The sequence below is a fragment of the Schistocerca serialis genome, chromosome 8 (genome assembly GCF_023864345.2).
Source record: "Schistocerca serialis cubense isolate TAMUIC-IGC-003099 chromosome 8, iqSchSeri2.2, whole genome shotgun sequence".
Lineage (NCBI taxonomy): Eukaryota > Metazoa > Arthropoda > Insecta > Orthoptera > Acrididae > Schistocerca > Schistocerca serialis.
Genome location: NC_064645.1, coordinates 601,975,085 through 602,047,173, shown reverse-complemented (window position 1 = coordinate 602,047,173; position 72,089 = coordinate 601,975,085).

Here is a 72,089-nt window from a genome sequence, read left to right as displayed (position 1 = left end):
TCAAAGATAATGAAATTCGACGGTTGTTCATACCTAGGGATGAGGGTGTGGTAGAAAGTTCTCGGCCTGGATCAGAGGTGACGTCGATATTTATGAAATATCAGTTGATATTGCACCACGTTGCACAATAATGTGACTCAAGTGTGAGCATGATCTATGGAATGATTTAGTTTATATGGCTGTTTAATCTAGTCGCGCTGTATGTATTACACAAAAAAGCACAAGTTATAATTCCCTGCCATCAGAAAAGTAAGTAACGTGGACGACTTATCTACAAAGCAAATTCGTCCAAACTTGTTTAAGGTTTGAACCAGCATGGTAATTCCTTCTCCACAGTTAAGCCTCGAAGATAGGCCACTTGCGGAGTGTTCTAAATCTGCAAACTGAGATAAAAATGAAATTAAATGACACTCCTTTCGTCTAACGACTGTAGGCGGTATGCCGTTTAATGAATTCTAGGATACAATGCGGCGTGAATGTTATGCCGAAGTGATTAAAGCGCCCTTCCATAAGCCACAATCGAAAATCGACCAATAACGTGCAACAATATTTTATACCGTCAATATTCGTCATTGTACCCAGTATCATCAAACAGAACACGTAATTTATTCTCATATACAACAATGTGCTACTACGTAAGTGAGAAAAACGACCAATATATGCCAGTTCACTGGCGCCAACAAGACAGGAAATATTTAAATTCATACGAAAAGCAGTCTTGAAATTGCGTTATATTGTATTCTAAGCTTAGCAGTTAAAGCCATATGAAATGTCAGAGGTCAAAGACACAACACAGAAAATAAGAGAGTATGTTTTACTGTAAGAAAGTTTTGAACACAATGGGTGCCACGTTTACTGAACGTTGACCAAGAGTAAATGCGTAATTGAGTGTCTCCATAGAGTCTGGACTGTCTTAAAAGCAATTCAGCTGAAGTGTGCACACGTTTGTCCCTGCGCGTGACAGTCATGTTTGTACACAACTTGATGTCAGAAGAAACTGTTATCAAATCTGCTGTATTTGCTCCAAAAAAGCAGAGTCGTTTCGTTTTCCGAAAACGTTATAGCAAGATGTGAAATGAAACCTCTGCTGATTAACTTAGAAAATATTAAACTTATTTTATGCATCTGCTTTCGATTTACTAGAAGAAAAAAAACTGTGTGAAGATGATTTCATTACTAGAGGAAAAAGAAGTTAACTTTTACCAGAATAATAAAACGACCCACAAACGCTCGTGTTAAGTTAAGCCGGCCGTAGTGGCCGTATGGTTCTAGGCGCTACAGTCTGGAGCCGAGCGACCGCTACGGTCGCAGGTTCGAATCCTGCCTCGGAAATGGATGTGTGTGATGTCCTTGGGTTAGTTAGGTTTAATTAGTTCTAAGTTGTAAGTGACTAATGACCTCAGAAGTTAAGTCGCATAGTGCTTAGAGCCATTTGAACCATGTTTTTGTTAAGTTAATTATTTACGTTATATAGGGTCCAAGGGGACCCGTGCGAAACTTCCGGACTTGTATAGTTTTAAGTAATGACAGTATTTGTAGTAAGTGTAGTCGTTGGGATATGTGTAGTTGTGGGAATCAAGAGAAAACATCTTTAAAAGGGACCCGAACGACGTGAAGTAATAATCATGAATTTATGATAACATCGTTGTATGTACATTCCCATGGGTCCAAAAATGTGTTTTGCATTCGAAATGCTTATCCCTGCTTGCACGACGGGCAGCGATCACGGACTGTCATCAGGGCCACATAATCTATAACTTTAACTTGAAGCCCGTTATCAATTATAGCAAGCACGTTGGGCCGTTGTAGCAATAGGTAAACCACATTAAAAGGGACAATGACAAACATGTTTGTCGTTTCGAAAGTATATTTGTTTAGAAAAGTAATGGTGTACGACGGACAGAGATAATGGACTGCCCAAGTGGTCACTATTATTAACTATGACAATTGTCTATATGAATTATCCAGTTAATAAATAATTTTGAACAAACAAAGTGGTATTTATAATAAGGGAGCCTCTTATTCGTGATTAATAGGTTAGTTTCATAAAATACAGATATGAAGTTGGACACCATTTTGCGTATGATAATTATGTTTCTTTTATGTTAGTTTTCCACAAATAGCCCAAAATCAATATTCAGTGTCAGAAATCGATTGAAAAACCTCATTCGACCCTTTACAATTAGTATGTGCTGAGAAAAGAGATGTTGACTTGAGTAATAATATATATGAACAAATTTACGACAGCTCGTTCGGATGTATCAGTAGGTTTGAAGAAGTATAAATTTTTTCTGAGTAACACTTGCATCTGTATTTTAATCTGTAATCGAATTTAATGAATGTACCCAAAGTAAGATAGAAGTTAAGGAATGTAGTCGAATTAAATCTGGCGATGCCGAGGCAATTAGATTACGAAATGAGACACTAAAAGCAGTGGAAAAATTTTGCTATTCAGGCTTAAAAATAACTGGTGATAGCCGAAGCTGAGAAGATACAAAATGCAGACCGACATTGGCAAAACTAAGTTACCAAGAAAGAGAAATTTGTTAACTTCAGATAAAAATTTAAGAGATAGGAAATTTTTCCTGAACCCATTTGTGTGACGTGTAGCTTCGGTTCCCTTCCCTACCAACCAAATGACGATCCCCTACTGCCTCGTGGTGTGTCCTATCCACTGATCCCTTCTTCTAGTCAAGCTGACCCATAATGTTCATTTCCGATCTACTCATCTAAGCCCAAATTTTCGAACCGTGGACGATGAGCAATTCATACAAGAAAAGAACAGAAAATTTGGAAAACTGATGCTACAGAAGAATTTTTAAACTTAGGTGGGTGGATCGGAAAAGAACACAGTGGGTCAACTTGACTAGAAGAAGGGATCAGTGGAGAGGACACACCATGAGGCAGTATGGGATCGTCAATTGATTGGTAGGTAAGGGAACTGCGTGAGGTGCAGGGGGAGGGGTAGAACTGCAGAGACCAAGCATTTTATGTTTAAACTCTTGCATTGGTCCGTTTTTGTGTTAAACAACAATATGCGATTGTGGGTCCACCTTGGTGCAAAACACTTTTCTCTTTACTTATTTATTCCCAAAATAGTTTCAGCGACCTGAACGCCATCATCAGTGGGTTTTTTAATTCTAAAACACGAAAAAATAGTATAGTTATAAACTTTATAAGACTTTTTACATGTGTAGATTTAGGTTCCCAATTTGTATTCCGCGAGTAGTTTCATAGCGCCTTATTTACTTTAGGTCACAGCATGGCTTTTACGTTCGTTGATGTTATTTCTGGCATATTTTCTATGTTTCTGTTGTCGCTTCTTCGGCATACTGCATGTTATCTGAAACTGTATGAGAGGCTGTTAGTAAACAAATACGAAAAAGTGAACTTACGCACGTCAGCATTATACTCTTGGGATTGCAGCGGTGTTGTGGGCACAGTTTTGGTGTGCACTAGGTTGTTACATTCATTGGTCAGCTCGCAGTTGCTTTTAAACACAGAAAAAACATAGATTTTTCACCTTGGTCGTAATCCAAACCACTACGACATCTAGTTGTTCGCGTGTGTCACCAGAAGGAGTTGATACGCCTGGGCATTGAGTCAAACAGAGCTTGGATGGCATGTACAGGTACAGCTGTCCATGCAGCTTCAACACGATACCACAGTTCATCAAGAGTAGTGACTGGCGCATTGGGACAAGCCAGTTGCTCGGCCACCATTGACCAGATGTTTTCAGTGGGTGAGAGATCTGGAGAATTTGCTGGCCAGGGCAGTAGTCGAGCATTTTCTGTATCCAGAAAGGCCCGTATAGAACCTGCAACATGCGGTCGAGCTTTATCCTGCTGAAATGTAGGGTTTCGCAGGGATCGAATGTAGGGTAGAGCCACGGGTCGTAACACATCTGAAATATAACGTCCACTGTTCTAGGTACCATCAATGCGAACAAGAGGTGACCGAGACGTGTAACCAATGGCACCCCATACCATCACGCCGGGTGATACGCCAATATGGCGATGACGAATACACGCTTCCAATGTGCGTTCACTGCGATGTCGCCAAACACGGATGCGACCATCATGATGTTGTAAACAGAACCTGGATTCATTCAAAACATGACGTTTTGCCATTCGTGCACCCAGGTTCGTCGTTGAGTACACCATCACCGGCGCTCCTGTCTGTGATGCAGCGTCAAGGGCAACCGCAGCCACGGTCTCCATGCTGCTGCTGCAAACGTCGTCGAACTGTTCGTGCAGATGGTTGTTGTCTTGCAAACGTGCCCATCTGTTGACTCAGGGATCGAGACGTGGCTGCACGATCCGTTGCAGCCATGCGGATAAGATGCCTGTCATCTTGACTGCTAGTGATACGAGGCCATTGGGATCCAGCACGACGTTCAGTATTACCCTCCTGAACCCACCGATTCCATATTCTGCTAGCGGTCATTGGATCTCGACCAACGCGAGCAGCAATGTCGCGATTCGATAAACCTCAATTGCGATAGGCTACAATCCGACCTTTATCAATGTCGGAAACGTGATGGTACGCATTTCTCCTCCTTACACGAGGCATCACAACAACGTTTCACCAGGCAACGCCGGTCAACTGCTGTTTGTGTATGAGAAATCGGTTGGAAACTTTCCTCATGTCAGCACGTTGTAGGTGTCGCCATTGGCGCCAACCTTGTGTGAATGCTCTGAAAAGCTAATCGTTTGCATATCACAGCATCTTCTTCCTGTCGGTTAAATTTCGCGTCTGTAGCACGTCATCTTCATGGTGTAGCAATTTTAATGGTCAGTAGTGTACTTAGTCGCTGTACTTTGGAAGCACATTCGAATGCCTTAAAAAGTCTACACAATAAACTGATAGTTGGAAATTCGTCTTTCCGATATTTTAATACAAGCACAGAGAAATGGCAGGTGGCACATTCAATGAAGATGCTTTGGCAATGAGAAAACCTAGAGACTTTTAGTACGAATTACTGAAACACTGAACAAAATCACGAGATGTGGCTCTCTTAGACTTCCAGCCGTTCCCATACGATAGAAATTTGGGCATAATTTCCGCAAAAGTCTGTAGGCAATTACAAGACATGCACTTGCGTGAAATTCGTAATTACAGAGAATACAAATGACAAGTGTTAAGTACGTACCACAGTGGTGTAGGGGAAGTCGACAAGAAAAATTTGATATACGACACTTCCGATCGATCAGGCATGGAAATAACCTCAAATAGGCCTACAAGAGCGCCTAAGCTACAGCGCATGCACATCTCGATCTCTTACACCTCCGAATTAACCGGCTATTTTGTTAACATTATTGATTTCAAAATTTCCGTAACAGTAATGAAAGAAAAAAGACTTCTGTAAGCGTTACGAAAAAACTAATTAGGTTTTGCTATTCGATCTGAACTTAACCTCTACAAGCACAGGAGGTTCGTCGTAACAAGGCCAGACAAACAGAACGATTTAATTGTTAATTTTATCCAGTTAAGATTCACAATATTTTGAGGTAATATTTACACAAACGTCTATTTTACATTTTGTAAGAGCAAGAATAAGGCGTTTTTTTTTAAATATTCAGGGACCATTATGAAAAAACCTCGCTCGGCGTGCATGCGCCGTATCTTAAATGGTTTTTGTGGGCCAATTTGGCGCTGTTCCCCGGAATGATAGACAGCAACGGTCCTGTACCAGTTTGTTCGCCTCGACTTCACCTGGTCACCGTAGTATGTTGCAGACAATTATAGGTTGCACTCTGTATATGATACTAAACTGTAGCTAAGAACTCATCCTATTGCTATACCACACGTAAAAAAGTGGTTTGGTAAAAGAAAACTATCCGAGTTAGGGGACAGAAGTTGGAGGAGAAGGATACTAAGTGATTTCGCGAAGAGACCGGACCAGTGACAGAATGACATTCGGTAACCGTTGTCATAAGGTCACCAGCACAAATATACTCCGGGAAATAATGAACTGTAACTGTATAACCACCACCTAATAAATCGGGCGTATTTCACAAGAACCACCAAAAGCGCATGGCAATAACGATTTAAATGTTATTGCTGCACTTTTAACTCGCAGCAGTGTACGCTATGACATTAGGTCCCATCAAGAAATTTCCTACAGTTCCCAAAAAATAAGAAAAGCTATACGTTATACACCGTACGCCGCTTAATAAGGTCTCACTGCAAGCAAAAGCTTTTTTTTCCAGAACAGTATCCCAACAAATTGCATCTAGTTCATATATTTTCTTCAAGAGAAGGAAGATCTTTGACGATTAAAAGCCACTTAGTACAATATCTGGAAGATGCACTACTACGTTTATCGTTGCCGACTTTCCGACCAGTAGTCAAGTTTAGCCGAAATTCGTGGCTCGAAAACAGTTTTGAATCTAATGAAATGATTATAGCCATAGACCTTACGAAATTGCAGTTATGTGATGGACTCTGCTCACTGCTAAAAATTGGGACAACCTCGTTGCCCCGAGAGACGACTACGTTAAAAAAATAAGAATATCCCATTACTTCCAAAGCGTATTCAAAAAATAGCAGGAACTTTTATTTTTGCACCTACGCCAATGGTTTTTCCAACCCCCAAAACACTTCTAGAACTCTATCTATCGTATAACTTTTAACTCTCTCTGCACTGCTTTTTTAAGGTTTTATTTATTTTTAGAAACGGATAAAGTAGCTCGGTACGGGCTTTTGTTAAGTTTCGAGAACATACCTTCACCGAAGAGTCAAGCAGTATATTGCTCCTTCCTACGTATATCTCGCGAAGAGACCATGAGGATAAAATCAGAGAGATTAGAGCCCACACAGAAGTATACCGACAATCCTTCTTTCCACGAAGCATACGAGACTGGAATAGAAGGGAAAACCGATAGAGGTACTCAAGGTACCCTCCGCCATACACCGTCAGGTGGCTTGCGGAGTATGGATGTAGATGCATATGCAGAACCACGTCTACTGATATGGAGAATTGCCCATCATGGAGTACTGTTTTGGGACAAGAAATACATGAACAAACACCAGAATGTGAACAGGTGCATCATCGTGATCCAAAGCCATGAACTGTTTCTCCACGAGTCCGGTCTTATTTTTCAGACTGCCACACGGAAACTGCGTAGAAACTTGTAAATAGTACTTTTCATTGACGGTCTGATCTTGCGGCCAGAACCAATGGTGCACTATGCCGCTAAAGTCGAAGAATACACTTTATTTATCGTATCCAAGACATCACCATTTTACAAAAAAAATTATATTACATGCAAGAGAAGCAGTTATAATACATGGTTATAAGGTAAATTAACTACAATAATATAGAAAAGTATGTAACTTATAATGATGAGCGCTAAGGATGCGAAACAGAGCGATTTTCATATCCCACGTGAAGCCCAATACACTGCAGCTTGAATAGCCTTGTCATTTGCTTCAAATAGGTCTTGAGTCGAACACGGGTTGTTTAGTTTCCTGCAGACCAGTAGGTGTTGTGGGTCTTGCTGTTCTCCACACTCGCAGGACTCGTCTGCACTGATGTAGCCCCATTTTTCCAAGTTTGCTCTGCATCTTGATACGCCTTTTCGTAGTCTATTCAGGGCTTTCCAGGTCGTATATGGGAGTTCAGGGCCAGCTGTGGGTTCTTCCCTGGGGCTATTCCCTGGTCTTCCTGGGTCCACATTGTGCCACAGCTCTTCTCGTCGTGCTCTAGGCGATAAAAGAGTTGCTTCAGTTGTCCGTAGGAAACTCTTCCTTGATTTAAGTCGGCGAGGTTGAAGATTGTATCCGAACATTGGATGCCTGGGATCTGTCTCCTGTTTATGTTTCTCGATTTCTGCGGCAGTCCTTCTTCTGATGCCTGGCGGGGCTATGCCCATGAGGTGGTACGGCTGCTTTGTGGGAGTTGGGCGGAGGCATCCTGTCACGATGCGTCCAGTCTCATTCAATGCTATATTTACTTGTTCAGCGTGGGTGGAATTTTGCCAAACGGGTGCCGAGTACTCCGCAGTGGAGAAACATAAAGCTAAAGCTGACGTGCGGAGAACTGTAGGTTGCGCTCCCCATCTGCTATTTGTTAGCTTGCGGATGGTGTTGTTCCTGGCACTCACTTTCATCTTTGTGGCCAAACAGTGTTCCTTGTAGGTGGGAGCACGGTCAAGTTTAATCCCAAGATATTTTGGTGAGTCGCAGTGAGATAGATGTTGTCCCTTCCAGCTTATGTTGAGTTTCCTCCTTGCTTCCGTATTACGTAGGTGAAAAGCACAGACCTGGGTTTTTGCTGGGTTTGGCTTGAGGTGGTTATTATTATAATAGTCACCCAGCTTTTCAATCGCTAAAGTTAGTTTACTTTCTACCTCTTCAAAGGTTTTTCCCTGGGTCGCAACGACTGTATCGTCTGCATTGATGAAGGAGCGAGCGTCCATGCTGATCGGTTGGTCATTGGTATAAATATTACACAGCAATGGGGCGAGGACGCTACCTTGAGGTAGGCCGTTTTTCTGGGTCCGCCATCGGCTCTTCTTCGACTGCAGCGTGACAAAATACCGTCTATTCTGCAACAGGCACTGGATGAATTGCGCCAGTCGGTAGTCTTTTGTGGTGTTATATATTTTTGATATTAACTTACTGTGGTTTATGGTGTCGCAAGCTGCTGTAAGGTCGATAAAGGCTGTACCTGTAACTTGTTTCCGCTCGTATCCATCTTCTATGAACTGTGTAAGGTTGAGGATTTGTACCTTCCTGGGCGGAATCCTGCTTGCTCTATAATTATATTCTTGTCTACATGTTTTGAGATGCGGTTAAGGATCATTCTTTCTAAGACTTTATAGAGCTGACAAAGCAGGGAGATTTTAGGGTCTGTGGGGTGTTTTCCAGGTTTTGGTATAGCTACTATATTTGCCTTCCGCCAAGTCTTGGGGATTTTCATTTCAAGAACACATTTGTTCATCATATCTAGTAACCACCGTCTGGTAAAAGGTCCGAACATTTTTATTTGTTCTGGGCGTAGATCATCTAGGCCAGCGGCTTTATCAATTTTCATTATGGAGATGGATCAAGAAGAATATAATAATTCCAATCCCAAAGAAAGCAGGTGTTGACAGATGTGAAAATTACGGAACTATCAGTTTAATAAGTCACAGCTGCAAAATACTGACGCGAATTCTTTACAGACGAATGGAAAAACTGGTAGAAGGGGACCTCGGGGAAGATCAGTTTGGATTCCGTAGAAATGTTGGAACACGTGAGGCAATACTAACCTTACGACTTATCTTAGATGAAAGATTAAGAAAAGGCAAACCTATGTTTCTAGCATTTGTAGACTTAGAGAAAGCTTTTGACAACGTTAACTGGAATACTCTCTTTCAAATTCTGAAGGTGGCAGGGGTAAAATACAGGGAGCGAAAGGCTATTTACAATTTGTACAGAAACCAGATGGCACTTATAAGAGTCGAGGGGCATGAAAGGGAAGCAGTGGTTGGGAAAGGAGTGAGACAGGGTTGTAGCCTGTCCCCGGTGTTATTCAATCTGTATATTGAGCAAGCAGTAAAGGAAACAAAAGAAAAATTCGGAGTAGGTATTAAAATCCATGGAGAAGAAATAAAAACTTTGAGGTTCGCCGATGACATTGTAATTCTGTCAGAGACAGCAAAGGACGTGGAAGAGCAGTTGAACGGAATGGACAGTGTCTTGAAAGGAGGATATAAGATGAACATCAACAAAAGCAAAACGAGGATAATGGAATGTAGTCGAATTAAGTTGGGTGATGCTGAGGGAATTAGATTAGGAAATGAGGCACTTAAAGTAGTAGAGGAGTTTTGCTATTTGGGGAGCAAAATAACTGATGATGGTCGAAGTAGAGAGGATATAAAATGTAGACTGGCAATGGCAAGGAAATCGTTTCTGAAGAAGAGAAATTTGTTAACATCGAGTATAGATTTAAGTGTCAGGAAGTCGTTTCTGAAAGTATTTGTATGGAGTGTAGTCATGTATGGAAGTGAAACATGGACGATAACCAGTTTGGACAAGAAGAGAATAGAAGCTTTCGAAATGTGGTGCTACAGAAGAATGCTGAAGATAAGGTGGGTAGATCACGTAACTATTGAGGAGGTATTGAATAGGATTGGGGAGAAGAGAAGTTTGTGGCCCAACTTGACTAGAAGAAGGGATCGTTTGGTAGGACATGTTTTGAGGCATCAAGGGATCACAAATTTAGCATTGGAGGGCAGCGTGGAGGGTAAAAATCGTAGAGGGAGACCAAGAGATCAATACACTAAGCAGATTCAGAAGGATGTAGGTTGCAATAGGTACTGGGAGATGAAGAAGGTTGCACAGGATAGAGTAGCATGGAGAGCTGCATCAAACCAGTCTCAGGACTGAAGACCATAACAACAACAATGGAGATGAAATCTTCTAATTCTTTCAGAGTAAAAGGGGTGCCTAGGTGGAAGAATACACTGAGCATAACCTTCACATCTGACCATATTTGTCGAGCTTTTTCGCTCCTGCCGACCCAGAATGCTTTCACTGATGTGACTGAGTCTTACACTCATGTTCAGAAAAAAACAGAATGCCAGGAATGACTAGAGGTAAGATATTCGTATCCGGAGAACATGTAATGATTAGCATTTGAGTCACATAGGTTCAGCACCTATGCTGTTGCCTAGTAGACATAGGGTCCGCCATGGGCCCTGAGAACTTGTTCCAGCGACGCGTATAAGGCGTGAATGGCGTCCTGTGGTAAAGCCATCCATGCTGGTTCCAAAGTTCATCTGTGGTGGTTGCCACTGGACCACAGCGCTGCAGGCGTCGTTTCACCATATCACACACTTTTCCGATTGGTGACAAATCTGGTGATGTCGCGGGGCAGGGCAAAAAGCTCACGTCCTCTGATAACAAGAAGGCACGTGTTCGCGCAGCAACTTGTGGCCGTGCATTGGCTTGCTCAAAAAAGGTGACTGGGATGTTGTGCAGAAAGGGTAGGGCTACGAATCGCAGGATGTCAATCACGTAAGTCACATTGGTAATTGTGCCCTGGACACGCACCAACTGTGGTTTGTGGTTGTACCCAATAGAACCACACACCATAATACCTTGAGTTGGCGCTGTATGTCTTCTGCAAATGCTCCTCCTGTCTCCAGCGAGTCAAAATGCGGCCGTCATTTTCAATTTTCGGCCAATGCATTCGCCATCTTCAGCTTCTTAACGGTCTATAGCTACATGTACGTGAATACTCTGCAATTCATACTTAAGAGTCTGGCAGGGATTCCTTAAACAACCTTCAGGCTCTCTACCGTTCCAGTCTCTAACAGTGCAAGGGGAAAATGAACACTTAAATCTTCACGTACGAGATCTGATTTCTCTTGTTTTATTACGATGATCATTTCTCTCTACGTATGTTGGCGACAACAAAATTCAAATGGCTCTAAGCACTATGGGACTTAACATCTGAGGTCATCAGTCCACTAGACTTACTACTCAAACCTAACTAACCTAAGGACACCACACACATCCATGCCCGAGGCAGGATTCGAACCTGCCGCCGTAGTAGCAGCGCGGTTCCAGAGTGAAGCGCCTAGAACCGCTCGGCGACAGCGAACTGCCTTGACGACAACAGAACATTTTCTCATTCAGAAGAGAATGTTGCTGACTGAAATATCGTGAAAACATTTTGCCGCAACGTAAAACGCCTTTGTTTTAATGACTGACACCCCAGCTTGCTTACGACATCCGTGACACACTCTCTCCTGTTTCGCGGTTTCGCGACAATACAAAATGAGCTGCTTTCTTTGGACTTTTTCGATGTTCTCCGTCAGTTGCAACCGGTAAGGATCCCACACAGTGCAGCAATACTCTACAGAGGTCGGACAAGCGTTGAGTAGGCAGTCTCTTAGTTAGAGCTGTTTCATCATCATTGAAACTCTTACACCGTTCGTAAATTTTCGTATTACTCATAGGAAACTCAACGGAAGCGTATAGTATTTGAAATTTTTAAAGCTTTGCTCCACTTTATTCCATTATTATACCAAAATATAATACGAAATCTAACCGAGTGTGCAAATTGGACAGGTTACACGCTTCTCTCTGCGCCAGTCAAAATCTTTGGCTTCGTTTTTCTAACAAGGATACAGCAAGCAACAGATTGTCGACTGCAATAAGAACAGGCTGGCTTCCGAAGCGGGAACTCCTGCTCGGAACAAATATCTGTACTGCGAAACGTAACAGAACAATCCATACAATTATACTCACCACTGCATCTAAGCTAAAAAATGGTTCAAATGGCTCTGAGCACTATGGGACTTAACATCTGTGGTCATCAGTCCCCTAGAACTTAGAACTACTTAAACCTAACTAACCTAAGGACGTCACACAGATCCATGTCCGAGGCAGGATTCGAACCTGCGACCGTAGCGGTCACGCGGTTCCAGACTGAAGCGCCTAGAACCGCTCGGCCACACCGGCCGGCTGCATCAAAGCTTCGTTTATTTAAGAAAGCTTTCGGCAGTTTATGCCGACGAACACTGTAAGCCTGTATGGAATTCCTGACCATCTCAACGCTGTTTATAAGGACCTTATCTAGACTCTAGTTCTTGGAAAAAAAAAACAGAAGATGCGACAAACCCGTTTCTTTAGCATTCTGACAGGCGATACTCGAGGATATATTCTGGTACCAATCCTTTCAAAATGCTCACAAATTTCACAAAAAAGAAAAACTGTTGACAACTAGAAACGGGCCTAAGTTGGAATGTATACTTTAGTGTTAGAAATCTGGATTTTGCTGATGACATAGTTCTTCTTACAGAAACACCACAAAGTGTAAAATTAGTGGCTACCAAATCGGATGGAAAGCCAGTTCTGCAGGGCTAAAAATAAATAGTGGTAAGACAGACACAATGTGCATAACAAGTGGAAATGTATCTACTCAAATTATGGTGCAACACAAAGTACTACAAGATTTTGGCCGTTTTCTATACCACGGCAGCATTATCTGTTACAACTGGGACATAGATAAAGACACCAACAGCAGAACTGGAAAGGCTTCTGCTGTCTCCCAACGAATGCGATCCTTATTGCAATTACACTCTGTAAGAACGTCCTAAAACCTTCGGTTGTAGTTCTCTGTCAATCCACAGATGGCGACATACGCATGTGACACATGTAAAATGCCAGTTAAGTCAGCGCATATGCTCAATGTATTTCACCAACTACACTTTAGACGAATTTTTGAGGTCAGTTACCGCAACCACGATTGAAATAACGAAGTGCTGAGAAGTAGTGGTCTACACAGCCTCCAATGAATCGTTGCTCAAAGAAGACTGAGGCTTGCTGGGCATTTTCCACGCATGATAGACGAAAGAATTCCCACAGCAGCACTGTTGTGGAAACCAACGGATAATACATAAATAGAGGAAGCTCTCGTAACACCTAGAAACGAGCTTTTGCCAAGGATTTTCAGTGCATCAACATGAACTACGAGGAAGTTGAAAACGTTGTAGCTGATCGAGTTCGCTGAAGGAAACTTGTTGCTCGGTATGTTGCTTAGCAATGGAGGACGTAGAGTCTAAGTACGAGGGATGGAACTTTAATAGTGGCAACTACTTATTTACAGCTCGTACAAAATAGATAAGAGTTTCGATGTTTTACTGACCTTCAAAGTAGTCACCAGCTTTGTATATAACCCGTTGCTAGCGATGTGGAAGTCGTAGGATTTCTTATCAGTGCCAGTTGTGTTGACAGCTCGAGCGGCGCGGTCTATTGCCCGACGAATTTGTAGCAGCTCTGAAGCGAATGCCGTGAAGTGTTTCCTTCAGTTTAGAAATCGAGTTGAACTTACAAGGGCTTAAGTCAGGGGAGTGCAGGAGGTGGCATAGCACTTAGCAGCCCCATCAGTCAAACAAATCGGTAACAGCTTGCACTGTATGTACTTGAGCATTGTCCTGCAAAATGATGGTCAGGTCCTGCAGAAAGTGTCACCACTTCTGTCTCTAAGCTGGTCGTAGGTTGTGTTCCACTCGATTTCTAAACTGAAGGAAACACTTCACGGCATTCGCTTCAGAACTGCTACAAATTCGTCGGGCAATAATAGAGCGCGCCACTCGAACTGTCAACACAACTGGCACTGTTAAGAGTATCCTACGACTTCCACATCGCTGGCAACGGGTTATACACAATGATAGTAACTACTTTGAAGGTCAGTACAACTTTGAAACACCTATCTATTTTGTACGAGCTTTAAATAAATAGTTGCCCCTTTCAATGTTCCAACCCTGGTACTATACTCCTAAGCACACGTAACTTTTTTTGGTAACCAACAACAGACTATACGTGCGATATGGCTAACTCTGTAGAGATACATTGGTTTGATAAAAGTACAGAAACATAGCGAGAAACGCATGCGTGAAGGTAAATTCAGACAATAGCCAAAACTGCAGGTTGCGCTGTTGTATCAGATTAGATTAGATTAGACTGGATTAGTACTTGTTCCATAGATCATGAATACGACACTTCGTAATGATTTGGAACGTGTCAGGTTAATAAAAGGTGTCTATACAAGATATTACATTAGACAAAATATTACATGACACTCAATTTTTTTTTTTTTTTTTTTTTTTTTTTTTTTTGTGGAGGTTGGGAAATTACCCACTTACTATATCCAAAAATTCATCTAATGAGTAGAAGGAGTTACCATTAATAAATTCTTTTAATTTCCTTTTAAATGCTATATGGTCATCTGTCAGACTTTTGATGCTATTAGGTGACCAAATACTTTTGTGGCAGCATAATTTTACCCCCTTCTGAGCCAAAGTTAGATTTAACCTTTAGTAGTGAAGATCATCCTTTCTCCTAGTGTTGTAGCCATGTACACTGCTATTACTTTTGAATTCGTTCGGATTGTTAATAACAAATTTCATAAATAAATATATATATTGTGAGGCTACAGTGAAGATTTCTAGCTCTTTAAATAAGTGTCTGCAGGATGATCTTGGATCAGCTCCAGCAATTATTCTGATTACACGCATTTGTGCAATGAACACTCTTTTACTCAATGATGAGTTACCCTAGAATATGATGCCATACGAAAGCAGAGAATGACAATAGGCGTGGTAAGCTAATTTACTCAGATGTATATCGCCAAAATTTGCAATGCCCCTAATAGCATAAGTAGCTGAACTCAAACGTTTCAGCACATCCTCAGTGTGTTTCTTCCAGTTCAACCCCTCATCAATGCATACACCTAGAAATTTTGAATATTCTACCTTAGCTACCGATTTCTGATCGAAGTCTATATTTATTAATGGGGTCATTCCATTTACTGTGTGGAACTGTATATACTGTGTTTTGTCAAAGTTTAATGAGAGCCCATTTGCAGAGAACCACTTAATGATTTTCTGAAGAACATCGTTTACAATTTCACCAGTTAATTCTTGTCTGCCGGGTGTGATAGCTATACTTGTATCATCGGAAAAAAGTACCAGCTTTGCATCTACGTGAATATAGAATGGCAAGTCATTAATATATATTAAGAACAGCAAAGGACCCAAGACCGATCCTTGCGGCACCCCATTCTTGATTGTTCCCCAGTTTGAGAAATCACCAGTTTTTTGCATATAATGTGAACTGTTTATTTCAACTATTTGACCACGAACAGCACCTGTGCTGTGTCCACAACAAGTTGCAGTTGTCAGTCGTGTTCAGAACAGTGTTCTGTGTAGCTGTGAGTGTATTATGTCGGAACTAAGTGACCTCGAACGTAGGCAGATTGTTGGTGCTCATATGATGGGTGCGTCTGCTTTTCGTGTTTCAAAAGGCACTACATCAAAGATTTATATTGTGTAAAGGGAAAGTGAAGAAAATGATCCGCTAAGTCACAACACGGACGAAAGTGTGTCATAGTCACTGAAGAGGAATATGACGAAGCATAAGAGGACAAGTGCTGCAAAAGTCACTGCAGAACTGAATGTCGCACTTGTGACCCCTGTCAGCACCAAAGCAACACAAAGGGAGTTCCATAAGCTGGAAAGTGCAGAGCGAGACGGAATTCCAAAACCTGTCATCAGTGACGCAAATGCCCGTAGTAGAAAAACGTTGTGCCGAAGCCACAAAACCTGGACTGTGGAGCAATGCAAGAAAACCATTTGGTCGCAAAAGTCTTGTTGCTCATCGTTTCCAGCTTTTGACCAAGTGTACGTCCCAAGAGAGAAACGTAGCGGTCAGACAAATCGCGGCATTCGATGAGCCTCATAGTTACTCTGCGAGGTCGCGTTACTGCCAGAGATTATGTACCCATTTTGAGTGATCATTTCCATCCCATGGTATAATTTTTGTCCCCCACGATGGTGCTGTGTTCTAAGACGACAGGGCGCCTCTTCACACAGCTCCCATTGTCCATGTCTGGTTTTGCTAGTACGAGCATAAATTAGCACATCTCTCATGGCCACCATAGTCAATAGATCAGAACATAATCGAGCGTTGGTGGTCTACTCTGGAGAGAAGGGTGCATGATCGCTATCACCTCCATGATCGTTACCTGAAGAATGGTTCAACTGGCTCTGAGCACTATGAGACTTAACAGCTGTGGTCATCAGTCCCCTAGAACTTAGAACTATTTAAGGGGCTCCGGAACGCCCTATACTTGCAATGTTAAAATAACGCTTATAAATTACATCTTTCCTCACAAACTATTTGAGGTAGGAAGTTGAACTTTTTACAGATTATTTATTGGAATATGGGCTACAACTTAGCACAGGGATTTTACAAAATTTTAGTTCAGTTATTAAAGATGATTTTTTTTCAATTGTAATGAAAATTCATAACATTTTTTGCAATTTTTTATTTATATATTCAAAAATATACAGTTTTTTTGGAAAAAGGCTGTGTTAAATTATGCAGAAGGTACTGTGTAACATTTACTGAAAGTTTGAAACAAATATGTTTGGAAGATCTTTAGAAAACATGTAATTAGTATGAGAAAATAAAAGTTTTGGGAATCGAGCGACAAAGATTGGATTAACTTTTTAGTGCATTCCAGGTCCATAGGATGGATTATCTTCGTCCTCTGCAAACTCCTCCTCCAGCTTCCTCTTGTTCCTCCTCCTGTTTACTCTTGCTTGTATTTCTAGACTCTTTACAGCCCTGTCTGCAGCCCGAAGGCGTTCCTTGTCTAAAGCAAGCATCGCTCGTTGTTGTGTTCGTAGATTTTGCTACCATTTTCTTCAGTTGCAGTTACTGCAACACTGTTCCAAAAGGTGGTCATGTATGAACACTTATCACATTTCAGTTGTATTTCACTAGCAAGTCCTTCGTGCTTTATTATGGAGAGTTCCAGACCAACTTCACTACAATGAATACATCTTACACAGTTTGAAAAAATTCCTTTGAGAACCGACATATCAAATATTTCATTCACATCCGATCGCCCATAAAACATTCATAGTTTTCACTCATTGAACCAAGCTTCTTCTGTGAAGTATTTTCTTTCCCACTTTGACTGCTATGGGCAGGTGTACTTGAGAGGTTAGGTTCACTCACTTGGTTATCGTCTTTATTGTTTACAGTAAAAACACATACCTTTGGCTTTCCAACATTTCTCCTTTTCTTAAAAGCCTTCAGAGGATTTCTAATAACTTTACTTTTACTCATTCTTATACTTCAACAAAACAGAGACTCAAGAATTAATTACGAATATTTTCGAGATAACGACAGAGTAAATAAACATGAAACAATCGACAATCACACCAGCGATATATATTGAACCATCACAGGTTAGCCACAACACATACTTTATCTCACATCGCTAAAATGTACCTGATGAACACGGACGTTAATAATAACACCATTTGACAGCAGTTTAACAGCGCCACAGCGGGTCACGCCCATGTAGAACACATTTCAAAAAAAATTTAAAAATAGTTGTAGTCTTCGGAATTGAATAAATTATATATCTATTAAAAGGTAATAGTCTGCAGATTCAGAAAACGCAAAAAAGTAAAAATTGAACTTTTCATGATTTTGAGCCTTTCCGGAGCCCCTTAAACCTAACTAACCTAAGGCCATCACACACATCAGTGCCCGAGGCAGGATTCGAACCTGCGACCATAGCGGTCACGTGGTTCCAGACTGAAGCGCCTAGAACCGCACGGCCACACCCTTCGGCTAACGTTACCTGAGTTTGCCACTATTTTGAAGGAAGGATGGCATAAAATTCCCTTGAAACAATACAGGACCTGTATTTATCCATTCCATTGTTTTCAATGTCAGTGGTTTTCGTACACTATATTAGTCATGATAATGTTTTTTTTTTGAGTTTACATATTTCTGTCTACCCGCTGTACATGTCATACATACAGCAGCGAAAAACTGCGCCGGTTCGGATTAAAGAGAACGCGAAATTGCAAAATTGCTTTTACTTCTTTAACACACCTCGTAGAGGGATACTGAAGCTCGATGACCCGAGAACGTCTCTGTCTTCCAAGAGGATCTGCTTTAATTACGTGAGCTGAAAAGGGGGAGGGGAGGTGTCTCGCAAAAACTCGCCAGATCTCATTTAAAAGGGGGAGGGGGACTGAATGAAAATCTCACATTAACTTTTCAATTCAGAGAACATACATTATTGTAACAGATAACCGAGCACAGCCAAAATTAAAGTGTCCGCCTGTCTTTATGGCCTCTTTGAACTGAACTGATGGTTTACATGTCTGCCGGCCCCGGATTCCCGCATTTGAGGCCGGCCGGAGTGGCCGAGCGGTTAAAGGCGCTACAGTCTGGAACCGCACGACCGCTACGGTCGCAGGTTCGAATCCTGCCTCGGGCATGGATGTGTGTGATGTCCTTAGGTTAGTTAGGTTTAAGTAGTTCTAAGTTCTAGGGGACTTATGACAACAGCAGTTGAGTCCCATAGTGCTCAGAGCCATTTGAACCATTTTTTTGAACCCACATTTGAAACAGGTATAAAGCTTATGTTATTTTGGTCAACATGAGTTCGTATCAAAGCTTTTACAGTGCATATGTTAGGCGGCATACATACAAGTGGAAACATACGTGTAGGCAAGAAGTTGGTCGTTTCTGGTAGGAAGCTAAACTGAAGATCACCGACAAGAATTCTCTTAGCGATCATATAAATCAAAAGATTGAAAAGCTGCGTAATCATACGGTTCAAAGAAAGCTACCTACAATGTTGTCTTTCAACTACAGTGTAAATGAAGGTTCAACGAAATTTAATGGATACAGGGTGTATCAAAAAGAATCTTCCGATTTGGCACGTCTATATTTCTGAAATTAGTAAACATATACTATGAATTTGGTTTTTTGATGAACAGGAAACTCAAAACGTTTTTTTCATACTTTTTCATAGGCGTTCAATATGCCTCCCTTGAGATGCACGGCATATGACAATGCGGTACTGAAATTGTTCCGACACTGCAGCGAGCATATTTTGAGTTACAGCTATCACAGCTGCTGTTATGCGATGTCTCAGATCATTCATTGTCACTGGTAACGGAGGCACATATGTAAGTAGGCTGTTTATCTTTTCTTATTGGCAACGTTACGTAGCGCTCTGTATGAAAATCACTGGCTGTGCTGTGTGCAGTCTGTGGCTAGTTTGCATTGTTGTCTGCCATTGTAGTGTTGGGCAGTTGGCTGTTAACAGCGCGTAGCGTTGCGCAGTTGGAGGTGAGCCGCCAGCAGTGGTGGATGTGGGGAGAGAGATGGCGGTGTTTTGAAATTTGTAATACTGGATATCATGAACTGCTATGTATATTATGATTTTTCAACACTATTAAGGTAAATACATTGTTTGTTCTCTATCAAAGTCTTTCATTGCTAACTATGCCTATCAGTAGTTAGTGCCTTCCGTAGTTTGAATCTTTTATTTAAGTGGCAGTAGTGGCGCTCGCTGTATTGCAGTAGTTCGAGTAACCAAGATTTTTGTGAGGTAAGCGATTTGTGAAACGTATAGGTTAATGTTAGTCAGGGCCATTCTTTTGTAGGGATTTTTGAAAGTCAGATTGCGTTGCGCTAAAAACATTGTGTGTCAGTTTAAGTACAGTCTTGTATCATTGTTCAAAGGGGACGTTTCACATAGACAGTCTTTTATAAAGAGAAATAATCACATACAGTCGCGTCCACTGACCTTGGAGGCCAGTAATGTAAGGCTGAATCATTTAGTCCAGTGTGACCGATACATCGTTCAGTAATCCTTTGATTTAAGAATTCTTACACTTACAGACGCCAGTGTTTCAGTGTCCCATGCTGTTGGTAAATAAAGTCGTTCGAATCAGTCTCCAAATTAGAGAAAAGAAAGCTCTCAAGCACATCGAGATATCTGCTTCCTATAATAGCGTTTTCGGCAAAGAAAAATGGACCATACACCTTTTTCGTGAAACTGTGCAAAACACATTAAATTTTACATTTCCTCTCATGTTGTACAACTTCATGTGGCTGTTCTGCACCCCATACTCTCACATTATGACGGTTCATCTTTCCATTTAAATGGAACATTGCCTCGTCACTAAATAATAAGCGTGTAAGAAAATTCTCATCCTCCATCTTGCCAAGAACGAAATTACAGAACTCCACAACTTGTTTGTCATCATCACGAAGAGCTTGCAGTACCTGAATTTTGTATGGTGTCATACGTAAAGCTCGACGCAAAGCACGCCAGACGGACATCGGGCTCATGTTGAGCTGTCGAGCTGCAAGGCTAGCAGATTTTAACGAACTCCTTGTGAAACTCTGGCGGATGCGTTCGTCGTCTGTGTCACACACACGGGGACGGCCTGGCGGTTTGCCATTACCCAAACAACCGGTTGTCGGACTTGTTCATGCCGCCGTCTAATGCTCTGTGCTGTAGCAGGACGTACACCATACCTAGTACGAAAGGCACGTTGAACAGTTATTAGCACAGCGCAAAACGTGGAACACAGAACGCATTTTGTTATCCCGACACCATTTTTACTACATCTGAAGTGGACGGACACTACTGCTACCTAGCGGGAACCATGTACTTCTCGAGAGTTTGCTCTTTCCAACAGTGTGTTGTTCACGCACATATTTGAAATAACATAACAGTTATCGGATGATTCTTTCTGATACACCCTGTATAATGTACCAATAAAAGATCGGTTTTAGGGATCCGTCAATGCGGTTAATATTATTTTCGTGGAGCCTTTTTTATCCGTTTGTCTGTGCCTTCTGCATACCACTCACGGGTTGTTGTTGTTGTGGTCTTCAGTTCTGAGACTGGTTTGATGCAGCTCTCCATGCTACTCTATCCTGTGCAAGCTTCTTCATCTCCCAGTACCTACTGCAACCTACATCCTTCTGAATCTGCTTAGTGTATTCATCTCTTTGTCTGCCTCTACGATTTTTACCCTTGGTAATCCCTTGATGGCTCAGAACATGTCCTACCAACCGATCCCTTCTTCTAGTCGAGTTGTGCCACAAACTCCCCTTCTCCCCAATTCTATTCTGTACTTCCTCATTAGTTATGTGATCTACCCATCTAATCTTTAGAATCCTTCTGTAGCACCACATTTCGAAAGCTTCTGTTCTCTTCTTGTCCAAACTATTTATCGTCCATGTTTGACTTCCATACATGGCTACACTCCATACAAATACTTTCAGAAACGACTTCCTGACACTTAAATCTATACTCGATGTTAACAAATTTCTGTTCTTCAGAAACGCTTTCCTTGCCGTTGCCAGTCTACATTTTATATCCTCTCTACTTCGACAATCATCAGTTATTTTGCTCCCCAAATAGCAAAACTCCTTTACTACTTTAAGCGTCTCATTTCCTAATCTAATTCCCTCAGCATCACCCGACTTAATTCGACTACACGCCATTATCCCCGTTTTGCTTATCTTGATGTCCTTATATCCTCCTTTCAAGATACTGTCCATTCCGTTCAACTGCTCTTCCAAGTCCTTTGCTGTCTCTGACAGAATTACAATGTCATCTGCGAACCTTAAACTTATTTTTTTTTTTCTCCATGGATTTTAATTCCTACTCCGAATTTTTCTTTTGTTCCCTTTACTGCTTGCTCAATATACAGATTGAATAACATCGGGGATGGACTACAACCCTGTCTCACTCCCTTCCCAACCACTGCTTCCCTTTCATGCCCCTCGACTCTTATAACTGCCATGTGGTTTCTGTACAAATTGTAAATATCCTTTCGCTCTCCGTATTTGGCCTCTTCCACCTTCAGAATTTGAGAGTATTCCTGTCAACATTACACTCACGGGTTGTTGTTGTGGTCTTCAGTCCTGAGACTGGTTTGATGCAGCTGTCCATACTACTCTATCCTGCCCAAGCTTCTTCATCTCCCAGTACCTACTGCAACCTACATCCTTCTGAATCTGCTTAGTGTATTCATCTCTTGGTCTCCCTCTACGATTTTTACCCTCCACGCTGCCCTCCAATGCTAAATTTGTGATCCCTTGATGCCTCAAAACGTGTCCTACCAACCGATCCCTTCTTCTAGTCAAGTTGTGCCACAAACTTCTCTTCTCCCCAATCCTATTCAATACCTCCTCATTAGTTACGTGATCTACCCACCTTATCTTCAGCATTCTTCTGTAGCACCACATTTCGAAAGCTTCTATTCTCTTCTTGTCCAAACTAGTTATCGTCCATGTTTCACTTCCATACATGGCTACACTCCATACAAATATTTTCAGAAACGACTTCCTGACACTTAAATCTATACTCGATGTTAACAAATTTCTCTTCTTCAGAAACGATTTCCTTGCCATTGCCAGTCTACATTTTATATCCTCTCCACTTCGACCATCATCAGTTATTTTACTCCCTAAATAGCAAAATTCCTTTACTACTTTAAGTGTCTCATTTCCTAATCTAATTCCCTCAGCATCACCCGATTCTATTTGACTACATTCCATTATCCTTGTTTTGCTTTTGTTGATGTTCATCTTATATCCTCCTTTCAAGACACTGTCCATTCCATTCAATTGTTCTTCCAAGTCCTTTGCTGGCTCTGACAGAATTACAATGTCATCGGCGAACCTCAAAGTTTTTACTTCTTCTCCATGAATTTTAATACCTACTCCGAATTTTTCTTTTGTTTCCTTTACTGCTTGCTCAATATACAGATTGAATAACATCGGGGACAGGCTACAACCCTGTCTCACTCCTTTCCCAACCACTGCTTCCCTTTCATGCCCCTCGACTCTTATAACTGCCATCTGGTTTCTGTACAAATTGTAAATAGCCTTTCGCTCCCTGTATTTTACCCCTGCCACCTTCAGAATTTGAAAGAGAGTATTCCAGTTAACATTGTCAAAAGCTTTCTCTAAGTCTACAAATGCTAGAAACGTAGGTTGGCCTTTTCTTAATCTTTCTTCTAAGATGAGATGTTTAAAATAAAGTGTTTTTAATCAAATGTTAAAACACTGTTTAACACCCTTTATAAATAAAATATGGTTTTATTAGTTTTAATCAATGTCTAAGACAAATTAAAATCTGTCGTTTTTAGTTATTTTTACCCGACTACAGGGTAAACCTCACGTGACGGGGAAAAGGGTGGGGGAGGATCATCATGTGTCACCAAATATCGCCGAGAGGGCTTTAAGGGAAACCATCCATGTGATTAATGGACGTCCCCCGAGGAAATTATGCGGCTAGGCTACATTATCTTATCTTGATAACTAAATGGACAGTGCCTTTAATTTGCGATGAGGTGGCGCATCTGGAGACGCCTAGCAACGGCTTCTTCGGCGCTCTCCACTGTTGGATGACGCCGCTGCCAGGCCGACCGCGTCCGTGGTACGAGAGCAGGCCTTGGAGTGATGGATGAGCGCGCCTTCAGCGGCGTGAAAGCGACTGCTCTGACATTTACCCCGGCGGCGGGCGCCGCGCTGGTAAAAAAGGCCCATCTGCCCAGTGGCCACGTCTGCAAAATAGCCGAGCTTCTGCATGATATCATTTGTGCTGTCCACGCGCTGATTTCAGCTACTGGTGGCAGCTTAATGCCCGGCATTTATCTCCAGCTGTAACGGAAAATAGCACTAAATAAAAATGAGACTGAAGGCACTTAAGTATTCGAGCTGAGAAATAACAACGCACAAAATGATATGTCTTGCCTTTTGGAGTCGTGATTATCATGAACTAGCGACTTAATCTTAATGCAAGCTAATACTTCGCAGTCTACCGTGAGGTAAATTGCAGGAGCCACACTCTACGAAGGTACCGTCAGTTTTCCTTTCTGTTTAATTAGTGATCACCTGAAGCAAACGTGTTGATGCTTTCGAACTGACTTATAGACATACTACCTGTTGGTTCTCGTCTGGGGATACTCGGCCGTCTTTTATTAACGTTCCTGGCGTTTCGCCAGCGCGAGTGGCTGGGTTTCATCCACCATTGCTGGCTGGTGCTCCAGTCATTTATAGGAAGGGAATATCATATACGAGGGAAGTTCAATAAGTAATGCAACACATTTTTTTTCTCGGCCAATTTAGGTTGAAAAAACCGGAAATTGCTAGTGGAATATTTTAAAACATTCCCGCTTCGTCTCGTATAGTTTCATTGACTTCCGACAGGTGGCAGCGCTGTACGGAGCTGTTAAAATGGCGTCTGTAACGGATGTGCGTTGCAAACGACGGGCAGTGATCGAGTTTCGTTTGGCGGAAAACCAGGGCATCTCAGATATTCATAGGCGCTTGCAGAATGTCTACGGTGATCTGGCAGTGGACAAAAGCACGGTGAGTCGTTGGGCAAAGCGTGTGTCATCATCGCCGCAAGGTCAAGCAAGACTGTCTGATCTCCCGCTTGCGAGCCGGCCGTGCACAGCTGTGACTCCTGCAATGGCGGAGCGTGCGAACACACTCGTTCGAGATGATCGACGGATCACCATGAAACAACTCAGTGCTCAACTTGACATCTCTGTTGGTAGTGCTGTCACAATTGTTCACCAGTTGGGATATTCAAAGGTTTGTTCCCACTGGGTTCGTCGTTGTCTAACCGAACACCATAAAGAGCAAAGGAGAACCATCTGTGCGGAATTGCTTGCTTGTCATGTGGCTGAGGGTGACAATTTCTTGTCAAAGATTGTTACAGGCGATGAAACATGGGTTCATCACTTCGAACCTGAAACAAAACGGCAATCAATGAAGTGGCGCCACACCCACTCCCCTACCAAGAAAAAGTTTAAAGCCATACCCTCAGCCGGTAAAGTCATGGTTACAGTCTTCTGGGACGCTGAAGGGGTTATTCTGTTCGATGTCCTTCCCCATGGACAAACGATCAACTCTGAAGTGTACTGTGCTACTCTTCAGAAATTGAAGAAACGACTTCAGCGTGTTCGTAGGCACAAAAATCTGAACGAACTTCTCCTTCTTCATGACAACGCAAGACCTCACACAAGTCTTCGCACCCGAGAGGAGCTCACAAAACTTCAGTGGACTGTTCTTCCTCATGCACCCTACAGCCCCGATCTCGCACCGTCGGATTTCCATATGTTTGGCCCAATGAAGGACGCAATCCGTGGGAGGCACTACGCGGATGATGGAGAAGTTATTGATGCAGTACGACGTTGGCTCGACATCGACCAGTGGAATGGTACCGTGCAGGCACACAGGGCCTCATTTCAGGGGAATAACCTGGTGTATTTCAATGCTGAATAAAACAACCCCTGTTTCAGAAAAAAAATGTGTTGCATTACTTATTGAACTGCCCTCGTAGTTAAGGCTCACCGGCCATTTGACCATCTTCTTCTGTCAAATTCAAATTCAAATGTGTGTGAAATGTTATGGGACTTAACTGCTAAGGTCATCAGTCCCTAAGCTGGCACACTACTTAACCTAAATTATCCTAAGGACAAACACACTCACCCATGCCCGAGGAAGGACTCGAACCTCCGCCGGGACCAGCCGCACAGTCCATGAATGCAGCGCCTTAGACCGCATCTTCTTCTGTGCGGATGCACAAACAGTGCCCGAACTCCTATGGGAATCGGCAAAAAGACACGAGTAATGAGTATAACGGGCAGTGGCATTACGAGTATAGTGCGGGACAATACGTTGGGAATGTGGATCTCACGGGAGGCGTGCCAGAGATAAGTCCCTGCAGTCGCACTATCCTCTGTGTCCTCCGTGGCTCAGATTGCCGGCACGGTAACTCAGCGTCTTCGGTCAGAGGGTTTGCTGCCCATTGTAATAAAAAAAAAAAACTGAGTTAATGGATTAACGACGAACTGAAACGGGTGTCTAGCGACGTCCGCACCGAGCAGACACAACGAACAAAATGAGATTAATAAAATAAGAAAAAAGATGGATGAAGTCTGCCATCTAAGTAGCAGATTCCGGGTTCGAGTCCCGGTCGGGACACACATTTTCAACTGTCCCCATTGACTTATATCAACGCATGTATGCAGCTAGGGGTGTTAGTTGCATTGTAAAACTATATCTATCATCTGCTCAGCGTCATACCAAAGATTTGCGCCTCAGTGCCGAAGCAACGCAGCTTAGAAGTTTATGCAGAGGGTGTTTGACAAAGAGTGGTAAATTATGGGACTTCATGCTTGTCGCTAAGGGAGACACTCCGGTGGTTTGTCACATGTTAGGGATCTTGACAGTTTGAAGAGTAATCTGTGCAGTTTACGAGCTTCGTCTGCGACTGTTGTAAAGGAAAACTTATTGACCACCGACTTAAGATGATCGCGAACAGAACAGATGTAAATCAGATAATAATTTATATGTTGATGAAATGAAGCCATATGTTACATCCTTCAATAAAAACTGACGGTTCACCAGTCTATCAGAACGAAGAATTTCTCGTTTCCATACACGCAGTTCGTTGACGTTCAATCATCCGTCGAGATAGAGAGCAGTCTCATTACATACAGTCGTCGGATTATAAAAAAATCACTACTCCTCTATGTCATAACTCCTTTAGCGGTGCATCATCTCAAATGTATTACGCCGACATTTAAAGAACACAAATCTGACTTGGTTCCACAAGTTGACGTTTTCTCAACATCGTGAGTACATAGGACCTTGGAATAAAGGCTTGGTTTGTCACAAGACAGCGTTGTGGGGTGTCGGAGAGTATTTCCTGGACGCATTGTACTCGCTCTTCCAATGTTGACAGCTTCCTGGAGGGTTTATCAGCGTTTAAATTAACTTACCCAGTATATAGCAAGAGTCACAGGAGAGCTTCTGTGAAGTTTGGAAGGTAGGACTCGAGGTATTGGCGGAAGTAAAGCTGTGAGGACGGGGCGTGAGTCGTGCTTGTGTAGCTCACATGGTAGAGCACTTGCCTGAGAAAGGCAAAGGACCCGAATTCGGGTCTCGGTCCGGCACACAGATTTAATCTGCCAGGAAGTTTCATACAGCGTAATAATTATTGAACTATATGAAATAAGATCGTCGTAACTTCTCAACGGTTCAAAGCGTTCAAACAGCACGGTTGGCGGCGGGGCATGATGGGAAATAGTATGTGCATGCGCATGATATGGTTTAGCGAAGAAGTCCACTCTCATTTGGATGGTTTAGTCAATAAGAAAAATCGGCGCACTCGGGGAACTGTGAACCCGTATTTCGCGATCGAGAAGTCTCTTTACCTTCAACGGATGACTGTGGGTGTACAGCGTCCAGTCACGAAACAATCGGTGCCGTATTACTTGATGTCACGGTGACTACCGAATGGTACACGATGGTTTTTGAAGATGATTTGATCCCCATTATCCAAAGTGAACCTGACTTCGACAAGATGAGATCCATGCAAGACGGAGCTCGACCGCATTGGCTCCGGGCTACCCAGAGCCCACTGGCACGGGCCTCGATGGCCGCCATATTCTCCGGCTCTCAGCACAGGCGACTCCTTCTTGTAGGGCTACATTAAAGACAAGGTGTACACCAATAACCCCAAAACCATCGCTAAGCTGAAAACAGCCATTCAGGAGGTCATCGAAGGCATCATGTTCCGACACTTCAGCGAGTCAGGCAGAATTTCGCTATTCGTCTGCGCCACATCATCGCCAATGATGGCAGGCATATCGTACATGTCACATCCTAAATAAAAATATCTATAGCGACGTTTACCTGTTGAATTAGCCGGCCGAAGTGGCCGTGCGGTTAAAGGCGCTGCAGTCTGGAACCGCAAGACCGCTACGGTCGCAGGTTCTAATCCTGCCTCGGGCATGGATGTTTGTGATGTCCTTAGGTTAGTTGGGTTTGACTAGTTCTAAGTTCTAGGGGACTAATGACCTCAGCAGTTGAGCCCATAGTGCTCAGAGCCAACCTGTTGAATTAAATGTGCACACGCCGTAGTTTATAACTAATTTACGTTTCTTTTGATATAGTTCAGTAATTGTCACCTTGTAGAATGGGAGGTCTAAAAGCCCAGTTCGAAGGCCATACAGTCCAGAATCTGTATCCCGATCACGTAAAATCGCCGTGAGCACTGAAGCAATCATTCCACCTGCGTACCAGGTAGAACATGACCGTTTGGTAAAACACTGTGTCCTGTTGTGTGAAGAAGTCCATAACTGCCTACTGCATATCCTCGTCCGATTGATTTGTCGACGCTTCAAGGCCCTTTTTAAGGGACCGAAGGCGTGATAATCCGATGGGTAGACATCAGGACTGCAGGGCGGTTGCTCGATCGTGTCCCACTTGATGTAATGGATGAGGTTCGCCTCCCAGATCTATCGCTGTTGTACTGTATTTCCTTTGGTGGTCATGAATTTGAAGTTTGTAAGTGCCATTTGGTGATAGTTATTGTGTGAATTGCTGGCGCAGTGCACCAAAGAATAATCAAATCCATTTTGTTGTAATGTATTTTCATGGAAATTAGAGATTCTGTGCCTGAACACTCTATTCCTTTGTCATCTACTTCTGCTATTGGACTTGAAGAGAAAAGAAATATTGTCTGAAGTTCATCTTGCTGTAATTTTCTATGTAAGTTTAAAACGAAGAAAAAATGTAGTTGTTCATAACTTAAAATTTGTGTACGGCATTCAATAATGTGTATTCTTCAACCTTGCTTGTCCTGAGCAGACGTGGCCTTAACGGAATACTGACCATTGTTAGGCGCCATACTAGAAAATAATTAGAAATTTTCTTTCAGCTCACCTTCGAGACGTGCCGCCGATATGGACACTAAACTTTCTTTTACATTCAAATGGCTCTGAGCACCATGGGACTTAACTTCTAAGATCATCAGTCCCCTAGAACTTAGAACTACTTAAACCTAACTAACCTAAGGACATCACACACATCCATGCCCGAGGCAGGATTCGAACCTGCGACCGTAGCGGTCGCGCGGTTCCAGACTGTAGCGCCTAGAGCCGCTCGCTCACCTCGGCCGGCTCTTTCACATTCCACGAGCTATGCAGTCGCTATGAATATTTTAATATATTTCACTTTCAGATTTTCTCAAGGTTGCGAGATAATATCCCAGACAGAAAGGCCTGGTCACATGATTCTAGTTCTAGTATAAGATTTCATCTGCAAAAGTTTAGGCTTGTTATGATATACTGGTATTCGAGACGAAACCACGATCTTGAGTTACGGGTTGTATTACTTCACATTGAACTGACATAAGAAATATTATCGGGTGCTATAAGCACATGAGTTTTAACTATACCTTGGATATACTTACATTTGGGAATATTTGTGATGGTTCAAGAGAGAGACAATTAATTATTTATAGTCCCGTAGCCACCCTGAACACTGAGCTAGTTTGCTGATTGCTCATCCGAGTCGGGCTAAATTAAAAATACATTACATCTACGTCTACATCTACGTGGATACTCTGCAAATCACATTTAATTGCCTGCCAGAGGGTTCATCGAACCACTTTCACAATTCTCTATTATTCCAAACTCGTATAGCGCGCGGAGAGAATGAACACTTATATCTTTCCGTACGAGCTCTGATTTCCCTTATTTTATTGTGGTGATCGTTCCTCCCTATGTAGATCGGTGTCAACAAAATATTTTCGCATTCGGAGAAGAAAGTTGGTGATTGGAATTTCGTGAGAAGATTCCGTCACAACGAAAAACGCCTTTCTTTTAATGATTTCCACCCCAAATCCTGTATCATTTCTGTGACACTCTCTCCCATATTTCGCCATAATAAAAAACGTGCTCCCTTTCTTTGAACTTTTTCGATGTACTCCGTCAGTCCTATCTGGTAAGGATCCCACACCGCGCAGCAGTATTCCAAAAGAGGACGGACAAGCGTAGTGTAGGCAGTCTCCTTAGTAGGTCTGTTACATTTTCTAAGTGTCCTGCCAATAAAACGCAGTCTTCGGTTAGCCTTCCCCATTACATTTTTTATGTGTTCCTACCAATTTAAGTTGTTCGTAATTGTAATACCTAGGTATTTAGTTGAATTTACGGCTATTAGATTAAACTGGTTTACCGTGTAACCGAAGTTTGACGAGTTCCTTTTAGCACTCATGTGGATGACCTCACACTTTTCGTTATTTAGGGTCAAGTGCCACTTTTCGCACCATTCCGATATTTCTTCTAAATAGTTTAGCAGTTTGTTTTGATTTTCTGATGAATTTATTAGTTGATAAACAAGAGCGTCATCTGCAAACAACCAAAGATGGTTGCTCAGGTTGTCTCCCAAATCGTTTATATAGATACGGAACAGCAAAGGGCCTATAACACTACCTCGGGGAACGCCAGAAATCACTTCTGTTTTACTCGATGGCTTTTCGTCAGTTACTACGAACTGTGACCTCTCTGACAGGAAATCACAAATCCAGTCACATAACTGAGACGATATTCCATAAGCACGCAATTTCAGTAAGAGCCACTGGGGTGGTACAGTGTCAAAAGCCTTCCGGAAATCCAGAAATACGGAATCGATCTGAAATCCCTGTTCATAGTATCACTGTTCATAGTATTATTAGTTATTTCTCTTTTGTTTTGACGTCACTTTATTAAAAGATATCAAAGTAGATATCATAAATTTAAAGTTTTATTAAATTACATTACAGTGTATTGTGTCGAATCGCCACTAGCAAAAAACTTGGCGTCCATTCCACAATGGTTGTTTTCGACAGACGTGAAATCCCATAACATTCTTCGTTCTCCGGTGGATGTCTGCCGGTGTTTGTCCTTTGGCAGCTGGGGAAAGAATAACAGTAAGTTGATCCTGTGTGGACGCATTTGATAATGACGTCACCATATTTCACGTTTCCGTATTTACTGCACGCACGTCGGGAAGACACGAATGCCACACTAACGCCATGCCTGCATGTCAGTGCTTATACAGGGTGAGTCACTAACTGCTCCCACCTAGAATAACTCCGCAAGTATGGCAGGAGCTGAAAAGTTTGTGGGGCAAATGCTGCACAGGACAACGGCGGCCATAATATGACGTTTGGTTTTTGTTGCTAGGTGGGGTCGCTTCAGAGATATGAAGGTCAACTTTGCTTTTTTAAATGGGATGCTATTGGTTGGTACTTATTTTCTGATAGCGGCCGTCGAGACGAATCCAATGATGTGTAACCGTAAGGTCTTTGAAGGTCAACGAAGGTCACAAAGGTGGCATGAACGTCCATTTGCAGAAAGCGTTCGAAGTGATGATCATTGGTATCAATGCAATGCTGCAGCCTTCTTATCATCGATTGAGTGGTATTCCTAATCACATAAGCACTTATCGAAGCACATGCTCTGACAATTCTCTCTCACATTCAGGCGTACTTGGATCGTCTTTATAAACAATGTCATTTACGAATCCTCACAAGAAAAAAAATCAAGAGGCGTCAAGTCTGGCGAACGAGTCGGCTACGACACATCTCCTCCGCGTCCAATACAATGATTTGGGAATTGTGTCTGTAACTTATTTCTAGCCATCAGCGAAAAGTGTGCCGGACACCCATCGTGTTGATACCACATTCTGTTCCTTGTTGCTAAAAGTATTTCTTCCAATAACAGACCTAATGTTTCTTGCAGGAATGTGGTGTACTTCCTACCATTAAGATTTCCTTAGATGAGATAGGGGCCTATAATTCTGTCCTCCAGAATCCCACACCACACATTCACCGACCATGGTGTTCGGTGTGCAACCTGCGAGCGAACATGGATTTTCAGTTGCCCAGTAATGCATGTAATGTAAATTGACATTTCCACTGTTCGTGAATGTAGCCTTGTCCGTAAATAAAATCAGATTAAAAAGTGTGTCATCCCTCTGAATCTGAAGTCGAGCCCATCGGCAGAATTCAATGCGACGCATACAATCCGTACCAGTTAATTCTTAGTGGAGACTGATACGGTAAGGATGATATTTATGGTGATGCAGAACACGAACAACACTACTCAGCCTCGTGCCAGATTCCCTTGCGATTTGACGCGAACTAACACAAGGATCTCGTACCACAGTGGCTAGAGTACCAATTTCCGTTTCCTCGTTAGTAACTTTCCTTTGCTGGATATGTTTCCGATGCGTTAAAAATCCAGTTGTTCTCAATTTATCATACGTATATTTAAATGTATGACTTGTAGGTTGAGTACGTTGAGGATAAGTGTGGTGTCACCGCCAGACACCACACTTGCTAGGTGGTAGCCTTTAAATCGGCCGCGGTCCATTAGTATACGTCGGACCCGCGTGTCGCCACTATCAGTGATTGCAGACCGAGCGCCGCCACACGGCAGATCTAGAGAGACTTCCTAGCACTCGCCCCAGTTGTACAGCCGACTTTGCTAGCGATGGTTCACTGACAAAATACGCTCTCATTTGCCCCAAAATGATGTGGATTGGCAGGAGACCAACCCACTAAATTTAGAGGAAGCCGAAAGGCACGCGTTTTAACTCACTCAGGCTGGCGTGAGGTCTGGAACAGGACAAGGAAATTAGAACTTAAAAAAACGGACGCAGATGGTGGAATACATAACTTTAATCCATTAATGTTGAACGTAGCTGTTGACTGTACATTATTTACAATATCAATAGCAACTGATAATGGTGCCTTGCCTGGTCGTAGCAAATGACGTAGCTGAAGGCTATGCTAACTATCGTCTCGGCAAATGAGAGCGTATTTTGTCAGTGAACCATCGCTAGCAAAGTCGGCTGTACAACTGGGGCGAGTGCTAGGAAGTCTCTCTAGACCTGCCGTGTGGCGGCGCTCGGTCTGCAATCACTGATAGTGGCGACACGCGGGTCCGACGTATACTAACGGACCGCGGCCGATTTAAAGGCTACCGCCTACCAAGTGTGGTGTCTGGCGGTGACACCACAAGTAGCATATAGACTTGTTCTTCGAAGGAATGCATCATTCACACTCGTTTGATTCGACCATACTAGTCTCACCGTTCCTATTAGTGTTGTATTGCGAAACCGTCGAATGGTGTTCACATGTCAATAGCACATTAGATGGATACGCCGTATTCGGCGTATATTTACTATTTGCACGATATACGAGAGAGAACTGTCACAGCATGTGCTTCGATAAGTGCTGAAGTGATAAGGGATACCACTCAATCCATGATAAGACGTTTGCAGCACTGCACTGATACCAATGGTCATCACCTCGAACACCTTCTGCAAATGGACGTTCATGCCACCTTCAAAGACCTTACATCATTGGATTCGTCTCGATGGCCGCTATCAGAAATTAAGTACCAAACTATAGCATCCCATTTAAAGAAAAAAAGTTGACCTTCATATCTCTGACGCGACCCCTCGTAGCAACAAAAAACCAACGTCATGTTATGGTCCCCGATGTCAGGTGCAACATTTGTCCCACAAACTTTTCAGCTACAATCATACTTTAGGAGTTATTATGGATGGCAATAGTTAGTTACACACCCTGTATACTCGCATCGAAGGAGAGCTACGTTGCATATAAGCCGCGCCAACGCCATCAAACGGGAACTCTTTGATAGTAACTGTCCTCGACAGTGAGTGTCCATCAGAGACAAGAGTAAAATCAGGACTGCTTCAGGGAAATGTGACAGACCGCTATTATTTTCGATATACGTAAATGATCTTGCGGACAGGGTCGGTTGCAGTCACCAATTGTTTACTGATGATGCTGTGGTGCACGGGAAAGCGTCGAAGTCGAATGATTATAGAAGGACACAAGATGACTTACACAAATATTTCGGTTGGGGTGATGAATGTCAACTAGCTCTAAATGTAGAAAAACTGCAAGTCACTGCAGACGAATAGGCAAAACAAACCCGTAATGATCAAATGGTTCAAATGGCTCTGAGCACTATGGGACTCAACTGCTGAGGTCATTAGTCCCCTAGAACTTAGAACTAGTTAAACCTAACTAACCTAAGGACATCACAAACATCCATGCCCGAGGCAGGATTCGAACCTGCGACCGTAGCGGTCTTGCGGTTCCAGACTGCAGCGCCTTTAACCGCACGGCCACTTCGGCCGGCCGTAATGATCAGATACGCCATTAGTAGTGTTCTGCTTGACATAGTCATGTCGTTTAACTATCTGGGCATACCGTTGCAAAGCGATACGAAATGGAACGAGCATGAGAGAACTGTGATAGGGAAGGCAAATGGTCGTCTTCAGTTTGTTGGGAGACTTTTAAAAAAGTGTGGTTCATCTGTAAAGGGAACTGCATAGAGAATGCTGGTGCAACCTATTCTTGAGTAAGAATTGTGTGGGATCCGCATCAGGTCGGATTAAAGGAAGATATCGAAAAAATTCAAAGGCGGGCTGCTAGGTTTGTTGCCGGTGGGTTCGAACAACATGCAAGATGCTTCGGGAACTCAGATGGGAATCCCTTTAGGCAAGGATCTCTATCGAGAAAATTTAGAGAACCGGCGTTTGAAGTTGATAGCAGAACTATTCTACTGTCGCCAACATGTGTTTTGCGTAAGGACCACGAAGATAAGATACGAGAAATTAGGACTCGAACAGAGGCATGTAGACAGTAGTTTTCCCTGACACATTTGCAAGGGTAACAGGGAAGGAAATGAGTAGTAATGGTGCAGCGTACCCTCCGCCATGCACAGTGCAGTGGCTTGCTGAGTACGCATGTAGATGCAAAAGATGCCTTTGCATCTCGTATAATTGTCGCACACTGTCAACCCGTAGTGTAAGTCGCCGAAAACGACAGAAATAATGCAGTTATTCAGGAGCCCATGGCCACGAGAACCGGTTAGGTACAAGAGAGGTGAGTCTTGCTTGACAGGAGCGCACGTAGCAGCGATGTTATTACCTGCATCCAGCTACCGCTGTGTCCGCAGAGCTGTCCAGAATGTCTTCGGCGTCGGCTGGCTAGGCAGGCAGGGAATATTCCGGGCGGCGAGGTACGTTTCCACGTGACGCATCCACTGCCAGCCCACCTGGTGGCTGGTACAGCTACAGGATCACTCAGGCCGCCATCGCGCCACAAGGACATCAGGAAATTTATCACGTCTAGAGTGCTATCGTTAAAAAATCTTTCCATAAGTTCCTGTTTTCAGGATTCCGCAGTTCAATCGGTAAACCGGCATCCCTGTAGGATCGCTTTGTTGTATATTTGTTTGTCTGTCTGTCTGGCCTTTTTTCTCGCGAATGAGTGAATGTATCAAGTAGAAATTTATGACACGTACTAAGTTCTACGGTCCCTTAGCGGTGTAAAAAAATTGAAACTTCCATGTCGGTGCAATCAAAAGATGCGACCTTTTACGTCACATATTTTGATACTCGCAAATTCACACATCGAAACTTGTGGGGTACTTCGCGTTGACCTAGAACCATAGAATTTGGTAATAAGAAGGTTTCACAGTAAAACTAAATGAAATGCTCCTAAAATTCTTAAATCTACATCTACATCCATACTCCGCAAGCCACCTGACGGTGTGTGGCGGAGGGTACCTTGAGTACCTCTATCGGTTCTCCCTTCTATTCCAGTCTCGTATTGTTCGTGGAAAGAAAGATTGTCGGTATGCCTCTGTGTGGGCTCTAATCTCTCTGATTTTATCCTCATGGTCTCTCCGCGAGATATACGTAGGAGGGAGCAATATACTGCTTGACTCTTCGGTGAAGGTATGTTCTCGAAACTTTAACAAAAGCCCGTACCGAGCTACTGAGCGTCTCTCCTGCAGAGTCTTCCACTGGAGTTTATTTATCATCTCCGTAACGCTCTCGCGATTACTAAATGATCCTGTAACGAAGCGCGCTGCTCTCCGTTGGATCTTCTCTATCTCTTCTATCAACCCTATCTGGTACGGATCCCACACTGCTGAGCAGTATTCAAGCAGTGGGCGAACAAGCGTACTGTAACCTACTTCCTTTGTTTTCGGATTGCATTTCCTTAGGATACTTCCAATGAATCTCAGTCTGGCATCTGCTTTACCAACGATCAACTTTGTATGATCATTCCATTTTAAATCACTCCTAATGCGTTCTCCCAGATAATTTATGGAATTAACTGCTTCCAGTTGCTGACCTGCTATTTTGTAGCTAAATGATAAGGGATCTATCTATGTATTCGCAGCACATTACACTTGTCTACATTGAGATTGAATTGCCATTCCCTGCACCATGCGTCAATTCGCTGCAGATCCTCCAGCATTTCTGTAGAATTTTCCATTGTTACAACCTCTCGATACACCACAACATCATCTGGAAAAAGCCTCAGTGAACTTCCGATGTTATCCACAAGGTCATTTATGTATATTGTGAGTAGCAACGGTCCTGCGACACTCCTCTTCTTCACACCTCAAATCACGCTTGCTTCGGAAGACTTCTCTCCATTGAGAGTGACATGCTGCGTTCTGTTATCTAGGAACTCTTCAATCCAATCACACAATTGGTCTGACAGTCCATATGCTCTTACTTTGTTGATTAAACGACTGTGGAGAACTGCATCGAACGCCTTGCGGAAGTCAAGAAACACGGCATCTACCTGGGAACCCGTGTCTATGGCCCTCTGAGTCTCGTGGACGAATAGCGCGAGCTGGGTTTCACACGATCGTCTTTTTCGAAACCCATGCTGATTCCTACAGAGTAGATTTCTAGTCTCCAGAAAAGTCATTATACTCGAACATAATACGTGTTACAAAATTCTACAACTGATCGACGTTAGAGATATAGGTCTATAGTTCTGCACATCTGTTCGACGTCCCTTCTTGAAAACGGGGATGACCTGCGCCCTTTTCCAATCGCTTGGAACGCTACGCTCTTCTAGAGACCTACGGTACACCGCTGCAAGAAGGGGGCCAAGTTCCGTCGCGTACTCTGTGTAAAATCGAACTGGTATCCCTTCAGGTCCAGCGGCCTTTCCTCTTTAGAGTGATTTTAATTGTTTCTCTATCCCTCTGTCGTTTATTTCGATATCTACCATTTTGTGCGACAATGTAGAGATGGAACTAGAGTGCAGTCTTCCTCTGTGAAACAGCTTTGGAAAAAGACATTTAGTATTTCGGCCTTTCGTGTGTCATCCTCTGTTTCAGTACCATTTTGGTCCCAGAGTGTCTGGACATTTTGTTTTGATCCACCTACCGCTTTGACATAAGATCAAAATTTCTTAGGATTTTCTGCCAAGTCAGTACATAGAACTTTACTTTCGAATTCATTGAACGCCTCTCGCATAGCCCTCATCACACTACATTTCGCTTCGCGTAATTTTTTTTTGTCTGCAGGACTTTGGCTGTGTTTATGTTTGCTGTGAAGTTCCCTTTGCTTCCGCAGCAGTTTTCTAACTCGGTTGTTGTACCACGATGGCTCTTTCCCATCTCTTACGTTCTTGCTTGGCACATACTCATCTAACGCATATTGTACGATGGTTTTGAACTTTGTCCACTGATCCTCAACACTATCTGTACTTCCGACAAAACTTTTGTGTTGAGCCGTCAGGTACTCTGTAATCTGCTTTTTGTCACTTTTGCTAAACAGAAAAACCTTCCTACCTTTTTTAACAGTTCTCTTTACGGCTGAAATCATCGATGCTGTAACCGCTTTATGATCAATTCCCTGTTCTACGTTAACTGTTTCAAATAGTTCGGGTCTGTTTGTCACCAGAAGGTCTAATATGTTATCGCCACGAGTCGGTTCTCTGTTTAACTGCTCAAGGTAGTTTTCAGATAGAGCACTTAAAAAAAATTCACTGGATTCTTTGCCCCTGCCACCCGTTGTGAACGTTTGAGTCTCCCAGTCTGTATCCGGCAAATTAAAATCTCCACCCAGAACTATGACATGATGGGGAAATCTACTCGAAATATTTTCCAAATTATTCTTCAGGCGCTCAGCCAAAAATGAAATGAGCGTGCGGCATCGTTGGCCGGGAGGCCCCAACCGGGGAAGTTCAGCCACCAAATGCAAGTCTTATTTCAGTCGACGCCACACTGGGCGACTGGCGCGCCGTTGGTGAGGATGAAATGATGGCGAAGACGACACAACACACAGTCCTCGAGCTGATAAAATCTCCAACCCGGCCGGGAATCGAACCTGGGCGTGCGTGCGTGGGAGACGAGTACGTTACCACCCAGCTAAGCAGGAGGACTCTTAAAGCGTAACTACATCAGACGAAAAAACATTTTTTCTCTCATTTATTACCCGACTGTCTGTCGGTCCGTCTGTTAAGTCCACTTTTCCTCAGAAACGGTTAGATGTATCAAGATGAAATTTATGTCACATACTAAGTTCTATGGTCCCTTGGCGGTGTAAAATGTTGAAGCTTGTAAGTCAACGCAGTGAAAAGTCACGGCCATTTTCGCAACATATTTTAATACTTGTAAACTCACACATCAGAGCTTATAGGGTACTTCCCGTTAATCTAGAATCATGAAAATTGGCAAGAAGCAAGGTTTCACAGCATAACTAAAAGAAAAAGTCAGATATTGTTAATTTGTCACTATAGCACAACAAATTTTTTTTTTGTCATTTGTCATCTGGCTGCCTGTCTGCCCGAACGTCTGTTAACACTCCTTTCCCTCAGGAACGGGTATCCGTATAAAGATGAAATTTATGTCATGTACTAAGATGTATACTGCCTTGGTGTAAGCAAGCTAAGCTTCTGAGTCAATTCAATCAAAAATGCTGCCTTGTTTGTCATTTAATTTGATACTGGAAAACTTACCCATTAAACCTATAGCATACTTCCTACTGACCTCTAATCATGAAATTTGAAAGAAGAATGGTTTCACAGTACAAGTAAAGGAAAAAATCAGAAAATTATTAGTTTATAATTATATCACATGTAAAAATTATTTATTTTGTCGTTTGTTATCCGTCTTCAAACTTAAAATTAAAACATTCTTGAAAGTCTTGGAATTCGTGGTACCGATAACTCATCAGTATCAAAGTCTTTAACAGATTTTCGATAGCCGGTATGGATGAATTGTATATACACATAACTAAGTAAACGTAAGAGCGCGAGTCTTAGTCACACCCGACCAATTTTTCTCTCTGATGCATCTCGACAGCAGAATGCTTGGTATACGTTGCAACGGCGTTGATGCTATCCCACAGTACCTACGAAAAGTACCATACAAAATTTCTTTCATCTGAGGACCGAGCAACGCGAAACAGTGATCAAGGCACTGAACTTGCATTTGGGGAAATGTGGTTTCAGATCCACATTTAGAATCAGATTCCTTGGATGTTTTGAGTGTGTAACACAAACACTGAGATAGTTACTATGGGAAGGCCATGAGCGGGTGTCCTATCCTGTGTCTACAAAAATCAAGCCTGTGATTCGTCTCCAGCGATCTTGCTGTCGACAGAACATCGAAGTGAAGTCGCTCCTTTCCATTATTTCATCAGGAGCTGGACTATTCTCTAAACGAAAATACAAATCTTTTCGTGACTAATGATTTATAACGATGAGGTAAAAATTGCTGTGAATGATATAAGTTTTGCCAAATCAACGATTTATTTTGTCTTTATATATTGCAGAACATATCCAACATTACTCGTAAAATTTGCAATAAATTTGCTTTAGATTTGAATGTATTATTAAACAGATTCTTTTTACATAACACAGGAGCAATATCAATGCCCGCACAATAAATGCTCGCAGTGATATGAAGACGCATCCGAGTCCGAAATTAATCGTTTTCTGACGATATCGAGACCACATAAGGGAGAAAATCAAAAGTATTTAGTGATTCCGTAAATTTTACAGTGGTTATTAAAAGTAATAATTCGACGGAAATCTACAGTTGCGGTGTACATGTACACATAGGAATGATTACAATTTCAGAAAAAGTGGATGATTTATTCAAGAAAAGAAGCTTCAAAAATTGCGCAAGTTACTAACACTTTGGTTCACCTCTGGCCCTTATTCAAGCGATTAATCCGTTTGGCACTGGCTGATAGAGTTATTAGATATCCTCTTGAGAGATATCGTGCCAAATTCTGCCCAATTGGCATATTAGATCATCAAAATCCCGAGGTGGGTGCAGCAACCTACCCGTAATGTTCCAAAAGTTCTCAGCTGGGATGAGATCCGGCGACCTTGCTGGCCAAGAAAATCTTGAGGGCCTTGGACTGGCAGGATGGCTCGCCGTGAAGGGCAACGAAACGGGGCGTATAATATCGTCGACGTACCGCTATGCTGTGAGCATGCCGCGGATGGCAATCAAAGGAATTCTGTTATTGAAAGAAATGGCAACCCCGATCATCATTCCTTGTTTTGAGGCTGTATGGCTGGCGACAGTCAGGATGGTATCTTACCGCTATCCGGGGACACTCCAGACATGTCTTCAGCCTGGAATTTTACTGACTGGGGTAGAATTTTCTGTAGTGGTGAGTCCCGCTTCGGACCCAACCGCGATGACCAGAGATGCCCGGAGACGTCCCGCACAATGGTGGGATACCAACCTGATACAGCCCGATGACCAGGACTGTTGACTCTAAGAAAATGAAACACCTACAGTCCTCCATGTGATGTCATTTATTGTGTAGCTACCAGTTTAGGCGCTTCGGTGCACCATCTTCAGGTCTTAGTTGATGCTGAAGTGGCTATCACGATCCATATATACGATTCATCAGTGGCCAACATAATGGTTTACGCAGACTATCTGTAACTACAATGTCGTCTCTCCAACCATCAACTGTCAGCTCAGTTCACGGTTGACTGTTGATGGTTGGAGGGATAACATCACAGTTACAGATCATCGGTGTTAACAAGTCTTGTTGGCCCCTAATGCATCGTACATGTGAATCGTGATAACCCCTTCAGCATCAACTAAGACCTGAAGATGGTGCACTGAAGCGCCGAAACTAGTAGCTACACGATAAATGAAATCACAAGGACGGCTGTAGGTGTTTCATTTTCTTACAATAGCGAACGGCCATAGTTCCCCAGACCTCCAGTCAGAAGGACTGATGATGGTCTGAGGTGCCATTTCTTTTCCTAGCAGGACCGCTTTGGTTGCCATCTGCGGTGGTATGTCGACGATACTCTACGGCTCGTTTTGCTTCCCTTCATGGTAATCCATCCTGGGCTTACATTTCAGCAAGATAATGCCATCCCATATGCCTTGAGAGTTTCTACTGCTTGTCTTTGTGCTTGTCCAACCCTGTCTTGGCTGAAAGGTCGCCGAATCTCTTCCCAATTGAGAACTTTTGTAACATTATGGGACGTTCTCTCCAATTACCGCGGGATTTTGACAATCTAACGCGTCAGTTGGATAGAATTCCGCACAGTATCTCTCACGTGGTATCCAACAACTTTATCAATCAATGTCAAACCGATTAGCTGCCTGCATAAGGACCAGAGGTGGACCAACGCTTTGTTGACTTGCTTAATTCGTGAACCTCTTGCTCTTGCATAAATCACCCTATTTTTCTGAAATTATAATAATTAGTTTGCCTGTACATGTACATCACATCTACCGATTTCCGTCCTATTCGGGCAATTTCCTCGTGGTGAGTGTATTTTCCGATTCTTAAACTATTCAACGATTCCATGTTTGGACACACGTCCTATTGTTTGATGACTGGTGCTAAGAGTACATCTGACACCATCCCTTGGAGCATCTGACTAAGATGACGTGGTCTGCCATCGAAATATTGGGGTAACAATGGAATCGTCGTCCCTGTTGCAGAGGAAAAAATTCACGGTCTATGACGAATTGCGTTTCCATCCCAACAATTAATCCACTGGAATAACTTAAAACAGATACTTACACTGTTGTTCTACTCTGAGGTGAGTGTGAAAATGAATAAAACCTGCTTGCAGCACAATTAATAACAGCTAAGAAGGTCACAAGTTTTCCTTTGAATACGAACTATGTTCTCCAGCTTGCCATCTATCAAATGACAAGGTACTGGAAATCAGTAGTACAAATTTGAGAATTTAACTGACTTTGTGCCCTAAAAACTACTAAAATCTCTGTAAGAAGTTCGAATAGAATCTAGGATTTAAAAGCCTACCTGACGCTACTATGCTCTTACGACAGATTTCAAAATGAAATAAGATTTAGGAAATGGAATCTGCACATAAACAAATAATTAATTTTGTCAGTTGTAACATAAGGAATCTCTATTTTCATAAAAAAGGAAAAGAAATGTATTTATTTGAACGCAAGTCTATAAAAAACCGCTTGGAACAGACACCATCAATAACGGATATCGAGTTCCCAGAATGAGATTTTCACTCTGCAGCGGAGTGTGCGCTGATATGAAACTTCCTGGCAGATTAAAACTGTGTGCCCGACCGAGACTCGAACTCGGGACCTTTGCCTTTGGATATCGAGTTGTTTATTACACAGCTATGAATTTTACAGTTTATCCAATGAGCCAGATGTACGGAAGAACACACAGTTAAAAACAAAAGATTGTAATTATCATCGTTATCGTTATTTTAATGTTGTTGTTGTGGTCTTCAGTCCTGAGACTGGTTTGATGCAGCTCTCCATGCTACTCTATCCTGTGCAAGTCTCTTCATCTCCCAGTACTTACTGCAACCTACATCCTTCTGAATCTGCTTAGTGTATTCATCTCTTGGTCTCCCTCTACGATTTTTACCCTCCACGCTGCCCTCCAATGCTAAATTTGTGATCACCTGATGCCTCAGAACATGTCCTACCAACCGGTCCCTTCTTCTAGTCAAGTTGTGCCACAAACTACTCTTCTCCCCAATTCTATTCAATACCTCCTCATTAGTTATGTGATCTACCCATCTAATCTTCAGCATTCTTCTGTAGCACCACATTTCGAAAGCTTCTATTCTCTTCTTGTCCAAACTATTTATCGTCCATGTTTCACTTCCATACCTGGCTACACTCCATACACATACTTTCAGGAACGACTTCCTGATACTTAAATCTATACTCGATGTTAACAAATTTCTCGTCTTCAGAAACGCTTTCCTAGCCATTGCCAGTGTACTTTTTATATCCTCTGTACTTCGACCATAATCAGTTATTTTGCTCCCCAAATAGCAAAACTCCTTTACTACTGTAAGTGTCTCATTTCCTAATCTAATTCCCTCAGCATCACCAGAATTAATTCTACTACATTCCATTATCCTCGTTTTGCTTTCGTTGATGTTCATCTTATATCCTCCTTTCAAGACACTGTCCATTCCGTTCAACTGCTCTTCTAAGTCTTTTGCTGTCTCTGACAGAATTACAATGTCATCGGCGAACCTCAAAGTTTTTATTTCTTCTCCATGGATTTTAATAGCTACACCATATTTTTCTTTTGTTTCCTTTACAGATTGCTCAATATACAGATTGAATAACATCGGAGAGAGGCTACAACCCTGTCTCACACCCTTCCCAACCACTGCTTCCCTTTCATGCCCCTCGACTCTTATAACTGCCATCTGGTTTCTGTACAAACCACTTCAGCGATTTTGTTATACGTTGTGATGTACACTCCTGGAAATTGAAATAAGAACACCGTGAATTCATTGTCCCAGGAAGGGGAAACTTTATTGACACATTCCTGGGGTCAGATACATCACATGATCACACTGACAGAACCACAGGCTCATAGACACAGGCAACAGAGCATGCACAATATCGGCACTAGTACAGTGTATATCCACCTTTCGCAGCAATGCAGGCTGCTATTCTCCCATGGAGACGATCGTAGAGATGCTGGATGTAGTCCTGTGGAACGGCTTGCCATGCCATTTCCACCTGGCGCCTCAGTTGGACCAGCGTTCGTGCTGGACGTGCAAACCGCGTGAGACGACGCTTCATCCAGTCCCAAACATGCTCAATGGGGGACAGATCCGGAGATCTTGCTGGCCAGGGTAGTTGACTTACACCTTCTAGAGCACGTTGGGTGGCACGGGATACATGCGGACGTGCATTGTCCTGTTGGAACAGCAAGTTCCTTGCCGGTCTAGGAATGGTAGAACGATGGGTTCGATGACGGTTTGGATGTACCGTGCACTATTCAGTGTCCCCTCGACGATCACCAGTGGTGTACGGCCAGTGTAGGAGATCGCTCCCCACACCATGATGCCGGGTGTTGGCCCTGTGTGCCTCGGTCGTATGCAATCCTGATTGTGGCGCTCACCTGCACGGCGCCAAACACGCATACGACCATCATTGGCACCAAGGCAGAAGCGACTCTCATCGCTGAAGACGACACGTCTCCATTCGTCCCTCCATTCACGCCTGTCGCGACACCACTGGAGGCGGGCTGCACGATGTTGGGGCGTGAGCGGAAGACGGCCTAACGGTGTGCGGGACCGTAGCCCAGCTTCATGGAGACGGTTGCGAATGGTCCTCGCCGATACCCCAGGAGCAACAGTGTCCCTAATTTGCTGGGAAGTGGCGGTGCGGTCCCCTACGGCACTGCGTAGGATCCTACGGTCTTGGCGTGCATCCGTGCGTCGCTGCGGTCCGGTCCCAGGTCGACGGGCACGTGCACCTTCCGCCGACCACTGGCGACAACATCGATGTACTGTTGAGACCTCACGCCCCACGTGTTGAGCAATTCGGCGGTACGTCCACCCGGCCTCCCGCATGCCCACTATACGCCCTCGCTCAAAGTCCGTCAACTGCACATACGGTTCACGTCCACGTTTTCGCGGCATGCTACCAGTGTTAAAGACTGCGATGGAGCTCCGTATGTCACGGCAAACTGGCTGACACTGATGGCGGCGGTGCACAAATGCTGCGCAGCTAGCGCCATTCGACGGCCAACACCGCGGTTCCTGGTGTGTCCGCTGTGCCGTGCGTGTGATCATTGCTTGTACAGCCCTCTCGCAGTGTCCGGAGCAAGTATGGTGGGTCTGACACACCGGTGTCAATGTGTTCTTTTTTCCATTTCCAGGAGTGTATTTATCTGCTACTAAGTTTACGGCATATGAATCATTCGTTATTTCACGCTGTTGACAGCTTCATATACCGGCTGGTTATAACTAAACTTTCCCTATGCGACTCGTTGTAACACGTAAATTAACTGCCGTAGGAGTACCCGACTTGTAGCGTAACGTCCAGAGTATGGGATGCTTGATTTCCATTCTTCACAGCGCCACCGTCCAGTTCCAACTATGGCCACCATGTGTCGTGATCAGCCATCGTGATTCATAGTCTCACACACCTGACCAGTCGAATGTTGACGTGTCAACATGAGCCTTGGACAAAAGAAGCAGAGCATTATTGGTGAAGCTCTGTTGTCAAAACAAGAGTAATACTCAGCTGCACTTAGAAAATATGGCCGGCTGAAAGGATTACGGAGGGGTCCACTTTCTCCACCTGCTCTGCGAAGCATGATGAAGAAGTTCGAATCAACTGGAGAACTGGGCGTCACTCAGGGAAGAGGCCGACGACCAGTTGCACCAGAGGTGGTTGATGAAATCGCTGTCGCTATGGCAGACAACACTGCGCGAAATTCCCGATCGTTAGGGATTGCGCGTGCTACGTCATCACAGTTGAACATCCCGTGGTCTCAAACAGTATCTGTAAAAGATCCATATCGTACATCAGCTTGCACAACAGGACGCACGTGTTGACTCTCGCAAAGTTGACGATGGCTGTCCCTGGACTCTCCTATGGAGAGACGAAGCTCATTTTTCTCTGACAGGTGAGGTGAACACACTCACTCTGCATGAAGTTCCTTTGTATGGTGAGTGTGTCACCGTATGGTGTGGCTTCATGGCTACGTTCACCACTGGCCCATTCTTTTTTGAGAAGGTTGCCGCTCAAGGACCAAAGACGTCCAGTGTGACTGGCCAAAGTTACTACAAAATGATTCGCCAGCATGTCATGCCACCCCACAGGAGACAGATGCATTGAACTCAACAGTTTTCATACAAGATGGGCCCCACCGCACATCACTCGTGTTCATCTGCTTCTCCGGAACGCATTTGGAAACGATCGAATTACCAGCCGATCGTTTCAAAATGGCTGGCACGATCACATGGTCTCACTCCCTGTGTTTTCTGATTGTGGGGCTATCTGAAGGTCAGGATTTACCAGGGGAACATTCAAACATGTGCTGATCTGAAGCGTAGCGCGTCAAGAGACGTAGCCAGCATACCAACGGACATGAAACCCTGCGCTTTCAAACTCTTCTGAATACTGATGGGCGCCATATTGCACCCGTCATGTAGCAGTAATGGTACCAGTATCTGATGGTATGATGTAGCAGCTCATTAAAAGTGTTTCAATTGAATTCATTCTGGATTATTTCACTTCCCCATACCTTCAAGAACATGTGGGAAGGGCAAGTCATTAAAGGTTATTTTCCCCAGGCAATTGGGTCAGGTGCTGATGTGTAGATGTGTGGTCGCAAAACAGTAGTCTGTACTGCCACTTCACTGTTCAGGCGTGACCATGCCCAAAACATCAGGTCGTAAAGTTCGTCACGTGCTTGTGGGAAGGCTATTCGATGCAGGTAAAAAGCAAGCAACACACTGAGGTGTGTTCATATTAAGGTACCATATAATTAAATCTAAACCCTTAGCTGCCGACAGGTGTTGTTGATATACACCAATGGGGGCAGCTGAAAATGTGTGCCCCGACCAGGAATCGAACCCGGTATCTCCTGCTTACATGGCAGACGCTATATCCAACTTTTTTTTCTTCTTTTTTTCTCATTTTGTTCGATATAATTTGTTGCGTTTGGTCTGGGCGGACGCCACAAGACAACCGTTCAAGTTGATCGTTGATTCCTTGACTCAGTTTTTTTTTATTATAGAGAGCACGCAGCCCTCTTACCGAACACGCTGAGCTACCGTGCCGGCTAAAAATCTAGTATCGTAACCACTACACTATCGCAACTGCGCGATCCATCTGAACCACCGAGGGCACAGAGGATAGGTCGACTGTAGGGACTTATCGCTTGCACGCCTCCCGTGAGACCCACATTCCCAACTGTCCACAACCTACATTCGTAGTGTTCCTAATAGATATTTGCCCATATATTCATTACTCGCAGCTAAGAGTTTCGATTTAATTATCATTCATTTCATTGTAGAGAAGCTGCACGGTCATCAATGGTATCTGTTCTTTCGGGAACAGATACCATCTTCATATACCATATAATTCTTTTCAAAATACTTGTAACAGGACAGAAAGTGCTTCTCTTTGAAACGTCCCCTTTGAACAAATTATACAAGACTGTCCTTAAACTGACATACAATATTTTTAGCGCAACGCAATCTGACTATCAAAGATCCCTGCAAAAGAATGGCCCTGACTAACATTAAACTATACCTTTCACAAATCACTAAATCACTTACCTCACAATAATCTTCGCTGCTCAAGCTACTGCAGTACAGCGAGCGCCACTACTGCCAGCTAAATAAAAGATTCAAACTATGGAAGGCACTAACTACTGATAGGGATAGTTAGCAAATGAAAGATATTAATAGAGAACAAACAATGTATTTACCTTAATATCATCACAAGTCATAATATATATCAGTTCATTACAAATTGCAAACCTCCGCCATCTCTCTCCCCACATCCACCACTGCTGGCGGCTCACCTCCAACTGCGCAACGCTACGCGCTGTTCACATCCAGCTGCCTAACACTACAATGGCGAGTATTACAACAATGCAAAGCAGCCACAGACTGGACACAGCACAGCCAGTGATTTTCATACAGAGGTGGCGTTACCAATAAAAAACCTAAACAGCCTACTTACATAAAGAAAACATAAACAGCCTACTTACATAGAGAAAACATAAACAGCCTACTTACATCTTTATTGCAAGACTGTGGGAGAGTTTACAGAAGCTACCATCGTTAAAACGGCAAAAGTGTTCTTTTGAAACAGCAAAATGATGCATCGACATCAGAACGGCAAAAGAGGAGCTTACGTTTTTCTACCTCTATAGCCCCCCCGGTTTGGTTCCACATGACTTCCCTTCTGTATCATAGTCTCTGACTTCCACCAGTTTGCTATATTTCGCCGGCCGCGGTGGTCTAGCGGTTCTAGGCGCTCAGTCCGGAACCGCGCGACTGCTACGGTCGCAGGTTCGAATCCTGCCTCCGGCATGGATGTGTGTGATGTCCTTAGGTTAGTTAGGTTTAAGTAGTTCTGAGTTCTAGGGGACTGATGACCACAGATGTTAAGTCCCATAGTGCTCAGAGCCATTTTGAGCTATATTTCGATATTGTAGTGTTGCTGTTGTTCTGGTGACGATGCACTGTGGCGACCACATCCGTTACTAAACACATCAGATGAATTGGCAGCTGCGAATAATGACTACCATCAGCTGTAAGCGGGAAATTCGGGTTCGAGTCCTTGTCTACCACAAAATTTCATTGCCATCATTCCATTCTACAGCCGGTGGTAGTCATTACTCGCAATTGCGAATTCATCTGATGCGCTATATTTCGGGTCGCGCTCTCAGTTTACTCAGTGAGAACGCCTGTTTGGTACGCCGTAGTTTTATTGCCATTTGCGTTGTACACTAAGAAAAAATAATGGGAAACTTTTTATGACAAATAGGCTGCAGTCATATTAGAAATTGGCGTCGCAGATTTGCAGATACTTGTCCGTGAAATGCGTCGTTCGCAAAGCTAGAAACGCTGGATGATGATTCTCGTTCACTCCTAACACCCCCTCTTCCCAATGCTTTCTCGGGGATTTAGGGAGAAATGATATTGGATCCGCATGTCCATCATTTACGAGAAAACAACATTTTACTAGTAAAGGAGTCGTCTGTGATTGAGAAAGATCCTTTTTAAAAATTGACTGCCAATGCGGTTTTCTGAGTGTGCTTGCGAGGGAGCTACTGCTTTCTCTTATCGTCTAAACGTGGCTAGTGACAGCCAAAACCAGTAATTTCCATCTGAAATATGATTTGTTTGTGCAGAACAATAGACCATTTTGAGAAGGAACTATTCAGTTTTGCGCTGAGATCCTTGCAGGAAGAATACAGAGTTGGCCAGTGTGGTTGTGCAGTAGGAGACTCTTGCAAAGAAGCACCACCAAACGGACTTCATAACTGAAGGAGAAGATCGCACACTTGCAAGATATCAGGCGATCCCATGCGAAAATTTCAGCCATAATTCTGACACTATGCAATGATTACATGAAAATACAGAACACAAAGGAATCAAAGACATTTAGCTGCCTGTGTGCATGATCGAAAGAACACACACCACATTACATAATTAGAGCGAGGACGACAGATGATCACTTCAATGCCGATGCACACCAAGCTCTAAATCTTACGGGAATCTGTGAAATGCCGCGAGTAATGAGGATGATGGGCAAGGGTCACAAAATCAATAGTGGTGGTAAGTTGAGAATTTGGGTCTGACGGGAGGTGTAATAGGTAGTCCGTGCATCAGGGTCCGGATGGCGTAATGGTCAACGTATCTGCCTAGTAAGTAAGCGACCAGGGTTCGACTCCTGGTACAGTACCAATTTTTAACTTTCCACATTAATTTAAATCAAACCTCACTAGCAGTAATGTCTTTAATTCCTTTGTGTGTTAATTCACAGTGACTGCATGATCAAAATGGTGACGAAAGAACAGCCACAACGTATATATACTGAAAATATTGCTTTTTAAACTTCAGGGCGCACCCACTGCAGCCGCCTACAGCGTGACGGCGGAGTACTGTACAGTGGAATCAGTAACAGGTTTGTGACATATTTTAAGATATTAGTAACATGCCTTCTTCATTGTGTCGTAGTGCGCGATATGTAGCAACGTAGCTGTTGCTGTGTAAGTGAATGAAATGAATTACTGTGTCAGTAAAAAAGTAGCGTAGGACCATTTATGAACATCGCTGTTGTGCGTCCTTTTCCTTGGATCTTAAAGCTTGCAATGTTAAAATGATGTATATTTGCATGAGATGTTATGTGCTTTAACGTTATTGCCACGATTCGATTGCAAAACGATAATCTTAAACTTAATTTCTTAATAATTCTTCAGCTGTTTAGGTTTATTCATTTTGATTTTGAGGTGTATACAAAGCTGCAGTATATCAGTTGTAAGTAGGCTGTTTAGGTTCTTATGTTGGTGACGCCACGTAGTGCCCTGTATGAAAATCGCTGACTGCGCTGTGTGCTGTCTGTGGCTGGTTGGACTCATTGTTGTAATATTCGCTTGTGTAGTGTTGGGCAGTTGGATGTGAACAGCGCGTAGCGTTGGGCAGTTGGAGGTGAGCCGCCAGCAGTGGTAGATGTGGGGAGAGAAATGCGAGAGTTTTGAGACGTTACTATGAGGGCACGCTCTGGACGTGTGTCCGTAAGAAAAAGGAAATTAGTTTAATTGGACGTCACAAAATTATATATTCTTTGTTCTCTATTAAAATCTTTCAGTTGCTAACTATTCCTATAAGTAGTTAGTGCCTTCAGTAGTTGGTTATTTAGCTGGCAGTATTGGCGCTCGCTGTAATGGAGTAGTTCGAAAACGAAGATTTTTGGGATATAAGTGATCCATGAAAGGTATAGGTTATTGTTAGTCAGGGCCATTCTTTTGTAGGGATTATTTGAAAGATTGCTTGCGCTAAAAATATTGTGTGTCAGTTTAGTGTGGATCAGAGTAAGTCAAGAGAAAACTGTCTGAGTACGTTGAGTTTTGCTCAGCTGTTTGAAACTCAAATAACGCAAGAGTTTTTATAATGTTACTTGAAATCCGTCTTGATCAGATCTGAAGATGGTTCTGAATGAACCGAAACCGGTCATATGAATAATAAAAAAAATTTTTGCAACCAAGACGGATTTTAAGTAACTTTATAAAATCACTGATTGCTGTTATCCCATAAGACATTATGTCTGTTTTTGCAAGAGTTTTTCCAGCACTGTCATTCTTTGCATTCAAAGGAGAAGTTTCACAGTATGAGAATACTGTTAAAATAGTATGTAAGGTGTATGTGCGTGAGGTTGACATATTGCGCACTCGTGTCACTTACTATTCTTCTCGCACAATAATAAATGTTCTCTAACGAGATTTCCAAGCACGTTGGGCAGATTTGTCCACTTCCCCCCTTCCTCTGCCCTCGGCTTCAACATTTCACACATAGGAGGGCTCTGGCTGTCACCCGATGAACAGTACTTCGCGCTCTGGCATTAGGAGCCCCCAGTGGAGGCGAAATGAGTGACAAGCACCCGGAGCGCGCGGTAGTTTCAAATCTGTGCTTTCAGGCCATAACTGAGTAATACCAGAATTATGGAACAAATTTTCGCGCAGGATCGATTGCGCAAGTTTACTTTTTTTCTCCTCAAAATACAGGATCAAGTTCGCGACGTTTCCTTGTTAGTTAGTTTTTGCTATTTCAATGGGAGTCTTTCTCTTGGTTTCCGACTCCTCTGGTGCAGATGCTGATCTGGAATTCGTTGAACGTCCCTGAACCGCCCTCAAGCCGATGTCACTGGTGATACGGGTCATAGTCACGTGAAGAAAACTGTTGTTTGAGTCACCCAGCGCGATGTTGAAAGCTGCTGGTCGTTCCTTGCTGTGTCAGGCGTAACAAGGCGTCACATGGTGCCAGACAGGAATTACGTGACGTAAAAGAAGATAAAGACGTTCACTAGGCGATTTACTTCAAGCGCATTCTCCGCAAGATGTCTGAGCGGCGAGCGATAGTGGAGAGGAAAAAAACAAGTGACATGCGGCCTGCCTATTGGACCCTGAAGTGCGTACAAACATTTCCTGGTGATACCGCTTCACCGAAATCCGATTATCACTAGGCGGCGTGTTTGTGTCCTTCCGGATAAGTACCAGCTAGGAATCACAGAACAACATGCCACGATCATGACGTGCGGAATGAGACGCCTTCCTCGCCAGCACTGTGAGACCGGGAATTTTTCGGTTTTTCTAATTACAATATAAATACCTAAAAGACAGTAATGAAAATTTGCTATCTCGACAGACATCCCAGACTGACACGCACCGCGTTTCAATCCTACATTATGCAGGAAAACATCGTTACAGAGTAAAAGTTTAAATGAAACAATTTATCTGTGTCCGTCTCTTTTTATTTTTTCCCACGACGCATTTAGAGAGTTTAAACTCTCACCTTCAGGTGCAAACAGTGATATTTTGTTACGTGTGTACGAACTGGATGCAGCTAGTTGCTCGTTTTGGATTCATTTTGCTACAAAAAGTGTAACAAGCACTTGTTATCGTCATATGGCAGATTTGGAATGGCGATGGAGTTACATACAATCTGTTCCATTATACATAAACCTGTAGTTCGTCATACGTGAACATTTTTGATTTGATTTTTCACACAGAAACACGAATCACTAATATAAACACACCAAAATTGTAGCGAATGTGAAGATATGGAATTTTGCCTGAAAGATAATTCATAGCTAGTTTATTTTGTGGATCAAAGTTATATATACGAGCAAGAAGCAATTATAAAATTATAAAGAATGTAGTCTTGGAAACATAATTTATTTATCTTGTTGCAAATCGATTTCGACTGATATCAGTCATCATCTGTGCATGGAAACACTTTGTTGCTTATGCGTCGCTTATTTAACACGATGTGTTGGCTGGCGGCAGTAAGCCTAATTTTTAATGTCTTTTATTCTTGAAACATGGCACATGCCTGGCTAGGCAGAAACTTTTGAATGTTGGGCTCCATAAAGTTCCCTTTCTGCGCAGCGACCGTGGAATATAAAATTGTAAAGAGTGTAACAAGCAGTCGCGGAAACATCGTGTTCAATAAGCGATGTATAAGCAACAAAGTTATAAGCAACAAAGTGTCTCCAAGCACCGTTCATGACTGATATCAATCGAAATCGATTTGCAACAAGATAAATAAATTCTGTTTCGCCGACTGGTTCCTACATTCTTTATAATTTTATATTCCTCCGTCACTGCACAGAAAGGGAACCTTGTGGAGCCCAACATTAAAAAATTGTAAAATTATTTCTTCGTTTACAGCATCTTTTTAAAAGGATTACTTTGCATAATATATTACAGTAACATAAAACAAGTTAGATCAGCTCTCTCTCTCTCTCTCTCTCTCTCTCTCTCTCTCTCTCTCTCTCTCTCTCTCTCTCTCTCTATTGTGCTGTTTTTATGGAAACTGCGACTAAATCTGCAAGTTTTAAATAAGATATCGTTGCAGAGATCTTGATCTCTTTCACAGACCAGTCAGGAAGTTATTCCGAGACTCGCACAAAATCAGATGACGGATGATTGCACCAACATACAAACACTGCAAAAGTCCTCGTTTCGCTGCTGTAGAACACAGCACAAATCTGTCAAACTCTTCTACAGTCGCTTTGATCGAAGAAGGGAAACAGAGTTGCATAGCGATTTACCTGCATAAGATGTGTCATCGTAATGATTTTAGAAACTTTCACTACAAATTAACATGAAGCACTATACAGAATGATTTAGCTATCCCTACCGCTGTCGTTTTATGCAACGCACAATATTATAGCTGGCTTTCATAAACTACGAGCGAGATTTTCATGTTCCCTTTCTCGCCACGCGTGAAACATTAGCCCTTTAAAAAAGGACAGAATCTTCTTATAGGAAAGTTAGAGCAGTTAAACTTCGTATTGGGTTACATTTTCTCTAGAGGCCGTAGTTTTTGAATCATTCCAATAAAACGTACAAAAATGACCTCCAAACGCAACCTCTTCTCTGTCTCTCCCCCCCCCCCCCCCCCCTACTGGCATGAATGTCAGTTTGTACGTTTTAGTTGATGTACTAAAGGGACAGACTCTATTTGGAGGAGGTCGTTTTGATTTTACTTTGTCTGTTACTGATAATCCTGTTGGTCAGTGTTGGTTAACTGTTGCAATAATACGTATTGATACTACTACTAAGTCAATTGCTACGTCTTTGGAGCAAGTACCTCCTCGTGATGTACTGGGTTATCGGACATTCATGATTACTATGTCTCAAGTTCCTGGTGTTGGAGAAACGTCTACAAATTTTTTTATTGATAAACCATTGTGTGTCAGGACTAGGAAGTCCTGTAAGCTGTTACATGATGAAGACATTTGCATTTTTATTCGTGGTAGAGGAATTGATATGAAATTGTAAAATTGTTGGTGATATGACTTTGTATAATAGTATGTAATAAAGACTTTCATTATCGTTAAATTATTGTTTTATTTCTATCTTATTATCCTTAAATACAATTAACAAATACTACACATTGATCTTGCCAAAAGCCGAGAAGCGATTCTTCTTAGTGTTGTAGCTCTCTGGGGCACTCTGGGATGCTCTCTGGGGCCCACGCTCAGTCAGTTGGTGGGCGCTGGGAGGTGGGGGGGGGGGGGGGGGTCAGGCTCGCGTCTCTATGCTTACTAGACGCGAGCTGCTGTGCGAAATTCAAGATAGCGTGCTTTCTTATGGCAGCCGTTGAGAAAAATCAAGATTGCGTCATCCCCCACCACTGTACAAATATTTATGACTGCATGATTTATTTCCCACATTCGAACATTTTTGATTTTCATTGACTGGCCTTATTACGCCAGCGTCTTAGCTGAGCACTTAAAAACTGTAAAATTGACGTTTGTGTAAATCCTGCCTAACAATTTCGTCAATTTTAACAGCATAAAATAAACAGTTACACAGTTGTATTCGTCAGGCCTTCTGACTGTGAAACTATTGTGCCTGTAATGGTTACGTTTGGGTCAAATTCTCAACGAATTAGTTTTAGCGTTTCCAAAATTCATTTTCCATTCATTGCCCTCAAGAGCGTCTTTAATAATGTTAGCAAAGTAGCCGACTATGCTGGTGGCGTAACAGCCCATTCAAGAGACACCAAGAAGATCGAATATCGAGAGTAGTTCGTGGAGTTGGAAATTTTTGACAAAAATCCTGACTGGTGAGTGATGGGTGTTGGACGGAGCTCCCTTTCTTTGAAGGTCATTTTTGGTGGTTTTTCTTCAATAACTAGAAAACCGTGTCCTCCAACAAAAAAGCATCCCAGCACAAAATTTAGATATTTTAAATTTCGTACAAAATCGTGCTGTTCATATTTTTCTGTACGACTAACAGTTTGCGCGTAGCGAACGAGAGAATGTGACAAGTCTTGCTGGCGGTTTATGAAGGTCTGTGTGCCTTATCCTGGTGTATTTTCCTCTGAGAATATACTTGAAAAAAAAAAGACTTAATATTTTTCTGTAATATGTATAAAACATAGACTTTTTTCATGTGAAATGCATCGTGTGAAAAGGACAAAGATAACAAGCACGATTTATTATGTGTGTAGACGATGATTAGAAAGGCAAATTTTCATTTGTCTGATAAAAGACAAGACAGTCTACCGTTTCTAGCAGTATTGCTGATCTAGCAAGACGCACTCTTCCTACGTTCCATATTAAGAGGATTGTAGTAAGTGTAATAATTGTTAATTTATTTAAGTCGTTTTCAGAATAGAAAATGTTGTTTGATATTATTGAAACCATCTTTTGTTTATAGAGAAACTGTGTCCTTCCCTGCAGTTATTGAAAGTTATATTAGTTATGTTCTTACCCTATTGTTGTGCTCCATTACGGTGGGTACAACTGTTTTTGACAATCACGGCTATTCCAGCACAGATATCATTAATATAACTAATTAAATTTATGCATTTATGATAGTATTAAAATATCTCCACCAATATTTTCATTTTCTGATGCAAATTTATCCGTACTGCGCCACAAATATTGAGTACGTTATTTTTCACGTAGGCGCCATTACAGTGAAAGTTATAACTAAATATACTTCACCCAATTAAAATTGCTACTAATAAATATGCACGCATAAGAACCCTAAGTTTTCATCCCTGAGACCAAAAGAGATCATGTTTATATGTTGTTTGTGCTTTGGTGTGCAATAACGTATCTGCACAATAACGTAACTTCAATCAAAGGAAATACTTATAATCAATTATTTGGCACACCGAAGTGTTCTGTGTAATAAGTGTGTGTTAACAGTTTTACAACTTAAACGACTGTATGAAGATCTGTGATAAAAATAATTAACCATTATTTGCTTAAAAGACAATTCCATACAACACATTACAACTACATTACGCACAGATTATTCGTCCACATTTACACGCACGCACGCACAATATATATGAGTGTGTATATGTATACTAAAGTCATATATCACTACACTTGTTCTAACACTGCGGTTTGTATAAAACGACAGCAGTAGGATCAGCTGAATGACCATATATGTGTAGTTAGGAACACGTATCTATCAAATGCTCTTGAAGATCTGTCTTTTCGCAGACTCTCTGACTTGGCTCCTGACAAAATCGTTGTATTACCACTTTCGCAGATTAAACATATCATTTATTCTGAGGCAGACTGCCTGTTTCCTGAATGAAAATTAAAAGTGAACGACAGCTGAACCTGAACGGGGGGAATATGTCGGTTCGGCATTAGGTGCAATTGCAATATGACTCCGGTAGCAGCAGCTGTTAAGTTCCACAGTGAATTTGTTCATACGTTCTCCATTAACGTACACTACTGAGTTCGATTTTTAGGTTCTTAATAGAATTATCACTTTCTTAAGGAATTTCGCAAACTCACACACACTGTAAAAGAAACACATCCCTTTGAGAAACAAAGCATAGAAGAACAAATCACAACAGTTACGTTACAGTCTGTAGCTGTCGTCCGCACCTGGCTTGTAACCAGCGGCTTAGGCAACACAGGGAAATGACAGCTATATACAAGACAACAGGTGTGACCAAGCTCTTGCTATGGTAGTTGCTTTGTAAACAACTAGTTCTCAGTCACTTTTTTATTCTGATACAGGTATGTGGGCAAATTTGCGTAATTTTGAATATCAAGCATTTGGTCTTCGATCGTTCTAGGTTTTACTTCATAAGATTCCCCCAAAACGTGTTGACAGAACAATAAATGTTGGATGGTGTGAAAGTTTAAAAGATATTGTGGAATTGCTGTTCAGAAAAATAAATATATTCATTGAAATTCATTGCGATATTTCAACGTCGGCCACGCATGCATACCTCGACTTCTTTAAATCACTTTAATCATTTATTCATCTGTAGCCGCTTTTCACGCAGTAAAATGAATTTCAACGGGTGTAAACATTAACAAAGAAATTTTTAATTCCTTTTATTATCGATAGTTTGCTTGGCATTCTTTCCCTGTACGAGTATTTTTCCATGGCAAGTTCAAAAGCTATCAGACGATGAACAAAGCACTAACTTATACTACAGGGGAATCAACACTTTCTCTGGTTACTTTTTTAGAGTTAAGCAGACAAAAATGTTTAAATAACTGCTGTATCTTTATTAACTAACTCTATGAAGTTGCCATATTGATCTTTGGACAATCTTTGTTTTTCTCCTTACGCACTTCTCTCAGTGGGAAATTACAAAATCGGAAAGAAGACCTTAGCAGAGCAGAATGAATGCAGTCTTCTTGAGCTTATACAAATTCTTAGTGAACAATGGTCGTCTTAACAGCGTATTGAAAATCACACATACCTGTAATTTATTACAAGTTTGTGATACGAGTGCCTTAAAGGGGATAACAGAATGAGTGCTCTTGTATGCTAGTTCCCCTGAAACACTCCACCCGCGGGGGGGGGGGGGGGGGGGGAGCTATATTTTAGCTCCATCAGAGGATTTCGTTGTCGATAAAGCGTGATTCTTCAACTGCCGCCGGCCGCGGTAGCCGTGCCGTTCTAGGCACGTCAGTCCGGAGCCACGCTGCTGCTACGGTCGTAGGTTCGAATCCTGCGTCGGGGCCGGCCGGTGTGACCGTGCGGTTCTAGACGCTTCAGTCTGGAACCGCCTGACCGCTACGGTCGCAGGTTCGAATCCTGCCTCGGGCATGGATGTCTGTGATGTCCTTAGGTTAGTTAGGTTTAAGTAGATCTAAGTTCTAGGGGACTGATGACCACACAGATGTTAAGTCCCATAGTGCTCAGAGCCATTTGAACCCGCATCGTGCATGGTTGTGTGTGATGTCCTTAGGCAAGTTAGGTTTAAGTAATTCTAAGTTCTAGGGGACTGATGACCTCAGATGTTAAGTCCCATAGTGCTTAGAGCCATTTGAACCATTTTTCAACTGCCAAGGAAAAGAAACGCATTATATTTTAAGTTATCATTACGTATGACATATCGTTAACTTCCTTAGTAACGTGTTTGTTAACTTCGTGATTGAAGTGCATAGGGAGCGTGTTCAGTTATTTTTACACTGTATTGTGGTGCATGCATTGTTGTGACGGATTGCTGAAGATGAATGGAAACTATCGATATATCGTGCAGCAACCACGTTAGTAGCTTATTAAATTGATATCTTCTTCTTTATCTACCTTTTTGAGGTTTTTATGCTAATACTTTTGTAGGAAACATTTTGCCTCAAATCCTTCCGAAAGCTGTTTGCTCTTTGTTATGACCCCCTGCTATTCTTAATTCCAGTGAATCTTTGAACACTATCAACGAAACGTTTTTTGCTAGGTCTCGTAGTACAGAATCGTGCATTAGCATAAAGTCCATTTCCGATTTTTTTTTAATGTAACTGTACAGTAGCTAGTCGGATTGTCTTTGTTCGATCTTCTTCTCGGTTGATCTTAAGATCCTCTTTCGCACATCTCTTTCTTGAACTTGTAGTTTATGTCACTCGTTTTCTATAACAAAGCAGTGGGGGCAAGGGAATTCCTTAGGAATGGCTGTATGTATTCTGAGTTCATTAGACTGATTTGACTGTTCAATCCATACCATTCCATTTGTTCTGTAATTATTACTCACTTTTACTTGGGGTCATAGATATCCTATCACTCTTGATTTTAATGCCATCCCTGCAGGATTTTCTTATATCCGTCACTGTTTCTTGTAAGTGGAGTAAGTGTTAAACGATTGAGGAACGCTTTCTTTCTGCCATACGTCTTTTTTAATTTCTTGTGTAAATATTTCTCCTAGTTATAAAAACAGGAAGTTGTTTAATAATGTGTTGATGTTGTGGTCTGCAGTCCTGAAGCTGATTTGATGCATTCCTCTAGGCCAGTCTGCTCTGTGAAAGTCTCTTCATCTCTGCATAACCACTGCAACCTACCTGTGTACGGTCTTCAAGCGATGGATGGTCTCCCACCATAGTTATTGCTCCCTCTTCCCCACACATCCCTTCGGTACCAATTTAATTACTTCTTGATGCCTCAGGATGTGTCCTGTCACCCTGTCGATCCTTTTACTATCGTTGTAAATCAAGCAGTGCTATAAACATCTTTTCCCTCAGATTATTTTATGTAGCTTACAGTTTGGTTGGTCATCCAACAAATCATCAGTATCGTTCCGTAACAGCACCCTTGAATACTTCTATTCGCTTCTAGTCGTTGGTTGAAACCACGCTGAAAAGTATGAGTAAATCCTTCTCAAAGATCATACAAGTGTTCGGCAAGGAAATAAAATTATTAGAAACCAACACAGGGCCTGATCAGGCCTGTGTAAGATCAGAGGTTCCACATGGTGCGGATTCGGTTTGAGCAACGCTAAATTTGAGACATGAAACTTACAAAAGGGTGCCTGAGAAGACTGAAAGGAGGTTGCGATAACTATCTTTCGGCTTCTTAAAAGAAGAAGGAGTGTGGACGTTCAGGATGAATGACTAAGCGAACAACTGGATGGAAAAAAATAAGACACCACCACTTTCAGGCGCGTACTGTTCAGAAAATACACTGTTCAGAGAAGCAAAACCTACCTATGAAGATAAGGTAAAACTAGGGGGCACAAAGAAGAGGTTAATGATTTATTTCTGAGCTGGATAAAAGAATAAGGTGCACTGCAGTAAATAATGTGGTGGAACTGAAATCCGTGGACAGAAAGAAGAAGAAACGTTGTCATCAAAAGAATGCAGGACATAAGGGCATGTAAACTAAGGCTAAATGAAAGTAAATGAATTAAATCAGGGCATGCTTGATTATATTAGTAAATGAGTGATTGAAAGTGGTTGTTGAGAGTTGCTTTTTGAGCAACAAAATGACTGACGATGGCCGATATGGAAAATATATAAAATGCAGACTTTCAGTAATAAGAAAAGCTTTAAAGAAAGCGAGACATTTTTAACATAAGATATAAGAATTAGTAAGTCACTTCGGAATCTATTCGGACCGTATGGAAGAGAAATGAGAACGACATACAGTTCAGACGAAATAGCTCTTGAAACGTGGTGCGACAGAACGGTGAGGCTAACTTGGGTTTGACCGGCTAAGTAACGAGAAGCATCTGAATACAACAGTGGAAAAAAAGAAATTTAGAGCACGAAAAAGGACCGGTGATAGCTCAGATCCTGAGGTATGAAGGAAACATCAATTTTTTGATGGAGCAAAGTGTGTAAATAGGAGAGAGAGAGATCCGGATTCGAGTACAGTAAGCACGTTTAGATGGATGTAGGTTGCATTAGTGAGACGTGCAGAGGGTTGATTGGCGTGGAGGGCTATAGCCATGAGCATTCGCATAAATTTTTTCAAGAGCGAGCAAGAATATAAAACTGCTATTTTTTATACAACTAGTTCGGTGAGTTTGAGAACGTTTAGTGACCAAAAGGCTACATACAGCGAGGTGACAAATGTAATGGGGTACCTCCCAATATCGTATCGGACCTTCTTTTGCCCGGCGGACAGCAGCTACTCGACGTGGCATGAACTCAACAAGTACTTGGGAGTTTCCTGCAGACATATTGAGCCGTACTGTCTCCACAGTGGTCCATAATTGCTAAAACGGTGCCGGTGCAGGATTTTATGTCTAAACTCACCTATAGATTATGTCCCATAAATGTTCGGGCCGGCCGCTGTGGTCTAGCGGTTCTAGGCGCTCAGTCCGGAACCGCGCGACTGCTACGGTCGCAGGTTCGAATCCTGCCTCGGGCATGGGTGTGTGTGATTTCCTTAGGTTAGTTAGGTTTAAGTAGTTCTAAGTTCTAGGGGACTGATGACCACAGATGTTAAGTCCCATAGTGCTCAGAGCCATTTGAACCATTTTTTAAATGTTCTATGGGATTCTTGTCTGGTGATCTGGGTGGCCAAATCACCCGCTCGAACTGTCCAAAATGTTCTTCAAATCAATCGCGAAGGATTGTGGCCCTGTGATGTGCCACACTGTCACCAATAAAAATTTCATCATAGTTTTTGAACACGACGTTCGCGAATGGCTGTAAATGGTCTCCAAGTACCCAAACATAGCCATTTCCAGTCAATAATCAGGCCAGAGAGCCCAGTCCATTCCATGTAAACACAGCCCACACCATTACCGAGCCACCCCCACCTTTCACAGTGCTTTAATGACGACCTAAGTCCATGGCTTCGTGGGGTCTACGACGTACTCGAAACTTACCATCAACTCTTCAAAAATTGGACTCATTTGATCAGGTCACGATTGGTTCAAATGGTTCAAATGGCTCCGAGCCCTATGGGACAACATCTGAGGTCATCAGTCCCCTAGAACGTAGCACTACTTAAACCTAATTAACCTAAGTACATCGCACACATCCATGCGCGAGGCAGGACCGTAGCGGTCGCGCGGTTCCAGGCTGAAGCGGCTAGAACCGCTCGGCCACACCAGCTCGACAGGTCACGATTCTCCAGACGAGAACAGGCAAGGCGCTGCAGGCGATGTCGCGGAGTTAGCAAAGCCACTGGCAACGGTCGTCTGCTGCCATATTCCATTAAAGCCAAATTTCGCTCACTGTCCTAATGGATATGTTCGTCGTTCGCCCCAAATTGTTTTCTGCTGTTATTTCAAGCAGCGTTTCTTGTCCATTATCGCTGACAACTCTAAGCAAATGCCGCTGCTCTTAGTCGGTAAGTGATGGCCGCAGCTCACAGCGTTGTTCGTGGTGAGACGTCATACTACATTTGTTATTCTCCCCAAACTGTCAATCTCGGAATATTGAATTCTCTACCAATTTCCGAAATGGAATGTCCCATCCGTTTACCTCCAACTACCATTCCGCGTCGGGTGGACATCGTGTGGACATAATAACGTTGGAAATCTTTTCACATGGATCACCTGAGTACAAACCACGGCAACGCCCTTTTATACCCAGTGTATGCGATACTACAGCCATCTATATATGTTCCTATCGTTACCCCACGATTTTTGTCACCTGAGTGTATAAAAAAAAAATTATTGGATCTCAAACAACTGACAGGTATCCATTCAAGTTTTATGGCACATTGCTTTTATACCAAATGTTAAGTGTATTCATGAGTATACACTAAGTACATATTTTTTTGTTGTTAACATGAATCTGAATACCAACACCTTTATTCAGTGATGTAAAATTATTCCCTTTTTGTGTTGTACTAGAAAATTTTTTGTTCATATGCCAATAATGCTATGTTCTCACTGAAAATTAAAAACCTGAAAAAGATCAGTACGACAGACAAAATCCAGTTGGATAGGAACAAAAATAATCACGATAAAATGCCGAATTATTATCCCTGAAAGCAGAGAAATTGCACTGAAATTTAAAAATCACATATTTCTCATTGCGCCCAGTAATGTTGCAACTGCGATGTGGCAGAATCGCCAGATTGCTCGAAACTAGCCAGACTATCGTTATAAGTGTGAAGCCCATAACCAGAGATCTCACCCCCTTAGCCTATGGTTGCACCGATCCCAGCTTCAGACTGACTGAGGTAACAACGGTACAACAGCAACATTTTGAATTATGAGTCGACACAGAAATAAACGTCCTCGAATTACAGCCTTAACGACATTTTTTAATTCGACTACTAAATGCTGAAAACGAAAACTAACTTTGCAGCGTATCTTTTTATATTTAGAAGAAAAAATACATTACGTACTACACTGATCTATTGTACAGGATCAGTTATAGCGTCTGGCACAGTGCCGATGAGATTGCATGTGGGTTCATAACGGAGCTACGTAAACTAAGGGCAGGTTCCCGAGATATGGGAGCAATAAGCTAACTTCTCGCAAAGCGATCTCTGATTGACGGCCAGCTGGCAGTATAGCGGTATTTGGTCAGGGCTGTGGTCGCTGAGTCAGCGTCGGTATTTTCTGGGGGGAACACCCACGCCCTCTCCCCCCCCACCCCTCTCTTATCAGGAAGATGGCGTCTCATCCAGGATGCGGCGTGACAAGGTCAGCATGGCTGGAGCGAGGCCGCGTGTGCACGGCTAAACGTCCGGGGATGTCGCTGACAATTTCCGCGCCAGCTGACTTCGTGGCTGTGTCAGTGGCTCCCGTATAGTACTGTACTATTTGTACGGCTAGCAGTAAACGAACGCTGCAGCAGGAGCGGCTCGTTGAGCGTGAAGAAACTAATAAAGGCTCGTGCTAACTATGAGACAGTGAATCACTTCTCCTCGGATGTCTCCTAAGCAGTATATACAATAGCAGCCACTGGTCCAATGAGTTGTCATATTATTTGCAGTTAGGGAATAACTTAACGCGATGTATATCCTTCATAAGTGGGATTCAGTGTCAGCATTTGAGCACAAAAGCCTTGTCACCACTGCTCAACAATGACCTAACGAGGAATGCAAAACGTTAGCTTATGGGGTTCAAAAGAACCCTTAACAACAACCAAATAGACGTACTATTAAGAACAAACAGTACACATCAGAGTACAAGTAGACACAGAAGACGTTAGAGTGAAATACCAATCAAGCTTTGGAGAAATTAAAAAGAAATGCGTCACCATAAAGAGTACAATAGGAATTCTATTGCTATGCGTAGAAGATATAGCGGACAGGTGCAAAAATAACACTGCCGGTCTTTACGAGGTGGGGAGGGGGCATGTCTGATAACGTGACGGAAAAAGAAATGGGAGTCGGTCTGGAAGATACAAGGTGTCCATTGTTATAGTCCGAGATTACCAGATATTTGCAAAATTTATTGTCAAATAAGGTGGAACGCAAAGATGAACTTCCTTCCGAATTTCTAAAATCATTGAGGGAAGTGGCAACAAAACTAATGTAAATGCTTTGCAGAATCTGTCAGTCTGGTGGCATATCGTCAGACTTCCAGAAACAGATATACCATAGAATCCCGAAGATAACGAGGGAAGCAAAGTATGAGAAATATCAAACAATTAGCTTAAAAGATCGGGCATCTACGTTACCGTCGAGAAAAGCATAGATAGGAATGGAAAATAAATTTGAGGATCTGTTAGATGTCCATGGGTTTGACTTTAGGAAAGGTAAAGGCACCAGAAAGGCAGTTCTGACGTAAGGGCTGATAGTAATTAAGACTCACTCATAGGATTTATCGAGCAAGAAAAATTGCTCGACAAAGTAAAATTGTGTAAGGTGATGGAAATTCTTAGGTAAACTAGATATAAACTACAGGGGAAGATAGTCACATGCAACAAGACCTAAGAGGGAAAAATAAGAGTGGAATACCACGAACGAAGTGCTCGGATTAAAAAGATTGAGTGTAAATTGAAGAAAGATAGAATTAATAAGGAGTTACGGGGATGAGGTTAGTGATAAACCTAGTAAATGATGTGATTGTCTACACAGTAGATTAGGAAAGGAATATGTGGGAAAATAAGGGACAAGATAACAGAACATATTTTAAGACGTCAGGGAGTAGCTTCTGTGGCCTGGAAGGAGCTGTAGTTAGTACAAACCGTAGGGGAAGAGAGCGATTGGAATACATTCCACAACACTGGCTGCAAATGCCACTCTTAAATGTAGAGTTTCGCGCAGGAGAGGAATTCGTGGCAATAGAAAGAGAGAGAGAGAGAGAGAGAGAGAGAGAGAGAGAGAGAGAGAGGGAGAGAACAAATATTAATTACTTTCTGCCTAGAGTAACAGACTCGAATAAAGTCCGAGGTATAATAAGCAATACATATCGAGGCAAGAAGCAATAAAACCATTAGTTATGCTGAATAACATTCGGCGATTTTGTTTCTAACAGCGACTCTTTCACTATCAATAGGATGACAACAGTCTAAAGTAGTTTCAGGTACTTTGTTGCAGAGTCTGTAGTTAATTGATACTGCTTTTTAGACACGTGTAATGGAGTGGCTTTTTTTGTACGCAAAAGCGTGTTTTCCTTTGTTTGAAACAGATGATCCATTGCACCTTAGTCTTTTCTTTTACTAATCTCTTTTGAGTCAATTTCACGACTTTTTATTTTATATTTTATTTATTTAAGCAATTCCCTTAGTTTATTTATTATTTATTTAGTATTCTGTAACAGTTGCGTATAATGTTTAATAGCGAGTAGCTTCGAACGATTGAGTTCATTTTCAAACCACTGCCTTCATCTCTATATTTTGCTACGAGGGCATCAGTAATCTTTTTATAATTTGGTGCTCCTAATAGACTTGGTCTATAAACGCTATTTCCCCTCATTTCCTTTCAGACTATATGAGTTGTCACAGCGATGGTGAAACTGAAGAAATTATCAGTGGTACTAACTTTCTGAATCCCTGTGGCGATTCTGATGTGAGAGAATCATTCGATATCGTCGAAGTTCCTCCAAATCATAAAGATGAAACATCAAATTGTATTGGAAGAAGTGGTTTCAACTGACGTTCCAGGTAGCCTGGAGCAGCACGCGAGCCAAAAACATGACTGTGGAGGAATCTACGAAAAGTAACGCTGCCTACAATAGTGGCTATCATTATTCGAAAGCAAATGACTACCGGACAAACCGGAAAAGTTGTTAAAGGAAAGGCACATGTTGAACGAGTTGCAGGATTTGTTCATGAAGCAGTTGTGAGGCTTTTCAAAAAATGGTTCAAATGGCTCTGAGCACTATGGGACTTAACAGGTATGGTCATCAGTCCCCTAGAACTTAGAACTACTTAAACCTAACTAACCTAAGGACAGAACACAACACCCAGCCATCACGAGGCAGAGAAAATCCCTGACCCCGCCGGGAATCGAACCCGGGAACCCGGGCGTGAGAAGCGAGAACGCTACCGCACGACCACGAGATGCGGGCTGTGAGGCTTTTGGTCGATGAAAGTGTTCAGTATGTTTCCCAGAAAGAGAATGACAGCTTCAAGCTCTCGAAAGATGAAAATACACTCTTGTACAAAACTTGTGTTTGTCTGCCTATCTGGAGGGTGAATATTCGGTGTTAATAGCCATTTCACTTCCCTCCTTCTCGAACTTGTACGCGTAAAGATTCTAATATCTGGATCAGTCGCAGCCTACAATAAATCCCCTGAGAATGAGCGAGGGTTAATAGATAGTAGAGTCTTGATAGAAAAAAAATTCATTTAGCTGCCTGGGCTTTAAGTTAAAGTTCGTAACTGCTCACACAAGGTAAAAGCTCAAGCTATATAGCGATTATAAGGGCTGTTCATAAAGTCTCTCCGCAGTGCCACAATGATTGTTAGCCGCGCGTGCTGTATGATTGTTCGCCTGCCTGGGTTATTTCCCTTCAAGTGGACTCTCCCAACATTCCTCTATCTCAACCAACGTCAGTAGTATCGTTGGTGCGTGTCGTTACGTGTCGACGTGAACGTTTAACTTTCCTTTGTTCATTTGTTTCGTTTTTGTGACTGTTAAAATCCTAACCATTTAAGAATGTGTTTTTTTAGTCGTAAAAGTGTTCAAAGCTGGCGGTAAATACACAGTTTCAGTTCGTCAAACATTTAATTCAATTTCCTCGGAGACTGCACTCCCACACCGCGATACTGTGCGTGATTTGATTAACAAATATCGAAATACGGGTTGAGTGACAGACGCACCGAGAAGCGGTTGTCGTAGCGTTTTTGTCTGAGGATAAACTACTCGGTACTTCCGATAAAATGTCCACGAGTCAGAACAAGTCAGTAAGAAAGCTCGCTCAGGAAATCGATGTTAGTGTCGGAACGGCCCACACAGCTGTAAGGAAGAAATTAGAACTTTTCCCATACAAAGTAACAGTCGTGCAAGAACTGAAAAATACTGATCATGGCAAGACACTGCATTATTGTCAATGGTTCAAAAATTTCGTTCAACAAAATGGAAGGGATATTCTTAATGAAACGTTTTTCACTGATGAAGTGTGGCTTCATTCATCCGGGTAAATGAACTAGCAAAATTCTCGTATGTGGAGTACTGCAAATACATCGTGTATTCATGAGGAACCACTTCATTCTGTGAAAATAGGAGTGTGGATTGCAATTTCTAGACGTCGGATTGTGGGTCCGATATTTTTCAACGAAACTATAAATGCACAACGATACTGCAGTGATATTCTGTACCCATTCATAAGAGAACTTGTGGTAAGTTAAATAGTGAACGGTTATTTTCAACAAGATGGTGCAATCGCGTATATAGCTCGCGTTTCAGTGCCACTGCTTGCTGTTGTTTTTGGTGATCGCATAATTTCACAGGGACTTTGGCCTCCACTATAGCAAGACCTAACACCACCTGACTTTTTCTTCTACGGTGCAGCGAAAACAACTGTCTATAAAAACCGTCCAAAATCCATCGATGAATTGAAAACTGCAATATCCACTTTCACTGCTTCTGTTACAGAAGAAATGTTACAGCTTGTGTTTGGCAACATGATTAGATGAATTGAACTGGGGGACACCTTCAACACTTAATGTGAAAATTTGTAAGAAAAAATGAATATTCAGTAAATTAATAACTTGTATTTCACTGAGTTTCATTTCGGTATATTCACTGCGGCATACGGCACGCGCGGCTAACAACCATACGGCACTGAGGAGAGACTTTTTGAACGCCCCGTATAAAGAGCTAATAATATTCATGCACTGCTAAAGTTAGATATGTAATTACTCTCACTCAAAGCTGAATACGGCGTTCAAAGTTAAGCTCAAATAAGAAATCACTGTCAAATAAACACATCAGTTTACAACTGAAGAAACCGTTTCGTCTGCATTTTCCTAGACGACCTCTCAAGTCTCTGGCTAATGGCAAGTATTTTCACTAAAAAATAAAAAGAAGTAGTTCATTAGTTTAAAGCCTTTTGCGTGGCACAAACGTCTTTCAATATACAATACAAACAGGACACTAAAATTGTAGAATCATCGTTTAAAAAGCTTCGCAACGCTGCATTGGTCCTCACATCCCATGACTCGTATTGTACGCCAGCTGCAGCCACTAATGCAGCCATGGCTGGATACTTTTTCGTCTTCGAGCTCCTCAGGATGCAGCGGGGTGTTACAAAAAAACCTTTCTGTAATCTGTTTTCGAAAAGCACTGATACAAATATATTCCCCGCGTTCGTAGCAAGATTTCCCGTTCAGTAGTGATCATTTACAAAAAACTTCATCAAAATGGGTGAATAAAAAAAATGTTGATGGACGCACTAGGCTGTCCATCACATTCCTAAGATATAGTGAAATCGTTTTAACTACTGAGTCTGATCAAACTCACTACCAGCCGGATCATTTACAATATTCCCATCATTTTCAACATTAAGTTCATAGCATCAGGAAACTGCTGTAAGGTGTGTGGTCATTATAGATACCACTCATTTACATTACTCTTTATCGCAACCTTCCAACATTACCTCTAACCTATTGGTGGCTACAACGATTTTTAAATCACTGGGTACCCGCTTGCTTTGTGGTAGGCGTACCCTTTTATTTCGTGTGTATCTTAATAATAAAATATAATAATGGTCTCCACAATCCTCCTTTTAATAAGACATAAATAAATACACCATTCATCATCATTTCTGCTGTATATCATTTGTTTCCATCCTGTTAGTAATACAACAAATAAAAACTCCACTCAACATATTATGTATAAACCAAAATCTTCACATTAGCCTTCCCTTCTCACTCGTTATCCCTCATACTTATGATGTAAATACCTCAAAGTAATCCTTGCAATTACACACAAATAAAATATGGTCAACTATTATTCCTTTTCCTCTTCACACTCAAATAGAAAATATCACCTTTCCTACTTAGCTTCTTTCCAGTTCCTTCTATACAGGATATAATCCAGTTGGTTAAAATAATAGCATATCATTTGTTAAAAACAATAATTTATTCTTCCCTACACAGCGTCCGTACCGATCTATTTATTCTACGTTGTGGCATTATGCTTCAATTACAGTGATAAAACCTTTCCCGCCCACAACATCTTTAAATAACTTTGCTTCTATAATAAACATCCTTCAACCTGTGGCAGTGGAAGCACAGAGTCCACTTCGCGTATTTACATGTGCTACATTACTCCCACTCCGGCTTTCCTTCATATACAACACGGCATATGTTTTCATTTAATACGACAAGAGGTATTTTCAGGGTTCGTCTAATCGATAAAACCACTAAGACAGCTATCCAGTTTATTACACCATTTTATATCAATATGAGACATCTCGTTATTGCGTGTTCATGCCAGACCAGAGATATAATCATCATGAAACTGCAGCGACTGCTGAGTGAACAAATGAAGACACAACAAATTCATACTTTTTCTTTGTCATCGCTCTTCTGACTAGTTTGATGCGGCCTGCCACGAGTTTCTATCCGGTGCCAACCTCTTCATCTCGGAGTAGCACTTGCAACCTACGTCCTCAATTACTTGCTGGATCTATTTCAATCTCTCTCTTCCTCTACAGTTTATTCCCTCTACAGCTCCCTCTAGTACCATGCAGTAAGTTCCTAATTTCTTAACAGATGTCCTATTATCCTGTCCCTTCTCCTTGTCAGTGTTTTTCACATATTCCTTTCTTCACCCATTCTGGGGAGAAACTCCTCACTGCTTACCTTATCCACATAATTTTCGACATTGATCTACAGCACCACATCTGAAATGCTTCGGTTCTATTCTGTTCTGGTTTTCCCACCGTCCATGTTTCACATCCATAGAATGCTGTGCTCCAAACGTACATTCTCACAAATTTCTTCTTATAGCAAGGCCTATGTTTGAAACCAGTAGACTTCTCTTGGCCAGGAAATCTCTTTTCGCCTGTGCTAGTCGACTTTTGATGCTTCCTTACTCCGGACGTCACTGGTTCTTTTGCTGCCTAGGTAGCACAGTTCCTTAACTTCACCTACTTCGTGAACTCAGCGTGCGAACCATTCAACGAAACATTATCGATATGAGTTTTCGGAGCCGAAGGCCTTCTTGTGTATCCTTGATGATTGCGGGGCTCAAAGCTTTACACCTCGCCTGGTCTAGTCAACACCGACATTGGACTGTTGATTACTGGAAGCGTGTTGCCTGGGAGGACAAGTTTCGTTTCAAATTGTATCGATCATATGAATTTAGATCTACCAACATCCTTTTCCTTGCACAATCACATACAAAATTTACATTGAAGTCACCACATATAACTAATTTCTGGTAGTTCCTACGAAGTGAATCAAGAGCCATCTCTGGCTTGAGCAGACATGCTCTGAAGTCAGAGTTAGACGACCTGCAAACAACAACAATCAGAAGTTTAGTTTCACTAACTTCAACTGCCCCTGATCAACATTCAAATATCTGTTCAGTGCAGTGCCGTGATACGTCTACGGACTCAAATGGAATACTGTTTTTTACATACATAGCTACTCCCCCTCGCCTCAAGGAACTCGTTGAAAAGCGGATGGACGTGTACGGGTATTCAGACAACCTCATGTATCCATGGACGCTGCATGCCAGCAGGGGACTCTTCAAGCCGTGTGGGGCATGTGGAGTTGGAGTGATATGGGACCACGGATACGTCTAGATAGGACTCTGATAGGTGACACGTACGTAATCATCATCTCTGATCACCTGCATCCATTCATGCCCATCGTGCGTGCCGGCCGCTGTGGCCGAGCGGTTCTAGGCGGAACAACGTGGCTGCCACGTCGCAGGTTCGAATCCTGCCTCGGGCGTGGATATGTGTGATGTCGTTAGGTTAATTAGGTTAAAATAGTTCTAACAAGGGAACCTCCCAATCGCACCCCCCTCAGATTTAGTTATAAGTTCGCACAGTGCATAGGTCGTGAAAAACTGAACACAGATTAATCGAGAAAACAGGAAGAAGTTGCGTGAAACTATGAAAAAAATAAGCAAAATATACAAACTGAGTAGTCCATGGGCCACATAGGCAACATCATGGACAATGTTGGATCAGGAGCGCTGTGGTCGCGTGGTAGCGTGAGCAGCTTTAGAACGAGAGGTCCTTGGTTCAAGTCTTCCCTGGAGTGAAAATTTTACTTTCTTTATTTTTGCATAGTTATTATCTGTCCGTTCGTTCATTGACGTCTCTGTTCACTGTAATAAGTTTAGTGTCTGTGTTTTGCGACCGCATCGCAAAACCGTGCGATTAGTAGACGAAAGGACGTGCCTCTCCAATGGGAACCGAAAACATTTGATCGCAAGGTCATAGGTCAACCGACTCCTCCACAGGAAAACACGTCTGATATATTCTATACGACACTGGTGACGGCATGTGCGTCACATGACAGGAATATGTTGTCGACCCACCTAACTTGTACACTTGGCGAATGGGTAAAAAGATTCTTCTATCTTGCCCGATTTAGGTTTTCTTGTGGATGTGATAATCACTCCCAAAAAAGTGATGAAAACATAAGAGTTTGTCACATAAACTGAAAATAAAAAATTAAATTTTTCACTCGATGGAAGATTTGAACTAAGGACCTTTCGTACCGCAAGTACTCACGTTACCACGAGACCACAGCGCTCCCGAGTTGCCAGCGTCCTTGATGTGGCATATGTTCCCATGAACTACTCAGTTTGTATATTTTGCTTATTTTTTCACAGTGCGACACATCTTCTTCCTGTTTTCTCAATTGATCTGTGTTCAGTTTTTTAAGGCCTATCCACTGTGCCAACTTATAACTAAATCTGAGGGGGGTGCGATGGGGAGGTTCCCTTGTAAGTCTAGGGGACTGATGATTTCAGTGCTTGGAGCCATTTGAACCAGACTTGGGCAATTCCAG